Below are 64,887 nucleotides of genomic sequence, written 5' to 3' on the forward strand. Positions count from 1 at the left end.
TTAATTCTTGAAACTTATGAAAATTAAAAAAAAATAATTATTATAAATATAACAATTATTGCCCATATCGGTTTCGATTTCGGTTGTTTATAATTGAAATTATATCAATAATCTAATTAATTTATATTGCTTTTATTTTTCATTATTTCATTAATTATTATTTTTCATTTATTTCATTAATATACATATTTCAAAACATATTTCATTAATTATATATTAGATATGATTATTCAAATTTACATACTGGTAATATATATTGAAAATGTTAATATATTATTTATATAAAAATATAGAGATCTATATATTCATACATGTATATGTGATTAATTAACGAATTATAAACATTTTAATATTGCATTAGATAGAATAAATAGATAGAGCGAGAACATTCAGCAAGATACACAGCAATACCAGCTTATGTGGCAGAATTTCTTAACGAAAAAATGACAAACTTGTATACATTTAAATAAATAGTTAACTATTTTAAAATTTTTGCGAAATATATATATTATGTAACTCTTTATATTAACAAAAACTTATCTCGAATAAGTTTCCATAAATTTTAGGATATTGACAATATTATTTTAAATTCATAGATAAGTTGTTAAATAAACATTTTATTCAAATTTATAATAAATCGTTATAATAATAAAAAGTTCAACTTGTTTTGATAAAAGCTATATAGAAAAGCAAATCAAATTATATTTCTATAAGATATTGTTTATATTAAAAAAGTTGAGTATGTTTTTCGATATACAAATTTTCTTTTAATTATCTTTATATGTACGAAGAAATGATATCACTAATGATATTTGAATCAATTTGAATTTTACAAATCAATGTATTCGTCTTAAAAAATCTTCATTTGCATTTCATCATTTTTCGATATTTTTTTTGAATAAAATTAAATTAAAAATCCAAGCATATCTCAAAGAAAGTATTGAATATTATATTTATTTATTTATTAATTTCTGATATAATTAGATATAATTTTTTATCGATAAAAAAATATTCGTTATATTTAATTCAACATACACTTTGTTCGAGATATATTCTTTTTTTTTCTTAATAAATTCTTTTCGTAATGAACGACAATACGTCAACTTCTATATAGATCTTTAAATAATTTTTCGATTTCTGATCATTTTATAAGACGTGTAAATCTTACTATATTCATTAATTAAATTATTTTTCTTCATTGTAATTGTCATATCTTCAGATCATTTTAAATTTGTTCACAACATTCTTTTAATTCCAGTTTCTCTAACAACATATTATAGATTTTCATTGTGTAACTATTTCTAATATTTCAGAAATTTTTATTGTTCTAATATTTCGTTGTAATTTTAAAATTATGTATTCTTAGAAATAACATTAGAACTGTTATGACAAAATGATGAATTTCTTTAAAATTATTAACATTGTATTAATATAATTATAATAATTTAACTATTAATAAAATGAAATAATTGTTCTTTTATTTGTTTTTTTTAATTTTTTATTATTTGTATAAAGTATACTTAAATGTATCAAGACTCATCAAAATAATGATTTTATCAATCAAAATGAATTTTAAAATATAAATTTTAAAATAATAAAATAAAAATAATGAGTTTTAAAATATCTTTTCTTCATTTATACAAAAATTTAGCGTTATTTATTTCAAAAATTTTGATGTTTATTTATTTTGAAAAAATATATTCTTATTTTATTAGTATATTTGAAGCATATAAATATTTGAAGAGCAAAATTGAACCAATAATGGAAAATTTTATTTTTTATTATAAATAATAATTATGACAGAAAATAAACATCACAAATATAACATTTTACATAGTTTGAGCTAACATAAACAATTTTGTAGAATTCTTAATTTTTTTTAATAAAGAATATTTATTCACTTGGTTTTGCACATTATTATATGCATGAGATTTGTCGTGATATTTATTGTCAATATGAATACTTCTGAAATTGAAATTGCTATTTGTATTGAAATATTCATACTGGAATTTTATATGTCTTTACACCCAGTTTGTCTTTATTATTTAGATAGATAGAATATTGTTATAGAATATAAAATTCACTGAAATTTTATCTATAATTTTATTATTGAAGCAGTTACTATTCTATAGTTGATATCCATTTGTTTATCTTCGATACACGATCTTCAGTTGTTCTGAAAACCGACACGTACATTCACGTATAACCAAAATATATCCATTCAGCTAAATCCATATATTTTTTTATTTATTGTTCACCACTGCATAATCAACCAACAGTTTGTGGCCCCAGATTACGAAAGAAACAATAAATAATTAAGTAAAGTACAGTTGAATTGAAAAACCACGTGGATTAAATATCCAGCCGTGAGCAAATGTGAATCGTGATGGAGAACAAAGCTATTCGTATCAATAAGCTGAAAGGATTAGAAAATTGGTCTTCATAGAAATTTCAAGTGCGCGTTACTTTGAAATTCTGTGATACTTGGGAAATAGTTACAAGTGAATCAGTTCTTTCCGCACCAGGAGATGATACGGCGAATCGAGCACGTGCTGCTTGGACAAAACTCGATAGTATAACTCAATAATGTGGCATAATCGCCACATCAGTAGATGAAAAACCGCTCTTACAATTGTGAATCAGCTAGGGATATGTGGGAAAAATTGGAATCTGTTTATGAACAAAAGTCTAATACTAGTGTGCACATGCTGTTGCAACAATGGTACAGTTACCAGAAGGAACCAGGAGACGATATAGCTACTCACATCATAAAAGTCGAGAACCTTGCACATCGATTGCAAATTTTGGGTGAGAAAATTCCAAATCAAATGATTATCACTAAAATACTCATGACATTACCTCCGTCACTCAGACATTTCGTTAGCGCATGGGAATCGACTCACTTAATGAAAAAACTCTCACAAATCTTATTTTAAGGCTCACCATTGAGGAGATGAAGGCAGAAACCGAAGAAAGGACAGAGAACATCGCCTTTACTGCAAATAAGCATCAACATAAGAAAAATTTTAAGAAAGGTAATTCCAAACCGGGCGTATGTCATTATTGTCACAAACCAGGACATTGGATCAAGGAATGCCGAAACCGAAAAGCGGCAATATCAAACGAAAAATATACTGGAAGAAAAGGAGAGGCACTCATCGAAGCCATGTCTGTACAATATAATTTAGAAGCATTCAGTGATGCATGGCATTAGATTCGACTGAACATATGTCGAATCGTCGCGAATGATTTATATCATATAGAAAATTCGATACAGTAGAGAATATTAAGATAGGTGATGGAAAATATATTCAAGCAATTGGATTAGGAAATATTGATATTTTTGCTTTTAATGAAAAGAAATGGGTACGAAAATATCTCAGTAATGTTTTTCACGTACCAGAATTGAGCTTCAATTTTTTCTCGGCGAGTGCAGCTCTTGATAAGGGGTTACAACAATATTCTGATGAAAAAATATGTAAATTCATGAAGAATGGAAATATCATTGCAGTGGAAGAAAGAAAAGATAAATTGTTCATAATGAAATTTAAAGTCATTGCAGATGAGCATCAAACAAATACGGCAGTATGCAATTCTCTTTTCTTCTGGCACAAACAAATGACTCATCAGAATGTGGATCATGTGAAGAAAATTTTAAAATCTGAGAACATCATTTTCAAAGATCAGGAATTTTGCTATGAAAATTGCATTCTAGGAAAAATACATAGATTATCGTTCCCGAAAAGCAATACAAAATCTGAACGAAGAACTCATCCATGCAGATCTCTCAAATCTAATGCAAGAAAATTCACTTGGAGGTGATATTTCTTAATGATGAAAGATGATTACAGTCATTGGAGAAATTTATATTTCATCAAAAACAAATCAGAGACATCACGATGTCTAGAAGATTTCTTTAAGAAAACCGATAAACATTTAGAAAAGGGAATAAAAATTTTCAGGTCAGATAACGGTTTTGAATTTGCCAATAGGGAAATTGAAGAATTAATCGACATGGTATTACGCATCAGAAAACGGTACCATTTATACCAATAGAATAGAATGGTTCCGCCGAACGAGAAAACAGAACCGTAGTTGATCTGGCTAGAACGTCGTTGCACGCAGGAAAACTGTCAATTAAAATGTGGACCGAGACAGTTAATTATACTGTTTACACCTTAAATAGAACAGGAACTAGTGGGAAGAAAGGAGTAACACCTATTGAACTGTGGCTGAAGAACAGACCGAACATCTCAAATCTCAGAACATTCGAAGAAAAAGTATATTTCCCAAAAGAAAAGAGACAAAAGTGGGACATCAAAGCCGAAAAAGGCATCTTCGTTGGATATGATGAAAATACAAAAGGATTCCGAATTTGGCTTCCTGAAAGAGGACAAGTCAAAATACATAGAGATGTAAAATTTACAAATCAACACTACGAAATCAATTCAAATGAAGAATGGGAATTAGAATCGAATATCATAAGCTTTAAATATCAGAAAGACGACACAACAGAAATAGATGTTGAATCGAAAAATGTTACTCAATCAGAAAACAACGAGCAGATATATTCAGATGAAGAATCAGACGATTCAGGAAATAAAAATCAAAATCAGTACGAGCAAAATCGGCGTTTGAGAGACAGAATAAGATACGTCGACCAGACAGACTCACATATGGAAATATTGTAATCACAGAACAGCATGAACCGAAAGATTATAATGACGCAATCACAGGTAGAAATGCGATCAAATGGAAAGAAGTCATGGATGATGAAATCAATTCATTGAGAAAAACCCAAAAATCCGCCATCAGATCATCAAGTTACAGACAATAGATGGGCATACAAACTGAAAATGAATAATGATGGAAGCATACAACGATTCAAAGCAAAACTCGTAGCTCGAGGTTTCAAACTCGGAGTTGATTAGATTGAGTTTCAAATTGGAGTTGATTATCATGAAACGTTTAGTCCCGTAGCTAGATTTGATTCAATAAGAACTATTTTATCTATTACAACCTCGAACAATATATACAATAATTTGATGTCAAAACAGCTTTTCTTCACGGAGAACTCGACGAGGTTATCTATATACAACAACCAAAGAAATACGAGAATGGAACTAACCGTGTTTGCAAATTAAATCGTAGTTTGTCTGAAATAGGCATCAAGATGTTGGAATCATCATTTTACAGCAGTACTGAAAAAGCATGGTCTTAAGTCCACCAGCGCAGACCATTGTGTATTTACAAACGAAGACGGTCGAGATCGATTGATTCTAGCAATCCACGTCGATGATGGATTAATTAGCGCAACGAACCAGTCATCCATAAAAAAGTTATTAGCTGAACTCCATAAGGAATTTGAAGTAACATCCAATGAAATAAATATGTACCTAGGATTACAGATCGAGCGATTAGCAGACAGTTCCATATTTTTGCATCAAGAGATTTACACTAATAAAATTTTACAACGATTTCGGATGGAAAATGCTAACGCAGTAGCAATCCCAGTAGACCAACACCATCAACTGTGCATGGAGGATCATAAAAATGGGCATAAGAAGAAATCAGAGTTCTCATACCGACAAGCGGTAGGAAATTTAATGTATTTGTCAATAGGCACTAAATCAGACTTACATTTGCAGTGAACAAAGTCAGTCAATATTTGGAAAAAACCGAACAAAATTCACTGGAATGCGGTAAAAAGAATTTTCAAATATCTAAAGCGAACAACAAAATATGGAATTTACTTTTCAACCATACAAAATAATCACATTAAAGTATTCAGCGATGCAGACTATGCCGCAGACACTGAAATTAGGAAATCCATTACTGATTTTGTATTAAAATTAGGCGATTCTGCAATTGCTTGGAGGTTAACACGATAACGAATAACTTTGTTGACTAGCGAAGCTGAGCTACCGAAGTGTCAAGTCAAACCGTGAAAGAAATCATATGGATGAAAAGTTTGATCAATGATCTATCTATATTCAAAAACTTTACGTGGATAATTTGAGCACTATCAAGCTTATTAAAAATCCAGAATTTCAACAGAGAAGCAAGCACATTGATGTACACTATCATTTCATACGAGATAAATTCAAAGAGAAGGAATTTCTTCTGCAACATATAGCATCGGAGGAGCAGCAAGCAGAGCTGCTAACAAAACCTTTGAGAAGAACAGTATTTGAGATACAAAGAAATCGATTAAATGTCAAGAATATCGAAGATATGACAGGCATACAGAATTATGACACTCAAACATAATAAACGTACATACATTAAACAAATTTCAGTTCACTTTTAGTGGGAGTATTATAGAATATAAAGTTCACTGAAATTTTATCTATAATTTTATTATTGAACGTTGCTAACAGGTTACTATTCTGTAGTTGGTATCCTTTTATTTATCTTCGATACGCGATCTTCAGTTGTTGTTCTAAAAACCGACACGTGCACTCATGTATAACCAAAATATATCCCTTCAGCTAAATCCGTATATTTTTTATTTATTGTTCACCACTGCATAACCAGCCAACAAATATAAAAATGAAAATGAAACTAATTTTTTATAATAAGTAAGAAAAATCATTTTTGTCATAAATAAAAGATTATCGATGTGACAAATTGTTATGAAATGTTATGTTTCTTAATCTACTGTGCAATCTTAAACATTAGGCTTAACATTTTAGGTTAAATATTAGATTTACAAATATTATTTAGTCATATATCTTTACACGTTAATTTGATACATAAACGAAATCATATATTTTCTTTAAAAAACAACTTAGAAAACAATTTAATTATTATTAACACTATTAATTTATGAATAAAATCTATACTTATAATGAAACTCGAGATATATATTTTTATAAATTTATAATATTCAACATTATATTCTACATACTATAACATTACATTCATTCTACGCATTTTTTACATGTATACTCAATTTTATTTACATATTTTCATAAATAATTTTTTTATACTTTATACAGGTATTGCTTTCTTTTTTTTTTTTTTACAATATCCGACTTTTACATTCTCGTAAAAACTACGAATAATCAATGTTTGTTGATTTTTCTTTTCTTTGTCGGTAACTTCTTCGGCCAATTGAAAAAAAATCCTTTCTTTGATAACTTTGATTCAGTATATATTCTTTATATATGCATTATTTATATTTATTGCTGCTGAATCCGAAATATTGAAGAATACTTGGCCATCAAAATGCTGTTTTTATGGTATATTTCGGCGTCATTTGATTTATTTCAATTACATCTACTCAAAATTTAGTCTTATTGTAATATATGATTTATTTATGTGATGCATTTTTATTATCTTTTAATTTTATAGGCATATACTTAAGTAATAATATCATTACCTTTGACTTACTTTTACAGATATATTACAGGTAAATATGCAGTTTTCCGATTTATAACATTCTGAGGAATATAATTTTATTTCCTTGTCTTTCCTATTTTTTTAAAAATTCCCTTTCGATTTAGATGCTTCGATTAAATTGGTTTTTTTTACAATTAATTTTTTCGCAAGAGGAATAGTAAAATAAATTATTATATTCTTCTCTTGATATAAATATGATTTGCTTTTAAACTACAAATTTGCGCCCAAGAATGTTGAATGAATGTTCACAATGAATGTTTTTATCCGACAAGGGAAATCACTTATAACATATTTTAAATTTACGTTTATTGCTAATCAAAACTTTGTGCCAAATTTATATGATTTATTTGATATATTATATTACGTGAATCTGTATCGAGTTTTCATAGAGAAGAGTTACTTGTTTATTGAAATATTTTCGTGAGATTTATAACAGATTCTTGTTTTTAAATTTATTCCATATTTCAGATATCAATGCAAATTTGTTTATATAAATGTATAAATTATGTATATAAATCAATTTTTCCATTTATTGCAATAAAAGTAAAAAGCTTGATGATTCAAATTGTCCAATCACTTTTCAAAAAACCACATGTCTCTGCTTTGATACAGTATTTTATATATTCTAACATGTTTTTGCTGATTATCAAATAAAAGACACTGCTTGCTCTATCTGTCATCATATTTTTTTTTTTTTTTGTATAGCCAGCAATGTCTTTGAATATTGTATAGATGGTTTATCACTTTTCCAATTTCTTTCCAATTTCCTTCAAATTATTCCATCGATTACAATTTCTATATCAGATTTATTTAAATTTTGGGATAATCTGGGAATATTTTTGTTGTTCTCGGATATCAGAATTTGTCGGATGTCAGAATTGGATGATATATCCTTTTTCTACGAAAATTCAGACGAAAATTCCGGAAACTTTTCTCTTTAATCTGATGATTTCTTCGTCTAGTTTCATTTAATACGAGAATCTTAATTTCATTCTCATTTTGAGATAATTTCTTTTAATTCTCACTTGTTATTTTTTTTAATATGTCATCATTTCTTCTAAACATGAAGAAAAGAATATTTGTCAAAACTAAAACTTAAATTTCACAATATTACTGATATTCGAAATGCACTATTACTTTTTTCTTGAATGCACAGATTAATAATAATTTAAACTTTAGAAGAAACTTTAGAATAGTTTCAACTATTTCACGTTATGTTACAATTCATATATTGAGTTTCGTTTTTTAATGCTTATCTCTTTTTTAAGAAGACAAAATTTGCAACTATGACAGCAGAAATGTTGAAATTAGAAGAAGATATAATATAAATAAGTCTGTAAATGAAGAACATTAGAAAGAAATAATGTTTTAACTATCGAAAAGAAACATAATGCTATCGAAAAAAAATAGATGGAGATTCTAAAGATATCACTAAAAATATAAAAAATTGATTAACCCTTTCGTTACGGCAATTCGCTCCACAGGCACTGTGTCGAAAAGTGTACACATTGTATATCGATAGTCTTCAGTGTTTGCTCTCTTGTATGTATACTTTTTTAAGTGTTACAACAATTGTTTCGTTATATTATATGAGAAACATGTAAATAAATACATATTCACTTATTTGCATATTTACATATTTTGCAATTATTATAAATAAAAATACAAATAGGATAATTAATATATCAAATTATAATTCTTAATAATTTAATTGAGAATGATAAATTTTGTGCCGTAAAAATACTATCCACTATCAAATAAAAAAAACAGAAGAAACTTGTTTTGACGTCCAGAATATGTTACGTGCGTTCAAAATATATTTTTAATAGGATTAATCCAATACGAATCAATAGAATCAGAAGATACTCTACAGGTACAGTAGAATACTATTTTGCCGACTATAATCGGCGTTCGTATAGACAAATCATCGTATAGATGCCGACTATAGTCGTAACGAAAGGATTAAGTATAAAATAAAATTTTGGTTTTGAAAGAAGCACAACAAAATCTGGATTTCAATGAGAATCTATGCACATTTTACAGAATTCTTATGAATTCTTATCATCAATAAATTATAAAGAAGCATTATAAAGAAGAACAGTGAGATAATATCCTTGCAGGAAATTAAAGCCTTAAGTTATTTTGAAAAACTAGAGGAATTTGGACAAAATTAAAAATATTTTAAAATAAAAAAATTATTAAAAATACCATGCAAAACAGAATCAATGGATATTCTTTGTTAAAAATAAATAAATTAAAAAAAATTGAGAATTCCACAAAATTGTTTATATTAGTTTAAACTATAATATATGAAATATTGTGATGTTTATTTTTTCTAATAATTATTGTTTACGACAAAAAATAAAAATAAAAATAAAGATTTATACAAAATTTTTAATTATCGATAATATTTAGTTTTGTTTTTCATTATATATCAATCATTATATATTAATATATCACAGAAATATATATAAAACAAAAAGTTATAGAAAAAGAGACTTCTCTAATAACAATAGACTTTGGAATAAAATGTTTAATGAAAATGAAAAAGAAATAATAGTAAGATATTGTTGTTATTGTACCCACAACAATAATATTGTATTATTTGGTGCATATAAGCTGAATGCTTGTGAATGCCCTTCGACAAATGTCGTAACAAGTATTCTTAAGATTTTTCTTAGAGATGTATAAGTAATTACACGTGCGGAGCGCACGCTATTAGAGAACAGGATCTTTCACAAAGTCGCAGGTAATCATGTCCGTCAGAGCATGATGAGGTGTTGGAACACAACTAATGTAATTGTTGTATCTGGCGATCGAATTACGATGTACAATAAGGCTTTCTTAGCAAGTAATGATAATCATGTCCAACGATCAGAGAATGTGTTCATAACTATCTAATTGTCGTATCCGATGATTTGAGGCGCAGGAATATAATATTCTACGCAGCTTATAATAAAAAATTTATGCAAGTGACTAAAAAGATATGGAATACTTGAAAGAAACTTAATTTTTTTCATTTCTATTTGAATAAAATTTAATATAAAAGAAAGTAATTATTCTATTATCCGAAAATTCCACTATCCGAGGATCTTTACTGTATATGAAATTAATAATATTAAAGTATAGAAAATTGCTTGAGTAAGTATTGAAAATTATTGAAATTGATATAAGTTGGCTCTTTGCTGATGTTCAACTTTTAAAAAGATAAGAATATTGGAAATATTCCACGTAGAGATCGCGTAGAAATTAAGCCGAATCGATTGTAATATTATTACTTTTGACTTAGATTATTACAATCCATAGTTTAAGATTTAGAGCACAAATTTATACCAAAAAAATATCATAATAAAAATATTAAATAACCGCTATTATATTTAAAAAGATCATTTTAAAAATTGAAAAAAACAAGCACTTATTTACATGACATTTATACTTTTAAATTATTAAGAATAATTTATTTTAGAGAATCGAAAAATTATTTTAGTCATTATATATCACATAATATCATAATTGCAAATAAGAATTTTATGTACTAATTATTTTTCAATATAATAAACATTATTATGTTTTCTATATATATATATATATAAAGAGAGAGAGTTATATATATATATATATATATATATATAGAGAGAGAGAGAGAGAGAGAGAGAGAGAGAGAGAGAGAGAGAGTGAGAAAAATAATAATCAATCTGGATATCACTTATTAATAATATGAATCAATATTATGCATTAATATCATATAAAATATTCATAATATTCATAATTGTATATATATCGCAATTGTTTTTTTAATATATACTTGAATGAATATTACAATTTTTTTTTTATTTTTATTTCTAATATATGTTACATGAACATTACGAACGAACCGAATCCAGAACAAAGTAACACATCTTAAGGCAACGGAAATTTTTTTTAATAGTAATTATATAATACAAATATTGTATATTATATTAAATTAAATTTCAAAAGAATGATATATTTAATTAATGATATATTTAATAAAATATGAATTTGTTATCTTTTCGTTGAATAATTTCGTTATGCAAACTGCATTATGATATGGTACTACTAATAATCTCATTCTATAATTGCCTCACTTTATCCAACGTAAACTTAAAATGTCTAATTATTTATTAATTTAGCCTTATCGAACATATATTACTATTTTTATTCTGTACAAAATATAATTTAAATTTTGTAAAAAAAAGAGAAAAAAGAAAAATGATTAAAAATTATTTATAATCATTTCTTCGTTCGTAATTGTTATGTACAAAACTATCATAATACAATAAAATTTTTTTCTATATAAAAATTATCTTTTGTATATAAATAAATAATATAATTTCATAAAAATGTTCAATGAAAGAATCTTACTTGACAAGCTATTGGAAGTATTTATTAGAAAATATATGGAAAGAAATTATTACATAAATAAAATTGATCGAAAGACCATTACATTTAATGTAAACAATAATATATAATTATAGTATATACATCAATGAAATATATTTAATTTAAATAAGTAATTTTGATCATTTAATTAACAAATTTTGATAACAATGATATTTACAAATTTGCGATAATCTTCAAAGATAATTGCATAAAGTTTACAACAACAATGAATGCAATAATGCAATAATAATTTTTAAAAATTAAATTAGTTTTTAAATTAAACATTAAGTACCAAACACAATTTTAAAAATTTTATACTTTATTTTATATTTTATACTTTAATACATAAAATGTTTATGTCAAATGTAAATACTATGCATTAAATACTTTCTATTAGAATTTCTTAAAATAATAATTATTCGACAATTATCATTATATAATTAACGAATTATATTTCGAAACATAATATTCATCAATTATTTTATTATCCAATAATGTAAAACCAAATAAAAAATGCGATTATTATAAAATAAATGCAAATTTATGTTTCAAAACATGTTTTTAATGTTAAATATTCCATTACACTATTATATTCTTATTCGTTTTTTAATTTTAATTTAAAATTCCAATTGAAATTAATGCAAATAATACGAATTTTCAATAACGGTCTATAATCTAGAATCGAATAATATATATTATTTATCAGCTAGTATTTTATAAATCAATAAATTAGTTTCAGAAAAATTCAAAAAAATGATGATGATTGCGGAACGTAAAACAATCGAATTTTATATAATTTATTAACATTATAAATTTATTTGGCGAACTTCTCTTTTTTAGATTCAAAATAGCAAAAAATTCATTAGAAAGTTAAAAGTCATTAGAAAGTTAATTGACCACAATAATACATCCCAAATCAATAACAAAATTGGTATTCTTACACCAAAAAAAAAAATTATTCAATAAAAAATATCAACTGTAATATCAAGGTTCATCCTAGTAGTAAATTTCTTGGACAAACAAGCAAGATTTAGAAAATATTATTTTCTTCAACATTCATTTAGATTCAACAATTCAAGCTGTTAAATAACATTATAATATATTAGTAAATATGTTCATTCTTATATCATTTATTTATAAATATTATCATTATAAATATTATTTATAAACTAAATATTATTTCCTTTGAAAATTATATTTATGCAATTAAGAAAATAAAAAAAAAATTCGAATTCGCCATGTATATTCTAACAAACATATTTCTTCGGATAGATATTTCTCGCGAAATATTTCACGACATTGCTTGCAATATATATTGATTTCATCTTCTGATGAGAAGCATCAAACAGCTTCTGTTTTTGAATACGTCATGGAAAATAAAGATTTTCATTTACTTTATAAATATTCATTAGTCAACAGATTACAGACTTCTACAGAAATTTCCTGGTAGCTGCACATTTTCATTTGTTATGTTCTAAATCTCAATTATCAGTGATAACGGAGGTACTTTTATTGTTTTGTCATCAACTTTCCAACCAGAGAATATCAAGTTAACGATTTCGAATTTTTCTTGTTTCTTCGAATTGAAACAATGTAAATAAATTATAGAGAATAAATTGAAGTTTCTACTTGCAAATTTTTCAATAATTAAATAAATTTTCAATAATTAAATAAATGATGTTTGCATTTTTGAATATTCTAAAACAAAGTTGATTAACAAAGATTTTAATAAAGAAAAAATGATAATTGAAATATAAAATAACCATTTCTTTTATTAAAGTGATAAAATATGTTGCAAAAACTGTTCCACATAGAATTTCCTGGATTTATTTTCTTACTATCAATGGTTGCGAGAAGTGAAAAAATTCTTCATTTTATCATTATATGAAAAAAAATTTCTCATTTCTATGATGATGGCTTTTTATTTTTAGAAAGTTTTGAAAAAGCATGTTGAAAAATTCAACGTTAACACTAATACTATGTTTGATATATACCATGATATACAGAAAAATCACATGAAATGGAATAAAATGTTAAAAATTATTTTTTCTGATACTGGAAATATTCATATGCTTTTTTTTTTAATTGATGCAGCTGATAAGGATTAATAACATAATTTTTATTAATTTTTTTAAATGATTTAAGATAAAAAAATTTTTTTTAATTTTTTTTTAATAAAATTATTTATTAATTTTTTGTTATTTAAATTAAAATGAAATCTAACTATAATTATTTGAAACATTTTGTTCTATTCAGAAATAGATAATAAATTATAATATATGTATGTATAACATAATTCATTCATGTCATATATAGTCAACAATGTAAATTATAATACATAAATTTTTTTATTAAAATTATTATTCTGAATCAAAAAAATATATCACAACTAAAATATATAAATATTCAAAACTTTTTTATATAATTCACTTATTTTAAAAAATATATAAATAGTAAAAAAAATTATATATAATTTATACTAATAAAAAATAAATTAAATAAATAAAAAAATAATAAATAATAATAAATTTATTTTATTTGTTAATTATTGTTTTAAAATTAGATTTTAAAATAAATTTATTACTACTTGTTAAAAACAATATAAAATTTTATTATAATTTTTAAAATAAGTGATTTATATAAAAAAGTTTTGAATTAGTGAATTATATAAAAAAAATTATAAATATTTAAAATTTAAATATTAGTTAATTATTAATTTTATAACAATTAATAAAACCTAAATTCGAAAATTAAATTAAATAAAAATAAATCTAAATAAAAGTGATTAAACTTAATTTATAAATTAATTTATAATAAAATTCAATAAATTATAATATAAAAATATTTATTAATAATTAAATTTATTAATTTTGAAATTTTGAATTAATTTTAATAGTTATTAATCAATTTAATTAATTAATTAAATAGTTTAATTAAAAATTATTATTAGATGTCCTATTCTAGAAAAACTAAAAAATTTATTAAATTATTAAATTGTTAAATATAAATCATTAAAATTAAATAATATAGCTGCTTATTCGTAGAGAAATTTGTTTATTAATTTGATAATTCACGATAAAAAATACTTAAGTTATATTTATGTATTATTATTTATATTAATTTATATAAATTGTTTATATTATTTATATTAATTTTAATAATTTAAAGTTATTAATATTTGATTAAATATAAATGTCAAATCAAAATGTAGTATACTTAAGGTTAAAAAGAGTTCCAATGAATTAAATTTTTAAATAATTTAATTTTAATATAAATTTGAAAGAAGATTTATAAGTATTATATATTTATAAGATTTAAAAGTAAATTAAAATAATTTTTAAAAGTGTACAAACCATTTATCAATTTCATTTAAGTTGAAAAAAAATGGAACATTATAAAAATACTGGAAAGTGTTCTTGGATTTTATAAAATTATAATTCAATAAAAATATTTTCTTTACATCAAAAAATTAAATAATTAATTTAAAATTTTATTTATTTAAAAAATTAATAATAAATTAATAATAAATAAAGATTTATAATTAATTATTAAATTATTTTGAAATAATTAAATATTTCATGAAGTAAAGTAATAAGTAAATGAATAAATTTAATGAAATAAGTAAATGAATAAATTTAAAAAAGTAAAAGTTTAAATTTGTACTTCTTGTATCAAGATTAATTAAAATTATTTTAATAATAATTAATAATCTCAAAAGGAAATGAGATAAATTTATATCATTTTTTTTTGTTTAAATAAAATTATTAATATAAATTTAGAGATTAAATATTAAAATTTATTAATATCTAGTTTTTTAAAAAATAAATTTAATTATATAAAATTATTTAATAAAATTAATTTAAAATAATTTTATTAAATTTTATATTAAAAATTTATGGAATAAGCTATGAATTTAATAATAAAAATTTAATTTTTAAATTATATTTAAATATTATAGATATTTTTTTTAATTTAAAAAATTTAATAATTTAATTAATTTCTATTAATATATTTTATTAATATATAAAATTAATTATTTAAAATACAGTAATAATGATTTTAGTATATAAAAATATATATTTAACGTATTACTAAATTACATAATTTAATAATTCTAAAACTTCGTAAATATATTATTTACTTCTTCTCTCAATCAAAAACATGTCTTATGGAATGTAATTTTAAGTCAATTTGTTCCGTGAATTTAAATTTTAAATCTGGATTCTATAAAGATAATATAATAAATTCTCTTGAATTGAAGAATTGTATGAATGAATTAATGAAATAATTACAGAATCTAAATTAATATAAAGGAATTTAAATTTTTAGTTAAAATTTTAAAATTTAATTATGGGATAATAAGACTATTTAATATAATTAATAAGAATTTAATTTATTTAACTATTTAATTTATCAATTAATAAATAGGTAATTAAATTTAATTGGGAGAATTAATAAATTAAATGAAGTTTATTTTAATTTTAATTTTGATTTAAAGATAAATATTGATTTATAATTTATAAATGAGAGAATAAATTACCTTAAGGATAACAGCATAATATTTTTTGAAAGATCTTATTAATAAACATGACTATGACCTCAATATTGAATTAAGAAAAAAATTAAATACAGGAGTTTATTTTTTCTTTCTTACTTTTTCTTGTAAATTTTTATGCTATTAATTCTTAGATTCATTTTGTTTTTTTCTCCCAACTATAGAATTCTATTTATGATTTCTTTTATTCCCATTAATATTCAATATTAATATATACTTTTATATTTTCTCTTATATTTTTATATTTTTTTTCTTTCTTTTATATTTTTCAGTTCAAAATTCTTACTTATCTATAATTATTATTCTTATTTTTAGTTATTTCCACTTTTTCTTCTTTTTTTCTTCTATCTTTTTTTTTTTCTTTCCTAATTTTAATCTATTTTTTTAATTTTCTACATCCACTTTCTTTTTCAATATTTCTATATTTCTATATTTTTCCATTTTTCTTATTTCTTTTTTTTACCTTTTTTGAGATTGAATTTTATCTCTTTCTTTCTTTAATTTAACCTCTAATTCTTCCATTTTTTTCTTATCCATATCATAATTTTTTTCTTTTTTCTAATTTAGCTTCTTTTTTTTACATTTTTTTTATAAAATCACAACAATCTTAATCATTGTTTATTTTTATCTAATCTTCTTCTTAGTTTTTTTTATCTTTTTTCCTTTTATTCTCTTTTTTTCTTATCTTTCTCTCCTTTTTTTATATTCTGTCTTAATTTTATTTTCTGAATTTTATTTTATTCTTAAATAATTATGTGTTTACTTTTTTTCCTTATATTCCATACGCTCAAACTTTCACGTGTTCTTTCATTTTTTCTGTGATGATATAACTCTTTCGACCGACCACGAGGAAGCGCATTATTCGCCCAATAAAATAAAATTAAATTTCAAACTTCTATCTATATATAGGGAAAATTTAAAAAAAAAGAATTTAATCTATTAAACAGAATTTGAAAAATGAGCTTCGATTATATAAAAAAAGTTATTTTATAATTTTTTATTATTATTTATTTTAATAACAATAAAATATTTTTTTCTAAAAAAATAAAAAAATAATGTGAATTCCCTATACTTATATGAAGAATTTTATGGATCATATCACTATTTAATCGATTCCGACGAAAATCATTTATCGATTTTCAATGAATTGCTTTAATAATTATTTAATTATTATATTAGTTTTTGTTATACAAATTATATTATTAATATATTACTTTGTAATTGCAATTTGATTAACTATTATATTATTATTGCATAAATCTAATGTCAATATATTCATGTTCTATAGTCTCGATAAATTTAATGCGTAATTTCTAAATTAACTGTATTTGAAATCTATATTGTAAAACATTCGCTGCAAGTGCAGAGATAAAAAGTTAAAACTCAAGAAATTTTGTTAAAAAATTTCTAAAATGTCTGACATCAAGCCGAATCGAATTCCTAATCATATTCTTAAATAATAATATTGAGCTCTCGAAATATTCCATTTTATGTTTTTGTTCATGTTTAAAGGAAATTATTTCTTGAAAGATATTGTCTTTTGAGCATGTTTTTTTCTCGATTTTCATGATTCAATTTATGCATCGCGAAATTTTAAATGCAATGTGTAATAAATGTAAAGTTTTCCATCATCATTCGTTCGAGAGTGAATAGAGAATTCAACTTATCATTGAATTAAGATAATTTAGAATAGATCTGTTGAACTTTTTCCTCCCCAAAAGCCACATCATTTTATTTTTTTCTTTGAGAAACAAAAGAATCTCTTTTTCAATTCAATCAATTGTCTCATCTTGAACAAATTATTATATATATTAATTAATTAATGTATATAGCTAGTAAAACCACAAAATATTAGTAAACGGCGAAACTATTGAAGAAATGTTATATAATCTGCTGATGACGAGGTTCATATAATATTCAAAATTTAATAATACTTTTTTTATAGATATAAAGGGACATTTTCCTATGACTTTTTAAATAGGCAAAGAGAAATAAAAATCATAGTAGTCAGATTAACTCAGTTTGACTTAGAGTTTGTCTTAATATAAAGACAGTATCCAAAATGATAAATAAAAGAATAAAAGAATATAAGTTTTTTTCAAAAAAAAAAAAAAATATTAAGAAGCATAATATTCTTGAATTCAATAAATAGTACAATTAAATTAAATATTTCATCGAGTTGTTGCATGCAGTACTTTAGAATATAAAACCATTTCCCTTTTATTCCCTAAAATTATTAGAAGATTGCAACAATGTATTAACAAGAATTAAAATTAAATAAAGATATTAATTATATTTTTACATAAATATATCTATTTTTGAACATTTTTTGTGAGAATTAATTTCATATGATTATGATTGCATAGCTGAATAAGATCAATGCACATGCATAGTGATCAGATGGAAAGAAAAGATTATTCCGAAAAAAATAAGAAAAATATTGACCGCTTTTTTCGCTAAAAATTATATCATTATTAATTTTTTTTTACTAAAAATGCAATTTTTGGCAGAACGATTGAACGTATATAAAAATCGCTATATCACTATAATTCTTTACGTAAATGTATTTATAAAATTTGAGAAGTTATTCTTTTAGTAGAGGAGTTTCATTGAGTCTCTAAATAGTTGACATACGTAATAGATATTATTGTATATATCATTTTCGCTTTATAAACTTATATTGTGAATTCATTGTTAATATATTTTGTATCGCAACTTACAGTGCAGCTTGATTCGAATCAATTTTTATAACATAGTAAATAACTCAAAATAGCTATCATGGAAAAAATTGAAAAATTCATTTCTGGAAAATTTATGTTGCATATTAAACATAATACATGAATATTTTTCTAGATAGCAATTTATTTTTTTTTAATAATATGTTGTGGAATATTTAATAAAATAAAACATTTTATCAGAACTTTTTATAATTAAATATTGATATTTCTAAAGATCAACTTTAACCAATATTGAAAAAATTTTTTAATGATTTTTTTTATTATTTTTCTTTAAATAAGCAATATATATATATATATATATATATATATATATATATATGTGTTTTGACTTATATAAGTTTTGATTTAAGAAAATGATTTGATGAATGATTTCCTTAAATAATATTGAAGTATTTCTTTTTTTCAAATATTGGAACATTTAAACAACAAAAACTATTTCGTTCATATTTAATACTTTCAAGTTCTGCCATTTTTCTTCTGTTTTTAATTTTATTTGATTCATTAAATGATTTTCATGGTCGATCATAATTTTTGGTAATTCAAACATACTATTTATCTAATTATTATTTTTCTTATAATTAATTAGTTTTATTTTTAAGCTGAATTTCATTTAAATTTAGATTTCAAATATGAAAATGTGTGCTTAATATTGAATTTGAATTTATTCTTTTAAATCACTTGTAAGTTGTGATATATTTTCCATATAATTAAATGAAAATTTTTTTGAAATATTAAGTACTCATTCTTAACTATAAATAATAATTTCTACATTATATTATATGCCAAAAATAAAAAAAGAAAAATACGATAATTATTTAATATGATATTAAAAATAGCCTTTTTATCAATTTCAATAATTTTAAAAATATTATTAAGATTCGTTAAAATTATTATTCCAAATAATTTTTCCTTATACATACTTTCCTCCAACAAACAAGATTTTAATTGTTTGTTTTTTATTAAGAAGTTATTATCAAAAAGAAATTCTTTGGATCCGTGTAATAAGAAAATATAATAAAACATTTCTTGGATGAAATTATATATGCTTGATGTTATAATAATAAATACTAAGTAAACATAGAAGTAATACCATTGTTATCGTAATTTCAATTGTCTAAAGAATTTTATATTATATTATATTTATGTCCTTTGGATTTTTGGAATGTCAAAGCTCTCAAAGTTAGAAATAATTAACAAAGATAATTTTCGTATTAATAATACAATTGAATATGAATAATAACAATTGAGTATATGTTATTACATATCAAATATGAATGATAACAAAAATTAAAATAAAACTGTAAATTTAAAAATCTTATGAATATTTGTATTTAACATCTTATTATACATCTTATTAAATTATCTTATATCAATTTGTTAATTCTATATCAGTCAGTTAAATTATTTCAAGATATCCTAAATTTTCAATATATATTTATATACGGTTAATTTATTAATTTAACATACAATTTTGTGGAGCTTTTATGTGAAAGAAAAATCGTTCGTGATAAAATAATATATCTAATATGTCTAAAATAAGATGCCAAAATGAATTGATATTATTAATAGTTAATAGTTCTGAAAATCATTTGTTTTATCGCATAAAAATCTATATATTGAACAAAAATTTGTACAAAAATATAAATTGTAAAAGAAGCGAAGAAAAGTGATCATTATTGAAAAATGATACATTATTATTGTCTTTCATGAAACATGATTTGATAGAACTTATGTAAATACATAAAAATTTCTTATCTTACTGGTTATTTTTTATTACTATAATGAGATGTTTGATAAATGAATTGAAATTAAATGCTAGATATATAATTGATATAATTAAATTTCTGTTAAGAAATAAGCAATATATATAACTATCATATAATTATCATTTCATATTATTCATTTATATTTGCTTTTATTTTTTTTATTATACAATTATTTATTAAATTATTTTTATTTAGTTCAATAATAGATATTTTAGTTCAATAATAAATCAAAAGTCAATCAGTGAAAATATCATTGAAATAAATGATGCTAAAATAGATAAAAGATAAATAGATAATAGATAATAGATAAAATAGATAAAATAAATATAATAAAGAACACATAATACATAGTCAACAAATTTTCAAAGATATTGAGATATTGATAAAGAAAATCTTTATTTTATTTTATTCTATATTAAATCAAATATAAATATTAAAATAGTTTTAGTATTTATAATTATATTTTAGTATTTAATAATATTATTATTCATTATTGGTATGTATGTAATGCTCTATGTAACGAAAATTATGAATATTGAAAAATAAATCATTTCGACTAACTTGTAGATCCCGAGATTGATGTATACAGAAAGTTGATGTAAAACAGAAAGATTGTGGAAGAATATGAATATTTCTTGCTACTATCATAAATATCATTCCACAAATTATTTGGCAGAATTATGAGAATTTATGACTACATTGTGAGAATTTATGCATATTATGAATGCATAAATACTTTCTTTGAAATAATAACTTTACTATACGTTGTATCCATTAGATTATTCAAGTATTGATTAAAATCCTTATTTCGCATATACTCGTTGATAGTATATTTTTGATATCATAATCCTTTATCTATTATCGATTTACATACAACTTTTTTATTATAATCTTTTAATAAAAAAACGAGCGATGTAAACATGTTTTACACAAGACAATGTTTTTAATAATGTCAAAATCAAAATAATTGGAGCATACTCCCCTAAATATAAATAATTATCATAAAATATAATATTATTACATCCGTCTGAAATTTGTTCTTCCACAATTACACACTTGTATATTAATTATAATTTAATATTGATTAATTTCATGATAACATCATGAAAATTAGTCTATATAATAATACAACAGAAGAAAACAACGTGTTCACCCTATTCCGTGATTAACTTCATTTAAATCGATATTTTTAATTTCAATATTGTCATCTCCTATATCGCGATTCATATTAATCATGATACTCCATTGTAGTCGTCACGTTCGTAACAATATATAATTATAATTATTATAATATTATTGCGAAATTTTCCATTATATTTATTTATTTATAAATTTTTACATTTTAGCAATTTATTTATAATTATTTATTTCGTTATAAAACGAAATATTTATAATATTTTCTCAGGGAAAGAGCAGAAAGTAAGATATCTATTCTACTTCATATTCAGAAAATGATTTCATTCAATTTATTATTATTATATAATATTATCATTTCCTATGTCATGGTTTATATTGACTAAAATATTTTATAGTGTTAACACTGTGGTTATAAAGTTTAAATTCTATAACATTTATATTTTTTTAAATCATTTATGTTAATTATTAATTTTAATGTTTCGTACTTTATTTATGGATTTTTAATTTATTTAATTTTTATTGCATTTAATTTTTTAGCTTTAAGTGGATCTCGATGTGTAGTCACCTCCTTGTGATAAGATCTGGTAATTGGCATCATTTTCCAAAATTTTTCTTTCCAAAAAAGAAAAATATATGAAAAATAATTTATTAGTATGATTCAATAATTTTCATAATTTTTTTTTTTTTTTTGGAAAAGATATCAAGCTAAAAACTACGCTTTAATCCATTCCTCTACATTCTAGTTTTCCTTAACTTAATGAGCTTTCGTATCCTTCCTTTTTTGTATTACATTTATTTTTTACATATTTATTTAATTTTTATCTTAAATTATTTTATTGCGTTTTTAATTCTCTCAAATTCGATTAATTTTTATGCTTAATTTTTATTATATTTTTTCATAAACCGATATTTATAGGATTTCAATATACAGGAAACTAATATAATATAATAAAATAATAAAAAAATAATATAATAATTAATATTATATTATATAATGTTTCAATTTTCGTGCGGTTAAATAAATAAATTTGCACCGTTTCAACCAATCAAAATATTTTAAGTAAAAAAACATATATATATAGCGCATAACGTCATTTCTTTTTGTCGAAAATCATCGCAACAGGACAATTCATTGCCAATGCGAGTGATTTCTCAATTACGCGATAGCTACTTAATTCTATCTATTTTTTGTTAATTAACAATGGACTCTATTAAATATCGTGACAACAAAATTAATTAATCTTCCGAGTTTTTTTATGCTTTTTCCTTCGATCCACAATTTTATTGTTGAGGTTGTATTGGTATTACTTGTATTGCACATATTATGAACTTTTCAGTCAAGATTTCAATCGTTATTGTTTATTTTAATATAATTTTAATTTATAAAATAGTCCATAGCATATGAATAATCTGTGATAATTTTTCATATAAAATGGCATTTAAAATAATAATATATTAATATAATTAAAAAATTGAATAATTATAGTTGAATCGAAAATTAATATCACAGAAATGTGAATTTAATTTTTTAATTTGTAAAAATATTATCGTAATCAATTATTACGTTTACCATCATAATATATTATTAAAAGCGTGATAAAACAATAAAAATAGTAAAGATATGTCAATCTTTTATCATAATAAATTAATAATAAATATTAAAAATTGCTGAATTATTGGTCGTTGTTCTCGATAAATCAAATTTGGCGGAATCGGTAGAAAACGTACGTTTTCGTCCATCTTCGTGACAATGGCAGCGGTCTCGTATACATACGATGCGACACAACGGTCATTTCTCGAACGAACTCATGTGTTGAGAAGATAGGTAATATTTTAACTAAATTTTTATAATATCGAGAACATTTTTGAATCATTTATTGTGAATAAATAAAATTTATTTAACATTACTATATATTGTTTTATTTTTTAATTAATATTTACTTATCGCTTCTTTTATTTAATCATTTGCATATTTATTTATTTAAACATTTATTTTATAACGTATTTCTTAATTTATAATTTTTACTTATTTATTTATTCACTTATTCTTTTACCTATTTATTTCGACATTTATTTCTTTTTTTTTCTTTTTTAATTTACATTTCATTATTTTAATTTTAAATTTTGTTTATTTATTCATTTATTTTTTCATCTATTCATTTCTAAATTTATTTCTTGGTTTATTCTTTAATTTATAATAAGTTTTACTTATTTATTTATTTTTTTATCTACTCTACACTTATTTCTTGATTTATTTTTTTTAATTTACAGTTTAATGTGAATCTCGATACAGTTATCTTCTCGCTGATGAGATTTGGTAATTGGTATCATTTTCCAAAATTTTTCTTTCCAAAATTTTCTCTTAAAAAAAATATTAAATATTAATCTTAAATATACATGAAAAATAATTCATTAGAATGATTCAATAATTTTCATTAGTAATTTTTTCTTTTCTTTTTTTGGAAAAGATGTCAAGCTAAAAACTACGCTTTTAGTCCATTTTTCTACGTTCTAGTTTTCCTTAATTTAATGAGCTTTCGTATTTCTTTCCTTTTTTGTATTACATTTTTTTTAATTTATTTTTTACATATTTATTTAATTTTTATCTTATTTTATTGCGTTTTTAATTTTCTCTAATTTGATTAATTTTTATGCTTAATTCTTATCATATTTTTTCATAAACAGGTATTCTTAGGATTTCAATCTACAGAAAACTATAATTAATATTATATTAGATAATGTTTCGTGCGGTTAAGTAAATAAATTTGCATCGTTTCAACCAATCAGAAAATCTTAAGTAAGAAAACTTATAACGTATGACGATATTTTTTTTTTGTTGAAAATCATAGTGGTAGGATGTATTGCCAGTGCAAGTGATTTTTCATTTAGTAAATATTAGCAATATATACTTAATTTTATGTATTCTTACTTTATGCTGGAATTTATAGACTGTATTAAATAATGTGACAATAAAATTAATTAATTTTTCAGTCAAGATTTCAATCGTTGTTTATTTAAATGATTTTAATAATATATATTTATTTTTAGTTTTGATTTTTGTCTATACAGATTATTATTCAATTTTGTTGGAAATCGAAGACATAATTTATAGCATATGCTATATGATGATTTATACGTGATAATTTTCTTCTATATTAAGTAATTACTTTATTTCTTTCGTAAAGATAAATATATTTGGCATAGATTTCTTTTATTTATTTATTTTTTTTTTCATACTAAAATAAAGTAATTTCATATTATATAATTCATCATAATAAATTTTATTTTATCAAATTATTTCAGTAAAACATATTTAATTTTTATGTATCTAATTATATTGTTTATATATGTATTTTTTTCCTTTGTCAATATTATATTTAAAACTTTATACCATTAGTATACTTACTATACCATTCTTTTAAAAAATTAAGATTCGTTTGTCGTTTGCTATGCTCGACAATTTTGGATTTCTTGATAAACTATCGAACTCTTATATTTCGATAATCGAAATTGCGATACGAAATTTTATTGTTATATCAATAATTATGGTATTTACATGCGTCATATTTCTGCAAAAACAGAACTTCTTTGTGATTTATCTATTGTATAATATAGTACTTTTTCCATTGTTCTTTACTATCTAATTAATACGTGTTTCTTATTATAATTAGAAATTCTTTTAGTAATTAAATTATTCTTTTTTTTCTTTTTTCTATATTTTACCATTATAGATTATAATCACAGGTATTTTACATTTTGGCTTTTTAAAATGAAATTTGTTGATCATTGTTTTATTTTAATATATTATTTTATATATATATATATATATATATATATTTAATATTATTTTATTTGATTTCAAACTTTCTAAATAATGTTGTGAATGTTGAACCAGATACACTGGACATTAGATGTTTGTAGTATTTTGAAAAATAAAAATTATAAATCTTATAAATCTTAATTCCTGTCATAAATAATTAATTATTAATTAATAATTAATTCGAAAATGAAACAACATCGAATTATCCGTTCTTGACGTCTTTTACAAATATCTATTAACACATATATGCATATTGTAAAATATTTAATCGATTACCAATCACTTTTTCCTCTTCCTATTCAGTTTTAAAATATTGTTCTAAATGAAAAAATATTATTAGCTTTAAAATTTAATTTCTGCATTGATTCCTACTTGTATAAAAGATGAATTGATATTTATTGGCGATCAATTTTTCGATATTTCGACTATTTTCCATATTTCCACTATTTCATTATTCCATATTACTAATTTATTAATGTACTAATTTACTATTGGTCATTCAACATTTAATTATTGGAAAATCATTTAAAAAAAATTAAACAAAACCATCTTGAATTCGTGCGATATTCACATGCTTTGTAAATCATTGTATGTCCGCAATATAACGATTACGTTAACAATACGTTCCTGTTCGCCACATTCAAACAAAAAATATTTATATTTTCTTGATGATATACCGATTGCACAGCTAGCAATCAATTAACTTTATTTCATCCAGGAAAAACTAAACTATATGATTAAATCAAAACAAACTTGATTTCCTGAGAAACATTTACTTACTGAGCAAACATAAAGAAATTTTAATAAATGATTGATCTATATAAAGGAGAAATTTAATAATATAAAATATAGAATTGATTTACTCGTATAAAAAAAAACATTCAAACATTCTAATAGCTTTCCATTTTTATTTATTGAACATACAGATGTATATATATATATATATATATATATACATGAGTGTGTGTGATACAATTTATAATTCAATCATGGATTAAAATTACACAATTCTCTATAAAATTACTCAAGAGATCGATAATTGCGAATGAAAATACATTTATAATTTCTAGTTATATCAATAATAAATTATCACTTCAATATCGCTTCAGAATCACATTACGAAAATATGAATTCATTAATTAAAACTCCTCATGTATATAATATATATATAATTAATTTCATGAATTGTGAAACGGTTTGAATTGTAAATTTGTACGATTCAATTTGATATGTATACTCTATTTTAAAAATGAATTGATTACATCTGAAATGAAAATATTTTTCAAACGACACTAATAGATTTTAAATATATGATTGAATGGTAATAGATATTATTGACAATAAATCTTATCGATTCATACAATTCTTTCGATCCATATTTGTCTGATATTTTTAAAAATTGATTCGGATAATATTTCGAATAAAAATTCTTCCAAACATTATCATTTTTCATTAAATCGAATATCCGTGACATACGCATACTCAGCGAATAATATAACTATATATATATACATAAAGATCGTATCGTAAAGAAATAGGCTTAAAAATCATGTCTTAAATCGTCGTATCTGGCTAGATAATCATTTTCATATTCGATTCATTCTGTCTTTCTCCATGACGCTTAACTAATCTCCCTTTCTATCTATCTATCTATCTATACAACTTACTTTACTTTCCGTATTTCCAAAACTCTAAATCATTTATCCATGCTCAGCTGTACATGCTTAGCTCTCTCTATGCTATCTGGATTCTTGTACACCGATTCTTGGAGACACGAAGAAATGCAATAATTACGCTATACATTCATGCATGTTCCTTTTTCCCATGGAATATGATTTTGAAGAACGACCGTATAGAAAAGTTATTTAAAATTAACATTAAGCGTCATTAATTGGTGATCCTTTTGTTTCATCACGGATGATTATATTATCTATTGTTCTTCCTCTTAATTTCGTTCATAGATAATTTTCAAGCAAATAATCATTCACGATATTTATATATATATATATTCTCGCATCAAGTTTGCATAAAAATGATAAAAAATACAATCTTTAAGAATTTTCTCCAGCATAATAACACACTTTGTATAAGAATTGCACCAATCAATGCAAGAACGAGTCAAGTGGTACAAAATATACATTAAGAGATTAAATATTTTTTTATACATAGAATGTCTTTTTTTTTATATATAGAATTTATGTTTTAAAAGTGAAAAAAAAGGCAAAAACATTTATTTGTTAAAAAGTTCGGAAATGATTCGGAAATTATTCGTTCTTATTTAAACAAAAATGCATACAAAATTATCAAAAAATTCTCGATATTGTGAAAAAGTATTTTGAAATATTTCGTTACCAGCTTAAATTAAGAAAGCAGAAGAGAGAGAGAGACAGGCTGAAATAAAAGTTAATGTTACAGGAAAAAAATAAAAAGTACGCCGCAAATAAAAAGACAAAGAAAGAAAAAGATAAAGAGAAAAATGTTACCATCTGCAATATAGAAAAGAATCCTATTGTAACCTAAAAATCAGTATTTCGGAGATCTTTCTCAGCCGGCATCAAATCAAATTGTATTACGACCTCCTTTTGCACTTTGATTCACAAAACAGCTATTATGTTCCCTATTAATTACATTTTATCACCTCAATTTCGTATCAAAATCTGCAGACCCAGTTAGGCATACTACGACTGTGGATCGTGAGCTAGCTTCGTCATGATGTACAAAAGCGATTGTCAATCTAAGAAATTGGTTAATTCGTCATAACGATTTTTCCTCATTAATCGGTTTAATCATTCATTTATGTTTACTAGCTCTTGCAAAATAAGACAATAGTTTCTAAAGTTTCTTTTCTATTGCAATTTATCTAAAATATTTTTTTACAATTTAGTGAAATATTAAACTTCTCAATCAATCGTCACGATATGAATGAAATTTTCTATATCCACGGTAGAACAAGTTTACTAAGTAAAATTAGTCATAGAAATGCGTTAGCCTCTTTCATTCGATAACGATAACGAAAGCTTTTTTTATGAAAGAACGGTAGTACAGAAATGAACATTAGCATCCAGACCTTCATATTGATTCTCGCGTATTTATTCACCTCTCTAATTTATTCAATATTTACAATGCAATGCCGTCTCTATGCTGTAGTGAACGCAATTAGGATTTAATAGCACATATTTTATCAACAAATTAGTACTCGTGTACCATAATTACATCTTGCATCATTTATACTTTCAAGTTGTGATAAAAAAGCAGCAAGATAATAGTAATTTGAATGCTCTATTATCATGTTAATAATGATGAATTCGTGTGAAAATCTTTTGTCTATATATTAAAATTTTTCTGTTATATTTTCGATTTTACATTTTATAAAAATTTTTTGCTATTTGTTTTTTCCTCGAATTTCTATAATTTTCTTTGTACTTAAATTACATTTATATTTAAACTTCACTTCGATTTCAACTTCACAGAAATCGATAAATAAAATCAAAATAAAATTACCTGATTATTTCTAATATATTATTTTCATCAAATAAATAAATTTTTTCTTTTTAAATATCAATATATAAATCCAAGAAAATTCTATCTTATTTTCTTAAATTCTATTTTATTTTTTATGAATTTTTATTTAAATTTAATCAATTTTTTTTAATTTTTAAATTTTTAAAATAAAAAAAATTCTAGAATAAAAGAATTTATTTTTAAATTATAAAAATTTAAAGAAACATCGAGAGAATAACTAAATATTTTGAAATAATTGATTAATTATTAAAAATGATTTTCAAAGATATATTCTGCAGCAAAAAAAAAAAAAAAAAATACAGAAACGGTATTTAAAATACTTTTTTCAATTAAAACATTAATTTTCTTACAAATGCTTCAATGATGATTTTAAATTGATTTTAAAAATCATATATATTCGTATAATAATTCGTTATTAGCCAAGATTTTGTTTAATGTAGCGTTAGAATTCTTATTGTGTGCTAAAAATCTCTCAAATTCGATATTTATAAAAATAGAAATAATATATTCTGATAAAATATACTAGTATTCTGACAGTATATATTAGTATATATATGTATTGATTGTGAATATATAGTAATCTATTGCTATACATAATATCGTCTATATATTGTCTTATATATTTTTTTCTTTTGTATTCTTTTTTCTTATTTTTAATGTAGAATTAATTTATTGATTTTTAATCTATAAATTAGATTAATTTAAAATAATTAATCTATAAATTATTAATCTATAAAAAGAAAAATTAGGTTGAATTCATAGGAATATTAATTATGAAATTTGATTGGTAGATAAATTAGTTACATTTTTTTGACGACGAATCGTAATGTATTTTAATTATTTTTTTTATTAACATTACAAAATAAAATTCATCTAAAAATTTTATTTATAAAATATAATAATAATATATATAATATAATATAAATATAAATATAATAATAAATAAAATTAATTTAAGATTCTTCTTCGTCAATTTCTTCCATTTTTATAAATAATATTATTTATATTTATAAATAAATGCTATTAGTATTGCAATACGTGAAAATACGTATAAAAAATTTTTAATTTTGTGGACATTTGATTTCCAATTTGATTTTTCTGTCAACTTCGTTTTTTAAATAACAATAACAATTCTACGTAATGATCCAAGTTTCTGGTAGCATGAAAATAATAATCTTATAAGTATAATTGTAAATTAATTTCAATTTTGACAGAGATTTTTTTCATTTATATATACATTATAAAATATATTAATATATATATATTTTATAAAATATATATATATATATATATATTAATTTTTATTCTGTCAATAAAATTTCTCATTTTGTCTTTAAGTTATTAAAATTAAGATTTACTTATTTTTGTAATAATATTCATAATATAACAACATTCATAAAAACAATATATTTAATTGTATATTACTTATATCGCGCACATACGTGTATACATATATATTACTTCATATATATGTATAAATATATATATTATAACATTCATATATATTACATATACATAGTATAACATTCATATATATTATATATTAAATATATGTTTATACACAAAAAGTGGTGTAGTATATTTAAAGTTTCGTATATAATTATTTGTAAATTTATAATTTATTTAAATTATAGCTTTATTATTATTTATAGAAAATATTTTAAATAAAACTTACGCTTTTTTGAAAAAAGATATTTTACAATAATAGCAAATCATTTCTCTGCTTCTGAATTTTCAAGATGATCCTTGTTTTTTTATATAAAAATGTTTTTATTTAGATAGATCTATAATCTAAAACGAATTCATTCATCCGTAACATCTTAATCTTTCAGAATAATTTAAAAATTTAGAGTCATTAAAAGTCATTTAGAAATTATTTTTTAACTTCTATACTCGAAATTATGATTAATTTATTCAACTTTTAAATGAAATTCTATGTTTTTGAACGTTATGCTTAGACATCTCTAATTCTCTCTTTCATATTTTTTCCAAAAAACAGAATATTATAATAAACTATAAGATATATATAAGATTATTAAATCCGATAATCTTGGCTCAACCACTAAAAATTTATCAAAAATACGATAAATCCATGAAATCAAACAACGAATCGGCATAGACTAAACTTGAGGAACTACGCATTTGACGAATTAAATTTGCTGCTAATTATTTATATGATTACTAGTCTAAAATAAATTCTAATTTGCAATTGCTATCATTCATTACGTTTGTCAATATATTATCCATGAATTCTGCGATGCAAGCAAATAAATTTAAACAATGTATAGCCGAATAACATATCAAACGATTGAAAGATGATTTTAAGAAAATAAGAAAAAATATTGCTAGAATAAAATTTTATCGATAGTAATATTATCATTAATTAAAATAAGATAAACCAAAATAAAATAAACGAAACAAATCACAATTAATTATATATTTTTTTTACTTGTCGCGAAACGTCATTAAACAATAATAATAGCGGTTTAGAAAATTTACGATAATCTGTAATGAATTTTTAATAAAAAAGATCGAAATAAAGAATTCTGATTTTTATAATAATAACCTAAATTCTTTTTTAAAATAATAACATTAAGAAATTACTTATTTTATTTTTAATAATTTTATTAGAAATTTTATTATATTTATACGCTGATAATCATATAAATAAGAAGATAAAGATATATAATTTTAATTGAGTAAAAAAAGGAATTTGATTATATTTATCTTAAGAGAAAATGTATATTTGTAGTAATGTAAAAAATTACAGTTCCTACAAAATCTAATATAGATAGATTTCGATATTATTCATAAAAACTTTAATACAAATTTTTGAATAAATTTTATAATTATATAATTAGAAAGAACTTCTAGACCATTTTTAATAAATATTAAAATAAAAATAAAACAATAATAATAGTAAATATAATCCAATAGTAAAGATAATAACAGAGAAGAATCAAAATTATTATAACTGATATTAAAAAAGTTGATAGAAAAAAACTTAAACATAATATTTAAACATAATATTTTTTCTTTGCAATTAGATAAATCTATTGATATCGATATATCTAAGACAGAAATTACAAAACAGAAATTATCACATGATAAGTACATTTTTCAAATAACAAGTATTATAAATTTATTTAAAAAAAAATTGATACATTAGAAATCGTATTTTCTAAAAGATAATTTAGACAATTTTTCAAATTTAAAAAATATTGTTCATAAATTTCATTAATATTTTTATTGGTTAAGAAAAATTTAATGATTTTCAATTTCAAATTGAATTCAATTAATTTCAAATCATTGAAAAATGTGTATCTTTATATAGTTATAGTATAGACTATCATAGTTAGACTATTAAGATCTAAAATTTTTTGTGAAATAAATATTTCATAAAAAATTAATATGAATCTTTTTACTGTTGCTTACTATTTTATCTTGTTCATCATTATAATATTAATATTGTTAATGGTTTTGATATGCTTAAATCATTTTGATCTAAATTAATATAATAACTATATTCATCTGACAGTTTTATATCACTAACAAATATACAAATACAAGCATAAAAATGCAATATTTATTTTGAAAAAATAGTCTAGTTTATCTCCTATTGTTTTTCTTATATTTTAAATTAATTTTTGATAATGTTAATATTTCAATTTTTTTTAATTATAAATAAATTTTGTTTTTTTTTTGTTAATGCTTACTTTAAATGTAGAATAAGAACAAAAATAATGATGTTCGATTCTGTCTTTTAATTTTATAACAAAAAGAGAAAAATGAAGGTAAGGGATGTTTAGGTGAAGATTTGCATTTTATTGCCATTATATTTTTAAATACATATTGTACTAAAGGACCAGAAGTTATATTTTTAAATACATATTGTATTAAAGGACCAGAAGTTTCTGTAACTAATAACCAAATCTTGCTTCGTTTCATTATTTACATTTAAAAATGATAGAATAGAATTCCTTAAAGTCAAAAAGTTTTTTCATAATTTCAACAAAGCATAATGCAATGGATTATGAAATAAGTGTTGTCATTTCATTAGAAATTGTGGCATTTATTAATGATAATTGAACAAATTCATGATAATCAGGACTTTTATCTAGAACTTTTACAAAACTTTTACAGAAAATACTTGAGCAGTTCTGCCCATAATAAGTTTATATGCTTCAATTGACAATTTTTTTTTTTCATCAGATTTTTTAAATAGTATATAATAATACTGTAAAATAAATCACAGTATTTGTTTTTACAACACAAACCACAAGATCTTTTATAAGTTCCATATTTTGGACATTTATGAATTCCACATAATAACTTTACTTAAATTGAAAAATAGTTTCCTTAAATGTTTCTCATTAGACATAGATAAATAATATTATTCTAAATTAATAATATAGAAAATGAAATCTCATTATGGAACAATATATTTAAAATAGATTATTATTATGAATGTTTAGATATTTAATCATAAAAATTATTATGAATATATATAATTTTATATATTAATAAATATTTTTGTATTATTATAATTATTAATTATTGTGTAATTTTAAAAAGAATGTTCAAAAAAATAAAACTATAAAAATTATTTATAGATTGAAACTATGTGAGATTTATTTATATTTATTTTTGTTCTAAAACCATTATATAAACAATTATTAATTTTATAATATAAATTTATAAAAATATTGGAGAAAAATTAAATAACATTTACACTTTCAAATTAAAAAAATAATATATAAGAAAAAATTTTCACTAAACATTCAAATATTGTTTTACATGACATATTTCTCAAATTCTAATTTTTCCAATATATGAAGATTTTATCTGTTCTTATTTTTCAATACAGAATTAATAATTATAAAAAGAAGTAAAACTTATATGTTTTTCAGATAGTAGTTTATTTTAAATAGTAAATGAATAAATTAATTTTATCTCAAATTAATATAAAATTCTTAGTATTTGTGACAAAAGACATTTCTTTCTGCACATTAATTTGTTAACTTAAATTCACAAAATTAAATTGTTTAATTATTTTTAATTGATTATGAACATTATTGTAAAATAATGATTATAATCTTATAATTTTTTTATAATTCATTTCTTTTTTTATAATTCTTTAAAATAATTATAAAATGTTTATTTTCTTAATATTTAAAATTCTCACATAATTTATTTTTCATTATTTAATTAAATATAATTATATAATTATATATAAATAATTATTTAATTATATATTCAAACAAATAAAATAAAAATATTTTTTAAAAAATATATTATAAATTATATATATATGGAAAAACATTTTTATAATTACATATTCTATTAAAAATTTTTTAAATTTATTTTATTTTTTATTTTTTTAAATAAGACTAATTAACTGTCTAATATATTAATTAATGTAATTATTTATTGTCCTCAATTTTAATTATTTAATTAATATTTATTTATTATATAAGTTTAATGTAAAAAATAAAAGTCACTAAATATATTAAATATCGAAACTTCACTTATGTTTACAGTATCATCTATCGAATCAAGTCATATAGCTATGTTTAGCAAACTTTGATATTAAATGTAAAGTATCTTTAAGGATCGGATTAATAAGAAAATAAAATTAATAACGTATATTCTTTTATAAAGAGTGATGGCTAAAATAATTATCGAAAAATAATAAATATTAAGTAATTAATGATTGAACAGTGAAAAATAAATATACGATTCGTTTAACCTCTAAATATGAAATAACTTTCAACAACAACGAAATAATTTAACGAAATATTTTAGAAAAATAATTTATATATAATAATTGAATGGTATTTATTAAAATATTTATTTATTTTGAACAATCGATATTTTTTTTTTATTTTTAATGTCAAATTTAAATTTTCAACATTATAATCATTAAGGTTATGTATTATTTATTCATAATAATATTTTGAAATTGTGTATTAAATTTATTTATATTTTAATTATATTTCTAAATATATTATTAATATATTAATATGATTTACAAAAGGTAAATTCATAGAATCGTATTAGAAAATAAATAAATATGACGGCAGCGATTAAAACATTATGGAAACAAGCGTTAAATACATTTGAAGAACGAAGTAACGTAGGATTTAAACTTTGTCAAAAAAATTTTGACAAATTGCGGTATTTAATGAACAAAATTACGGCCGAAGATGTAAATCTAAATAAACAAATCCTTGATTTTATTCAAGTGCAACATGCACCGATGTGGGTTATTGATATATTTGAAAACAAAGACTTTGCTATTTCAATTTTTATATTAAAACACGGATTTACGATGCCAATTCATGATCATCCTGGAATGTATGGATTTTTAAAGGTTTGTAATATGGTATGATTTTTTAAAATATTTAATATAATATTAATGATATACATTATGTAATTTATATATATTGTAAGAAATTATAATACAAAAATTCGAAAATATTAAAAATATTAAGAATTTGATCAAAGGAACTCTTGAAAATTTTAAATTCTTATATCGAAATTTTCGAAAATTTCGAAAATCTGATTAATATTTTGAAATTTATATTAATGAATATTATTTATAATTTATTTATAATTTATTATTTATTATTTATAATTATAATTATATTTATAATTTATTATTTATAATTTATTACATCGTATTTTTATTCTATCTTTTAACTTTTATAATCTAATTTTTGAAAAATTGAAAATTTGAAATCATAATCGTACTTGTTTAAACGAGTCTCGAAATATACGTTATTTCGGAATTTTCAATTGCGAAAAAAATTTTTGAAAATTCTTGTACATCTGTAATAATTAATAATTTTATATCAAATTTTTATTATTGATTATTTTATTTTAAAATGCTATGTAAAATTAATGTTTTTTTATTTTATTTTAAAATATAGGTAATCAATGGTGTAGTTCAAGTAAATAATTATACTTTAAAAGCGAATGAAGATCATACGATTAGATTAAACAAAGAAATTATGGCATTTGGACATAAGCCGATATCTTTACATAGTAATTCACCTGCTTGTACTCTTACACCAAGAGAAAAAAATTTACATGAAATTACATGTATCGAAGGACCTGCTGCATTTTTGGATATACTTAGTCCACCGTATGATGTGGATGAATCTGGAAAAGGTCCAAGACCATGTACATTTTTCAAAACTGTTAGTAGTTCCAAATTATGTACAGATTCATCGGATATAGTTGAAGAAGTTAAATTGGTAGTGATTGAAGGTCCACCGGATTTCTATTCTGGAAGTCTTAAATATACGGGACCACCTTTAATGTGACCTGAAGTACCAAGAAATATTTTTTGTTCTATTTGTTAAAAAATTGCATTTTATTGTATTAATTTACGACTCCGATTTTAAATTATTATAAATTTTTAAGAATGTTCAATTCTAATTGAATATATACGATGTTTATTTCTTGTATCTTTTTGCGGATATAGAAGTACATATTATTTAAATGAATTTCATATAAATAGATATGAAAATTCTATATTTTATGATATTAGTTTATTGCTACCAATATAGTTTATTTTTATTTATTATTGACTTTAGATTGAAATTAAATATAATTTTTAAAGAAATTAATTTTTAGCATGATTTTGATTTTTATATACAAATTATCTGTACAAAATCACAAATGTGAGATACATTAATGCTTGCAAAAGCATCTGCTATCGACTATATCTACTGTCTAATTTTATAATACTATTATCGTTATGTTTGTGTTAAGTATCGATTCTTATTGTATTAAGTTTCTTACATTTTTTCCTATGTTCGAATTTTTGAAATATTTATTCACAATGATATCTTCTAAATAAGATTCTTTGCGGATGTTTCTGTGAGCATTATTGTAATTATATTACATTTACTACTTTGTCGATATATAAAGATATAAATGAAAAATGTATTATATTCTACTGCACTTTATACGTAATGGGTGATAAAAAAAATATATAATAGTTATAAATAAAAACGAAAATTTTATTTGTATAAAAAATGTGATACTTATTTACTTATATTGCGTATTTAAAAAATAAATTCATCATTTCTGTTATAAAAAAATATACATTACGTTTTGGTGTACATATGGTTAATAGTTGTTTAATTATCTATATCGTCCTTACGGATTAAAGAATTTCGATTTTCAAAAATTAACATTCCTGGAGTATTCCAGTTTCTTTGACGAAATCTCGCTGATATTTATGAGTAACGATAAAAAAGAAATATTACGTAAATATAGAAGTTTATAATTATAAATGCTTTATTTAAAAATTGTAATAAAAATATAAAATGACGATGAATTAATTTTTTGTTTCATATATAGGAATTGTCGATATCTATTATCTATAAAAGCTTATATAAATACTTTTTATATTTGTTGAAGTATATTTTTATATAAAAAAAAAATTAATTCATTATCGTTTCATATTTTTATTTTAATTTTTTAATTAAATATTTATGATAATTTTATATTATTTTTATTTATAATATTTATATATTGCATATTATATTTATATATTGCATATTCGCAAAGTTTTACTGAAAAAAATCTGGGACACTTCGTATATTACGTACTTAAGCGATATAATTTTTCTGTAAAAATATAATGAATATATTTCGTATAATTCTTTTTTAAACTATTTTCAGTTTTTATCTTATATATTTGTTATATATTTATTATATTTTATTAATATTAATAATTACTTTTTTAATTAAATCTAAATTTAAATATTAGTTATTTAATTATAACATTTAAAAAATTATAAGCGATGAATCAGTTGATATATTGATTTTAATATATAAGGTGTCCCAGAAATTAACTGATAAAATTTAATCGATGATTCTTGAAATGATTTTACGTAATTTTTTTCTTTAATTTTTGTTTCGGCTTTGTTATAATAAATTATATGAAAAACAATTGTCGATCGTAGAATTATGCTAGATGATAGCTTTAGCTGTATCCATCATCGGATTGAAACAAACGAGTCAAACTAATTAATTTATTCATTTTTTATTTTTGTTCAATGATTATTTGGCATTATTTTGTTTCGATTTTAAATTAAATATAATATACCCTAAATTATTAACATACTTTCTTATTTAGGTATAAAAAACAATTTAAATTGATATTTAAATATGGATATTGGAATTTCTTATATTTACAGCGAATAAAACATTTACATAAAATAAGGTTTTATTTCAAAACTTTTTTATTTGACATATATTAATATATAATTCGATATCCTAATTCAAAACTTATCTATAATAGAAATGAATTTCTTTTCTAAAGATTGTATTTTTTTTTACATTAATAGTAAAAATGTGAATAATTGCTAAAAACATATCTTGTCTATTTTTGTCAATGCACGGAAAACTTGTGCCATGTTCGGTTTGTAAAAAATACAATTTTTGCTATTAATGAACTATAAATTTAGCACAATGAATTTTTCTTCGTATACTTATTTCGAATAAAGAAAATTTGAATTGAATTAAGAATATCGACATATCTTAATTCTTATTTATTATACGAGAAAAGATAAATGGACGTTGTTATTATATTCTTTAAATAATTAAAGTTTTCTAATAATTAAATTTAAAAGATGAACGTTTCCTTATTTTTCGATCGAATGTTTCTTTTCGAACAAATAATAATTCGTTAATTATATTTATATAAATGATAATTTTCGATATTACGTATGTGTATGTATGCGCACACGCATCGAGAGATATAGATATATAAATTTATGTAGACCTGATTAAAGTACCCATAAACTTATATTGTTACATAAAAGTAATATACTGGACATCTGTTTTTATGATAAATACGCTATGATGTTTAGTTTTTCTAAACTGAAATATATTGTTTTATTATTAGGATATTCCTTAAGAATATTTTGAATGTTTTAATTTAACTTGTCTGATTGGTTTCAGAATTTTGTTGTCTTCTATATAATGCGACATTATTTTCTGTATAATCCATTATACGACGTTGACATTGTCTTACATATTGTTGCTGTTTATGATAAATCTTGAATGCACCTTTTATTACTATAAATGCTATACCTCCCTGTAAAAATGAATTAATTTTTTAATCTAAAATTTAAAATAATTATTTAAATGATAATAGATATATTTAGTACATACAAGTAATGTTCTCTGAAAGTTAGAATGTATACTTTCAAAAAATATTTTTCCACATATGCTAGCGATACTAGGTAATAGAAGTGCACCACAAAGAATACGAGTTGCTGATATTGGATCGCTCATAGGTGGTACATCTTCGGATTGTGCTCTATCATCGCTGGAATAACTAATAATAAAATAATATCGTTATATAAAACATATAATATATTTTAAATTTCCGTATAAATTTTTGTACATACCTACTGGGCAAGAAATGCCTCAAAATAGGAACCTTACATGCATGTCTTCTTAAGAGATTAAGTGCAAGATCTTCCCATCTTAGCATTTTTCCCAAAATTAATATTATTGGAATAGTTGGCAGACCAACTAGTAATACCAAAGGATCAGCTTGTTCCATCATAGCTAAACCATCTTTATGACCGACTACTTGCATTACAGTTACTGCACCATATGTTACAGCTGTCCAGTATATAGATGCTGCAAGTATACTAGCTGCGATAAATGGACAAATCCGGAAAATTACTCCATCAATAGTATCCAATACGACTACTAACGGCCCTGTAATAATATATATATATGAAATAAAAAAATTAAGTTATAAAAAAAATATTTTTACAGAAGATTAATAAAGAAATATATTATGATTTAAAGTTTTATTATAATTAAATGAAAGTCACATGATGATGATATATATTTTTAATTAAGCAATCAAAATAGTCGAAATAAATATACTTTCAAAAAATATTTTGATACAAAAACTATTTATATCAAAAAATCTAATTTAAGAAATATTTTAATTTGAATTTTATAATATATATATATGGATACATGAACAAGTAAATATTATTTTATGTTTTTTATATTCTATATAATAAATTTTATAAACTTCAAATTATTTCCTAAATTAATGATTTTTTGACAGTTTATATCTATAAATATCTTTATAGAAAATAATAAGCTGCAAAAAAACTATCATACAAATTTTTTTTAAAAAATCAAACAATATTTAAATATATATAAATAATTACTAACCCATATTTGGATATACAATAATATATTCGGTATTACACTGTGGACATGCTACATGTGCACCTGCTCGTCCTTTTTGTTTTTCATCGACCCATCTTTGAATACATCCTTGATGGACCCATTTTGTTGTACCACGACAATGACATGGTTTTACCCATGAAGCAGTTGCATCATCTTCATCCGTTGCAAAACATACCCAACAATATCTTTTACTATATATTAAAAAAATATTTTATTAAAAAATATATGTCAAAATATTATCTGTTATATAAAAATATAATTTATATTAATACATACTCATCTTCTGTATTTATTACTGATGCATTAACATCTTGATTTAGAGAAGATGCCCCATCAATCACATCATTTGGTTGTGCTTTGTTTATAGATTCTGATAATACGATAGGTAATGGTTCTTCATCCGATACAATTGCTGAAGGTTGAACATCAGATATGTCTTTAATCAAGAATGTTAATTAATAACTTTTAACAAATAATACTATTATATTGTTAATATAATATATATAATATATAGATAATTTTTTCTAAAACTATTATTATTTAATTATATACAAATTATAAATATTAACTTATCAGTTTTTATATATATTTATAAATACATATTGTTATATATATTTATAAATATACATTGTTATATATATTTTTATTTATATATATTGTAATATTTAAAAAAATATTTAAGGAAATTATATAAATTATATACATACATTTAATAAAAAAGCAATTATTATTATATATATAATTAATCAATTTCTTAATTTATTACCACCACTATTTGATTCATTAATTTGTCTTTCTGATCTTAAATTTGTGCTAAGTCTTCTCAATGTTTCTTCTATACTTGGAAGACGACCAATAGTAGGCCTTGTGATACTAGATTCTATGCGTACTATTCTACCAGGTGAATCAAGTCCATATGAAATATGTGGTAAATTGTTATCTGACATTTTGTCTTGATAAAATAAGATTTTCAATATTGCATCACTATGTTATACCTGAAAAAACAAATGTCATCATTTATAAAAAAATAATACATATCAATAACTACATATTCGATAACTTAAATATATATTAATATTGATAATATTTATAACATAAATGTACATATATATAAATTAATTATTAATAATTAATAATTACATCACTGGTACAACTTGCAATAAATTTTAAGGATATTGCATAATATCATATGTGCATGTGTGTGTGATGTGTATGTGCGCGTGTGTTCTGTGTGCGTGCGCGCATGTAGTATATATATGTAGTATATATATATATACACACACTATATTTTATCATAACATTAAAATTGTTTTTGATTTAATTACCTTTTCAGACATTTTTTTATATAATATATTATTCATTCCTATTTCTATAGTAAAATGATAATAATAAATTTCAAAAATGTATCGAAAAAGTATATCTAAATATTTTTTTTTACTATGTTGAATAACATTGATATTATCTGATTAAAATACAATGTTAACGTATTGCAAGACCATTTTGTTAACTAGTGACACATCGTAATGAAGTTGATCGTCCACTGGTTAATATACATCGCTTTAAACTAGAAAATATATCGTAACAAACTTTATCGAAGAAATGTTTTTAAATAAACACAGGTTGTACAAGTGGAAATTGACATATAAAATTGTATATATCATATGATAATAATATAAATATATTTGAAATCAAAAGTAATAATCTACCTGAAGCAACATTCATAAACAATTCAATGTTACATATTTACAACAAAGCGATAAGATTGTAAACATTTTCTCAAAGTACGATATAAAATACACATAGTGAAAGTAATTTAGTTACATAGCAATTTTTCTTAATATTTTGTAATTCTACTAAAAAAATGTATACTAGTCGAAATTCACTTTGCAAACGGTTTTATTTCGTTTTTCACTCTTATTGGCACTGAATAAAAGTTACATGAAATCGCTGCTTATAAAGACGATATATTAATGTGAAAATTCGCCAATAAAATAAGCCGTCAAACTTTGTATCGATATTAAATATTTTTTTATAATTTCCTAATTTATTTATTCACATTTTTATTAGCACAATAAAATAAATATTTCCAATTATTTTATATTTTAAATAAATATTTATTAATTTTATTTTTTTTAAATTTGTGATTTATATTACTTGATTTTTATTTCCAATTTTTCAGCGCCATCTTCAAATGTTTCGTTATAAATTTATTATATAATTTAAATATTCTATGACAAATTATTTATATTATAAAAATTGTTTTAATCGGTATTTATAAATCGGTATTTATTATAATATTTACATTATTTTTGTATGTAATATAATTATAATTATTTTTGTTAAAATTTAATTTTTAAAAATTAAGAATGAATAATAATTTTACAATTACGAATTAACTATTTAATCGCTATTTAAAAAATAAAATTAATTAAAATAATTTAAAATTCATTAATAAATTACATGAAGTGAATTGTACACTGATAGAAATTATTATGTATTTCTTGAGATCTTTTTGAGAAAAAATTTCGTTAAAAATTATAAATTATACATATTCAAAGATATATTCAAAAATTTAAATATTTTTATTTTATAAATAATAAATATTTAAATATACAGTAATAAAACAATGAAATATTTATTCTATTTAATTATATAAATTAAAAGTTATGTAAAATGAAGTTAGCTACTAAAAATTTGCGATTATATTGATGTATTATAGTGAATTATACATATTGTTAGCTCAATGTTGTATTTGTGATTGTTTATATCAAGTATTTAAGAAATAAAAATAATTTTTAAATTTTAAATTTGCGATTCGTAAAATTTATACAATATTATTGAAAGAATAATTAAAATTCTTTATATATTTTATTAAAGTTTTATGAAATAATAAATGAAAGTGATATATTTTAGTGAAATGTAAACAACCCATATTGAAATATTTATGAGGCAATTAATAATCAAAGATAGTCATTTTGGAATGTAAATGAACGGAATAAAAAATATGAAAGATTGCAGAGTAAAGTTTTGTTATCGATACTGAATATGTGGGTGTTTGATGAAGAAACATTAGATTTTTCATAATTATAATATATTTACCATTATTTTCGCTTTTTCATAATTTAAATATGTTTTCCATAATATCCAATTTCCGAAAAATTTTAGAAGATATTATAGGTAAATATATTTTATATTGATATAGTATAATTTTATTTATTTAAAAAGAAAATTGACGTTAATAAATGCAATGAAAAAATATATAATATTATAAATATGTTTAGATAATAGAATAATTTTTTTTTATTAATAATATGTAATAATGTTTTTTTATTTTAAAAATAATTTTATAAATTTTTTATAATTTTTATATTTATTATATTTAGTTTTTATTTTTTTTCTCTATTTTATGAAAATTATATAATATATAATATTAAATAATAATAATGATTATATTCTAAATAATTTATATATTTTTTTAGTTGAATATATTGACATTGATTTTACACTTTGGTTATCGTGGCTTTTAATGCCACTTTTAATAACATTTTTACTTCCTCTTGTGATTGTGGTATTATTATATTTAACTGCATTAATATTATATGTATATAAATTACATAGGTAAGTTATAATTATATGAGTATATATTAAAAAAATAAATAAATATTATAATATAATATTATAATTAATAGCTTTTTATTTTAATAGAGTTAGATTAAGAAATGCATATGAGACAGATTGGAGAAATGCAGCTCGTAATGTAGTAGCTGCAGTTTGGGATGCTCATGGTTGGATTTGGTATGGTATGTTGCATATTAAATTATTTAAGTATATATTCATTTTCATAAAATATAATTAATTTTAGCTTCTACATATTTGCACATATTTTGTAGGATATGAAGTAATTGGAATTGAAAATATACCACAAAATAAACCAGTACTTTTTGTTTATTATCATGGAGCTATTCCTATAGATATTTATTATTTTATATCTAAAATATTACTTTTAAATTCAAGATTAATTCATACAGTAGCGGATAGATTTCTTTTTAAATGTCCTGGATGGTCTATTATTTCTGATGTATTAAAAGTTATACCTGGTACAATTCAAACATGCTCTGCTATTTTAAAAGAAGGTAATATGCTTGCCATTTCACCTGGTGGTGTATATGAAGCACAATTTGGAGATTCTTATTACCAATTAATGTGGAAAAAACGAGTAGGTTTTGCAAAAGTTGCATTGGATGCTAAAGTGGTAAGTTATTTTATTATATATATATATATATATATATATATAAAATTAATATATTTATAAGAAGCTTTGAAAGATTGATTTTAGAAATCAAAAAGAAAAGTTGATATATCATTTGAAACTTATTTATTAAATTATAAACAATTTTGCATTAGATAAAATCAGATGGAAATGACAACAGCGTGAAATAACTTTATTGTATTTCCATTTTGTTTTGTCTAATGCAAATTTTAATTGTTTATAATTTAATAAATAAATAAGCGACTTTTTCTTGTGTTTATTTTGTCTTTTAAAATTAATTCTCCAAAAATATCTCATGAATTATATAAATGTATTAACATATTGATATATATGTATATGTGATATGTATGATATATTATATTATAATATAATATATATATATATATATTATTGTTATAAAATACTAATATTTTTGTATTAACAGTGCATAATACCTTTATTTACAAAAAATGTTAGAGAAGCATTTAGAACAATCAGTTGGGGTAGAAGAATGTGGTTAAGAATATATGCTGCTACTAGATTTCCTTTTGTACCTATCTATGGTGGTTTTCCTGTAAAATTGACCACATATGTTGGTAAACCAATTTCATATGATGAAAATCTTTCACCGGAAGAGTTACAAATAAAGGTAATAAACGCAACTACTAAAATTTACAATTTTATTCTAAAAAAATAAACGATAATAATATGTGGGACAAAATAAATATTATTTCTGTTTTAGGTTGCTGATGCACTTAATAATTTAATAAGTCAACATCAAAGAATACCTGGAAATATATCATTAGCTTTATTAGAAAGAATATATATTCCAAAGAAAAAAGAATCATAATGTTAGCATTTACTTGAGTATTATAATATTGTATCTTATACTCTGAAGTAGAAAAGTATTTAAAAAATACTAATTGAATTTCTTAGAATTTATATCTATAATTTTATAGTGCTTACTATTTAATATTAATTGATAGTTAAGATTTTATTAAATTTAAAATTTATATAAGATATATAAAAAGAGTTAATTTTGCGGCAACAAAACTGTACTTATTTTTCAAGCATATCAATTTATCTGTTTTTTAATTTTTATATAAATATCTAATATATTATTATATATAATATATATTTTATCTTAATTTATTTTTAAGAAAATATATAATGAACAAATTTATTTACATTTGGATATATATTTTTAATATATTGATATATATTGATTTTTTTAATATCTATATTTTATATATTATATATATTAATACATAATAAATATCTATATTAATATAGTTGATATCAAATTTGTAATTTTATATATATAATTGAAAGAATAATCTTTTATTTAAATATATTATAGATGTATTTTTATTATGATTAGAGTTCTTAATGTAAATGATTTGTAAATATATTTTTTTGTTATATAAATTTGTGATATAATTATCTGTCAATAATTTTATATGATAAATTAGATATTATTAGATTAAGATATTAATAAAATAGTAAAATAATAATAAGATATCTAAATCACTTATTAGTTTATAAATAATATATAAATAAAATAGAAACAAAGAATAGAATTAAGAACTTATGTTTTTTTTAATATTATTATTATTAATTATTAACACAGCGTTTGTAATATTTAATCGTGCTATTTTTTTAAATATTATATAATATATATTAAAAATGATTAACAAATAAATAACCATTATTTATTCAAATTTTATAAATGCATATTGGATTAAATGAATATGAATATTCATGTAATATGAAATAATATTTATTTTAAATTTAGCGGAATCGGAAATGTTCGCATCGATTATCGTATATTAACCGGAAGATCTAACGTACAGCGAACCTAACGACGGCTTTTATAGTTAAAATTTCTTTCCCGAGGGTATCTTCGGATATCTTGTTATATTCATCGAACGGCTTTGAACAGATATCATTTTTTACAGCTATAAGAATCATATTTATGCGAATTCTACTTAACAGTAAAAACTGATTAATTTTGTACAACAAAAATTACTTATTTCTTTATTAGGATTTCGATTTCTGTAACGTAAAATAAATAATCATGGGCGTGGATGTGGAAGTTCTTTCTCCTGGAGATGGTAATTATTCTGTTCACGATTATTCTGTGATTTTTCGTTTTTCTTTTTTAATTATTGTTTCTTTTCAAGTCATTTTCAAATCATATTTTGATAATTATTTTTCTGTTCAATTTCAAATGAATGTTGTTAATTGTATTGCTATTAAAATATGCCGGAAATTTTAGTCGGTGAGATTTATTTACAACCTGAAAATTTATTTGCATATCTAAAAGCATAAACTTTTCGAATTATTCCATTTCAAATAAAGTGATTTCGATTTTTATCTAATATGGTTAAAAAATATAAATCGTTTTAGTACTTTATACTTTTCATTTATAATGCAAATTTCTTATATTTTATTTATATAGGCCAGACATATCCGAAAACTGGACAGACTGTAGTTGTTCATTATACAGGTAAATATTTTTAAAATGTTTCGTATATACTATATATATTAAATTTTATATATATATATATATTGATAATAATTTTTAAAAACAATCAGATTTACATTGTTTTTTAAATGTAAAATATATTTACATTATAATATCCCTATTAAGTAAAATAGTTTTATTTGTTGACATAGATTATTTTAAATTTTAACTGAAATTTTAACTGTTAAATATTTGATAGGTACCCTTGACAATGGAAAAAAATTTGATTCAAGCAGGGACCGTGGGGTACCGTTTAAATTTAAAATAGGCAAAGGAGAAGTTATTAAAGGTTGGGACCAAGGAGTTGCTCAAATGTGTGTTGGAGAACGTGCTAGGTTAACTTGTTCGCCAGATTTTGCCTATGGTAGCCGAGGACATCCTGGAGTATATCCTTTAATACAATAAACATTTTAAATATTATTCTACTCATAATTTCAGAATTAAATATAGATAAATCATAATAAAATAAATTTCATACTTTGTGAAATGTATTAATTTCTTAAATTAACTATTATAATAATGCTTTTTATTACTACTATTATTACTCTTAAATGAATTTTTTAATAATATAATATTTAATTATATTATTAATTATATAAAAAAAATTTAGCTATTATAGTATTATCCTTGACATAGATACACTATTCCTCCAAATGCTGTTCTCATCTTTGATGTGGAATTATTAAAGGTGGAGCCTTGAAGTGTTTTTCAAGTATATCAAATTGGCCGTATACATCGGAATCACAGATTTTTAAATTAAATGCTTCGAATTATATTATGTTAAACAATCATTGCACGAGAATGCATGTCTCGCGTATTAATTTAATTGCTCATAAAAATAAAAGCAAAAAAAAAAAATTAAAATTTTAATTCTGCATTTCATTAATTATTCTGCATAGATATATATATTATAAATTAAAATTAAAAATCTCAGAAATCATCAATGACCAATTATATGATGTGAGATATTAAAATATTTTTTTCACACTCTTATGTTGTAATTAAATTAAAATTTATATTCATTTTGAAATTATTTGCATTTTTATATCATGAGTAATTGAATTAAAATAAATTTTGAAGCATTCAAATTATAATTCGAATAATCTGTGTTCATTCCAATTACTTAGTACTTGATAAACAATCACCTGGATATTTTGTACAAAATCTTTCAATGATGCAAAAAGAAATACTGTAATAATGGTAATGTAATAGTATGAACATTTACACAGAAATATTCAATAAAAAAAAAACTATCTTGTCTTCAAGTATATGAATATATTTATTAGCCCATAGTTACATTTATCTATTATTTAAATTTTTTTAATTTTTATATTTATATATACAATTTTGAATAAATTTGATGTTTTAAATAATTAATTTTGTTAAAGTTTTTTTAATTATATTATATTATATTAGTGATAGGCAAGTTATTAAAACAAATCTTATTAATAAAAATAACATTGAAAATATATCATATAATTTATAAATATAATATTAATGTATATCAATGATACTGATATACAAACATATCAAATTATATAATGAATTTTTAAAAAAGATTATTTTGTGAATTGCATATTACTAGTTTACATATTATAAATAATAAAATAATTTTGAATTGTTTTTTTAATATTTTTGATAATAAATTTATCAAAATTGAAATAATTATTTCAATTAGAAATAAATATTAATAATAAATATTTATAATTTATAAATATTTAAAAAAATACATATATACATATATTAATAATATAATAATAATTAATTTTAAGTATCATTGCACTTATCAAATAAATTATGTAAAAATATTATTTTTTAACATAAAAATATATTAATGTAAATGAATTAAATCGATTATAATTGACATAACAATTGTATAAAGTCCAACTTAATAAAAATATCATAATAAAGAAAAATTATTTTAATAAACAAACAACTCTGGGAAATGTATTTCATAAGCTGGAGCTTGATTTGGTTTCGTATCTGTTGGTGGTCCTGGTTGATTTGAATTTCGTGGATCAACAGATAATGTGTTAAATATTTCTGATAGTTTACTTTGTAAAACATCATGCTGTAAAATTATTTATTTTTATAATAAAGTAAAGTAATAAGATTATTATTATTATTATTATTATTATTATTATTATTATTATTATACCTTTGGTTGTGTTTTTGATACCAAATCTTGAAATGGTGCGTTTCTAAAAAAATGCGATAACTGTAATCGTTTTTCTTCTTCCATTACATGATTATTGTTATTTTCAGTTAGAATTCGTTTCATACTTTCAAAAGTTAACTCTTCTCCTGGCAATTTCTAAAAAAAAAAAAAAAAAACATTTTATAAAAAAATAAATCATTAGAAAAATACAAATAAATTAAAAATATATGCAAAGATGTACTTTTTGAACACCAGGAGATGAACCACCACTATCTAATTCCGCGGCACCAGAATTAATATCGCCTAATGAATTTCTTCCGCTATCGACCCATGAATGCCTAAAGAGAGAAAAATAAAATTTTGATAATTTTTTAACTAATAAAATAAGAAAATAAAAATTTAAATTGAAATAATTACCGATGTTGTAATGAAATACTATTATAACCAGATCCTTGTTGCAATTTTCCGCTGTCAAGACCAGCTCCTTTTAAACATTCACTTAAAACGGTTTGATCGACTAATAGAACGGGTGATAATCTAGAAGATAAGCCAATATCATACTGAGATTGTAAATCAGGTAAAAGATGAGATGCTTCCTTTCGCATTTCTATAATCTTAAAAATAAAAAAAAATAAAAATTTAAAAAACCAGAATTATTGCACATGTAGAATGAAATAAGTTGTAACTTACTTTATTTGCGTAATCCATAAGTGAAGTAATATTACAAACATAAGATATTAATACAAGCAAACTTATGACAATAGCGTGCAAATTAAATTTCAACGAAATACTGATTTGGCCACTTGTTAAAGATAAATCCTGAAGACTCAGTACTAATCTTAGTAATTCTAATACTGTTTCTTCTGAAGCCAATTCTACGGCAAGTAATGCCAATGTTGTATATATAGATTCCACGTTTTCAACTTTGTTACTTGCCAATTCTAATGATTCGTATAATGCTAAATAGATTTCAGGGCCATGTTTACGAATAAAGATCACGTCTGGCCTGGATGCTTTTTCAATGGTAAGATCAAGTTGTGCAACATTTACCCTATTAAATATAAAATTGTGTTTAAAATAATTCAATTTGTTTAATTACAATAATTTAAATTAAAAATATTCGTTATAACTTACGTAGGTTTTGCGAGTTTTGTAATATTTTGATGCCTATCGATTAAAGTATGAAAGATTTTTTGTACTAAAAGTCGCATTTCAGCATCTGCTGCCAATGACATTCTTAATAATGGCTCCAAAAAACTTGGTGGAAATGTTGTATTTAAATGTATAGTTTGATATTTTGTGCCAACCTAAAATATATTTATAAAAATGTAATGTATATATGTACATATATACACATACACACGTGCGCGCAGGCGCCTAATGTATTTTCTTGTGTTTTTATTGTGTTAATAAATAATTACTTTTAAAAGAGATTTTAGAAGAATACTTTGAAGTAATACATCTCCTTTACCAACTGAAACTATACGATCTGGTTGACTATATGGAACTTTACTCATTATAAACATCATAATTTCTATTTTCTGGTAATCTGGAAGATGATTTGCAAATTCTCCAAGGGCATTAATAAGTGCCTCTTGATATAATTGTTCATCATTACTTGAAGATTGATTTCTTGTTACACTAACTCTAAGATGAGATAGTAGAGAATTTATTATTTCCAAAACAGAAGGACCTTTAAAAAATATTATGTTTATTAATTTTATAATACAAATTTATTTTATTATTTTTTATTAAAACATACCAACACTTTCACCAGCTGCAATTGAAATAATTTTAGATAAAGTATCAGCTATACTTGTTCGAATTTTGGGAGACGATTTCGAATGATCATCAAGATGAGTCATCAATGCTTCCACAACTGTATAAGAATATTGTGACTAAAAATATATATAATTATATACTTTTCTTTTTCAAATACTTATTAATAAATAATAATATTTATAATAATAATATTTATTGATTGTTTACTAACCTGAATTGAAAACATAATAATTCTAAAAGTATGAATTGCAAAATAATTAGGAACCCATAATTGATGATTATCTAAGTGTCTGCAAATAATTTTTATATCATTATTTTTATTTTTAATAAATATTACTTGTAATTATTTTTGTTTTTAAGAAAAAATATACAAGATAGTCTTTTGTTCATTTTGAATATCTTCATTATTTTTAATAATATGAATAAATTTTATTTCGTTTTATGAAAAAGAAAAATAATTTGATTTTTGTATGAATAGATGTGTTGAAGACATTTCAAAATCATCTGTATTTTTTGATCAAGATATGATCAATATAAATTTATAAATTTTTTAATACATGATAATCGTTTTAACCAATTTAACGAGCTATTATCAAGGTCATTTATTTAATGTTATCTATTTATGAAATAGTTTTCTTTACTTTAGAAAAGATGTTCAAATTGTTGATTATTTGTGACAATGCAAAGTTGTAATCTTTGAATTATTGAATCATATACATATTTTATTCTTTGAGTTTATTTCAACACATGCTGCATTTTTAATTTATTAAATAATCATTAAATAATATGACTGCAACATAATGGATGCTCAGCGCATTACATTTGAAAAATAAGAAATATTTTAAATAAACTTTATCTAAATGGATGAAGATTGAACAGAGTCAGTTTTAAAACTGATCTTCTAATTAAACTTCTAATTAAACTTGGACTTTTTTTGGGAAGAAGTCTTAAAAACATTGTTTATCAAGAATAAATTATGTTAAAAAATAAAAAAAAACAAATAAAATGTACATGTTCAACAATAATTCAAAGCTTGTAACTTTGTAAATGATTAACATTTCATACATTTTCTCTAAAATAAAAATGATATTATATAAGCAGATTTGATTTTAAATGATTTTTTGAATTTTTTAATAGTTTCTTGAATTGGTCTTAAAGCGGTTATCATGTAGATATAAAAAAAAATTACAGCATTTTGGACAAAAAAATGCAAATAACCTTAAAATGTCTCAATGCGCTCATTCATACAAAAATACATTATATTATATTTTTCCTCATATCAAATAAAAACATCATATATAAAATTTTTTTATATTATTACAAATAACGAAAATATTCAAAATGGACAAAATGATTAGACTATTTTATACATGAAATAATTTATACTTTAAATGACAAATCTTAAATTCTAAACAATTAATTATTATTAATTAAAAACAAACCTTAGAACAGGTCTAATAACACATCTAATATGACCAAATGATGCTCGTCCAACTAATTCTCGCATACAAGTTTCTGCAAATTGTGGTGGATCAGATTGTTCTGTGGGATTATTTTGCATTGTATCTTCTTTACTAGAATATCTATAAAATAAAATTATTACATAAATAGTAATCAATTATATTACAGTAATGAATATAAGTATTCTAAATAAATATAAATATTCATTTTATATTACCTTGAATTCTGCATATTATATAATAATGATGGAACAATTTTATCCATATGTACAGGTTCCCAAATATTTTCTACCAGATCATCAGAAAGTGTTTTTCTTACGACACCCTGCATTAGTTTTAATTCATTAGTTTTAATGAAAACATATAATAATAAATTAATTATATTTTGATATTTAATTGTATATTAATTATGATATATTATATCTTCAAAATAAATATATATCTAATTTCGACTTTAATACATAAAATATAAAATATATTTATTGAATTATTAGTTATAGATATGTGAATATATAAAAATCATACTTGTAATCCCTGAATTCCAGCAAGTCTTATCTGTTTGCGAATTGCAGGGTCATTGTGGTTTGAGTGGCACATTGCAGAGTATTTTGATACAAAGAAATCGTAACGTGTGTGATAAGACGGCGTATCTTGCTCGATGTTGGCAAACCGGACAAACTAGAAGAAGCCAGCACTTTGTTCAACTGAATTAAAAGATGTTAAAAATGAAATTATTTTTAATAAATTAAATAAAATTCTCATATATATATATATACACACACATATAAATATAATATAATATTTTAAATTATTTAATGAAACTTACAGATTGTGTTGCTAATATTTGTAATTGTGGATCTGTAGATTCCAATAATTTCTGTATCATTTTTAAAAAACTTTCAACAAATAAATTTAAAGTTTGAGCATGACATGCTACTAAAAGCTGATCCATTGCTTCCATTGCAATGACCACAAATCCATTTCTTCTCCTATATTATAAATGTGTTTATTTTAAAATTTTTATATGAAGATGATTTAATACAAATGATAAATATGAAAATATTTAATATATTTAAATGAGATTTTTCAAAGTAATTGATTAATAATTATAATTATAACATATATAACATATAATTATTTATATGATATAATATATAAGAATATATAATATATAATATAAATAAATAAGAATTTATATAATCACATGAATATATACTTTTTATAGTTATTAAATTAATTATAAGCAATTTTTTATTATTTAAATTCTTTTTATCATACCTGTAAATATCTCTGGAAGCTCTTTGAAATAAATATTCTCCAATTCTGTCTAGTTTTTCTGGACTGCTTAATGAATAAAAGGTCAGTTTTTCCATGTTATTTTTTACTAAGCCATCCTAATTATAAAAATTAATTTATATTATCAAAAATATTAATATTTATTTATTTATATAGTAAGATTAATATTTAAAACTATTGAATTAAAAATTAGATTTTAATGGTGTATTAATAAATTTAAATTTGCTCAATACTTTTTTTTACTTATATAGATGAATTTTTTATAATGATATATTTTTATCTAAATGGGACATTTGTAAATTAGAATTATTAAATAAAAAATTCGATTAATTTAGAATAATATTATAAAATTTTGTATATAATATTTAATTTTGTATATATAAAATATACAAAATATAATCATATAAATTAATTATAATTTTAATAAATATTTTTATTTAATGAAAAAAATTATATTTATATATTTTTAAATAAATTATATTTAAATAATTATCTATATTTTGTATATAATATATATGAAAAATTACTAGAAAAGAAAGTATACAAAAATTATAAGCATTTTTTATTGATATTAAAAACTTACTTGAGGATTTACTGGAAAAATATTATCGACAAGTCTTTTATATCGTGGACGCAAAGCTGAACAACACCAACAACAACCTGATATAAATAAAAAAAAAATATTAAAAAACATATTTCCGTAAAGTGTATCAAATAAACGATAAAAACAATAAAATATAATAAAACAGAATAAATTTCACAAATAAATTACATATTTTAAAATAAATCATGATACTTACCAAACATTTCGTTACAATTGAACTGTACTCACGGACAGACTTCGATCGACTGATATAACCAATAGAATATGTACGTAATTTTTAAGCAATAAAAAACCCTATATGATCTCTTTGTACGTCATTTTTACTTTCTTGTAAAATATTGTGCAATATAATTCTTTATAATAATTAAAATATACATGACAATTATTTATAAATATATAATAAATATTTTATAGTATATTATATCTTTATATCACAGACGAATTATAATTGTTTTTAGAAACAAATGTTACACAAAAAAAAAATAATCGATAATATTTCTTTCGTTTTTATCGATCTAAAGAAATCGATATGATTAATATATAAGAAAAATCAAAAGATGGCAGCATTATATGTATTTTTTGATATGTAGATATCTATATGTACATGTAGATATCTATATTTACTAAAAAATTTATTATTTACTATAAAAGATTTCAAATTTTTATTAAATTGAATATGATATTAAAGATATAAATAAAAATATAATATAGTGAATTTATTGATTAGCTTTTTATTTTTAAAGAGTTTGAAGTATGTTGTAGAATATCATTTTTCTTTTATATACAGAGTTTCCCAAAAATATGGAAATATCCTTTAACTGAAGTAACAACATTGTTGTTTTTTTTTGTAAAAACTTTCATTATAATTTTATTAATAAGTTATTAATAAAAAAAACATTAGCTAATCACAGAGTGCATAACCCAATCAAACCGTGACAGTAGCATTGACTATTTGCAGGCGATCGAGCACGAACAATTAATATATGTTGAAAAAAGTATATTGAACATAACAAATATTTTTTTATCAATATAAAAAAATTATATCACGAATAATTAATAAACAATAATATTCAATATGTTTTCTTCCATATATGTTATTTGGATTTGTTCGTACTCAATTGATAGCACATAGCCAATGTAGCTCAATTATATGCTTCGAAATTGATCAACATTTTTTATTAATAACTTGTTAATAAAACTATAACGAAAACTTTTGCAAAGAAAAAACTCAATTTTCAGAAATCTTCAGTTAATGAATGTTCTCACATTTTTTAAACATTTTAAATTTGAAATGTGATCGTTATTAAAATTTTTTATAATTAGTTTTCAAATTATTTGTAAAAAATCATACTATATATTGAATTTTGTCTATATGTATATTTTGTTTATGTATTAATATGCAAGCGAGACTTATTTATAAAGAATTGTTAATTATTTATATTTAATGTCTATAAATAATTATTTATATATCTCTCTTTAATATTTTTTATTTTATTTATGAAATTATTTATAAAATTAATTTTTTTAGAATTAAAATTTTTATATCAATTTATTTATTATTATGATATTTAAATATAGAATTATTGAATTTAATTATTTATAAAATTATTATTATTATAATTATTTTTGATTTTTAATAAAAATTTTATAATACTATTACGTTTAATATAATTATATATTACATTCAATGTAATATTGTAAATAATTATTTTATTTACATAAAATATTGATATTAATTAATTATTCATATTTCATTCTATTTTATTCTATAATTATAGATATACATTTTATTCTTTTATTACTCATATTTTATTATAATAAACATATTAAAAAAAATAATAGCATTGAATCATTTGAAATCTGATCAATATTAAAATTTTTTAAACATAAATTATATTAAATATTTTTAATATAATTTTTTCTAATTTATTAAAATATAAATTAAATTATGTTATTGCATTTAATCGTATCAACGTTAATAAATTTAAAACAAAATTTATTTAATTATTCATCTTCTATAATTTTTTCTCAGTTTTATTTTTTTTACTAAACAATTATGAAATTTTTATAATTCAATCATTATTGTATTTTTTTTTTATATATTATAGATTAGATTTTTATATTTATCGAACGAAATACGAATTTTACAAATTAACAAAAAATTAAAATTTTTTATTGTATGTTGAATGCAAAAAATTTAAATGTTATTTCCTAAGTAAATCTTGCATACATAGTAAAAATGAATTGCATTTTTTTCATTTTTTTATTATAAGAAATGTAATTTATATACATATATATACATAGGGCATTTCAATTAATTTAATCATCTCGAATAATTATGAAACATATTGCAATAACTAATAAATTTTTTTCTATAAGTATACCAATAAGGCGATTTTTAATAATCATAAAGAATTAATTTAAAAAATACATATTATTGATCACAAAATAATGTTTGCATTAGACAAATTGATTATTAACATTTTTAATAAAATTAATAAAATGGAAATACAAAAATTTTTTTAAAGATATTACTATAAGATTTCGTTACAAAATATATATATTCATTTATGGATATCGATTATCGATGATTTTAGTATAATAGTTTCCTTATCAAAGATATAAAAGAATTACGATAGATGTTGTAGAGATAATTTTCCAATGAATGGATCAGTCGCGAAAATTGAATTGAAAATTTCTATAGCCATTAGATCTTATTAGATTTTCATTTTAGAAAACATTTAAAAAATAAAATATATTTTAATTCATTATCGACACAAAAAAATATCAAGCAAATATAGTACATTTTCATAAATAATTAAAAATACTATTTTTTTATTAAAATAGATTATATTAAAGTTGAAAGATATAAGTTTAAATACTTTATTTTAATTTTCAGATAATAAATATATATTAATGATTATTTTATTAATATATTGTTAATTTTAGAATATTGAATATTTAGAATATAAAATATATCGTTTATTTAGAATATATAAAAGTCAATATATTTTTATGTAAAATTTGATATATTACTGATTTACGATATAAAAAATAGGTTATTGCATTTAAAAAAATTAAGATGAAATTTTGAAATTTTTAAAAATTTTCAGTCATAAAAAAAATTCATACATTTATTTAAATTTTATGTCTTAATTTTTTATAAAAAAATTCCATGTTTCAATTTTCGTAAAATCATTTAATAATTATTCGAAATGATCGAATTAACTGAAACACTCTGTATGTTAATATGTGTCCGATAAAAAAAAACTATTTTAAGATAAACGCATGAGCGATTGATTGTCAGTCAAAGTGATTCACAATTTTCCGTTATAAGATGTTAATATAGTCTTCAAAAATCAATAATATACAATACTAGTCTATAAATGTACTATTGTACTATTGTAAATGTGCTATATGAAAATTATTTTCTATACATATATAGTATATTATATAAAATATTAATATATATTGATGGAAATCTATGGAGTTGAAAGATCGATTCTACAGTCAAAAATAAATATAAAAATTGATACATAAATATATAAAAATTGTCAATTGAGATTTATTTATTAATAATCATTTATTATAATTATAAGCAATTTAAGTTTGTATTAGAGGTAAGACGAAGTTAGAGAGATAGATGATGGAGATAAAATTGTTTACTTTATTATTTTATTGTTTCGTTTCGCAAATTTTTATTATTTATAATTTACTAAACAAGTCTTAATTAATATTTTTATATATCAATTTTTATTTTGATTTCTAGAATTGATCCATCCACATTGTGTCCACAATATGTATAAATATATATATATATATATAAATTTCCATATATTAATTTTGTATAAATAGTTTAAACAATTAAATATATTTAAAATGTAAACTTCCTTTATATGAATTATATGAACGAATATATATAACGAATATAAACGAAATTCTATATGAAAATGCTTGATTATCCAAACTATCGGCGAATATCACTCTATTTATATAAACATTTTTAAAGTATAATTTGAAATATACATTATATATATAATCTATAATATAGAATAGTAAAAAATTAATTCATTAAACATAACAGTTGCAAAAATTGTTTTTAAATTTGTAATATCATATATATATAATATATATGATGTATATATGATATATATATATATATATATATATATATATATATATATATATATCATTAATTATATCACATACAATATATATGATATATATTATGATATATTGTTATGTATTTTAGAAAAAATATTTTGTGAAATCCTTGAATATGAATTTCTAATTTTTAATTGGATGAAAAAGCCTAGCTGGCTATTATATAAACAGCTTAGTACTTGTCCTTTAATAAGTTCATATACATAAATGGAATTTTATTACAATATAATAATAATATAATAATATAATAATAAATTTATTAATTTTGTATAAATTATTAATAAATTTTTATTATTTTTTAATTTATTTTTAATATTTTTATTTTAATTTATTGTTAATTTATTAACATATTAATTACAATCGATAAAAATATTCAATAAAAATAAAATAGAAAACCTTTAAGCATTAAATAAAAATATAATTAATTGTCTTATAAATGTATCAAAAATATTTTATTACATTGATATTAAAAGATATCAAAAGTTTGTATTATATAATATTGTATTCTGTTAAATATTATAATCTATATAATTTAAAGATAATTAATTTATTTCATAAAATTTTTAATTATGATTAATATCAGGAGTAAAATCTATAGCAAATAAATGATAAAAATTTAATAGTTAATAGGCATGCGCTTTTGTTGATTATAATTCACAATGATTGTTAAATAAATTTAACGCATTTGCATTTATATTTATTTTTTCTTAGCATTATAATTATAAAAATTTTCCAAGAATAAAGTAATTGTTTTATAAATAATTTGATTACAGTAAAAAAAAATATATATATATATATATATGTTTATTCGATTTATTGATGGTTAATATAAGTAATATTCACTATTTTATATAAACTTCATATAGTATTTCATTTGAAATTATTATTTTCATTTTTGTTATTAATATTATTCGCTGCAAGAAATGTTTAAATGAAAGTTAGAGAGATGCATTTCGAAAGATGCATATTCTGATGTTATTGTTTTTTTAAATAGATACATAAAAGATATTAATTTTATTTTTTTAAATGGAATCATATGTTTTTTAATAAATTGTTTGAATTAATACGAAATTTTCTATAAAAAGAAATATTATATTTTATATATGTTTATAAATTCGAAATTTATAAAAGTTATTGTGTTTATGAGAAAAATTAGATAAAATGATATTTCCTAAACTAATTATTTTTAAATATATAAAATAAAAATCTTTTATTTAAGATTTCGTCTTCAACTAAATTAAATTTGGAAAAAAAAGTACTATTTTACTATTTTATCATAGTACAAACGGACTCAATCATAGTACTCACAGCCTGGGTCAGTGCACTTCCGTACGAGTGTTTCAAAAACGTCAGGTATTTCCGTTTCAAGACAGCATCGGATCATAGCCATCTCTTTTAATAACTCTGTATCCCATTCGTGATTTCATCGAAACATTTAATTCTTTTTTAAATTATTTTATCACGTTAACTTATCATTATTATCTTCTTAACTTCTTATATATATAAGTTTATTAAATGAAGACCAACCATGAGAGATTAAGCGATTAATACTGATAGTGATGCTCGGCGTCGCGACGCCTGTGCCCCACTAACCCGTATTTCACGCACGAGGCTACCCTTGGCAATACTTTCTCTGACTACGTCACACGCGCCTGTGCAGAGGGTTGTCGACGTGAAGCAGGGGTAAGGAAGAGGAATAACCCCGTGGCGTTCTGCTAACAAAGCTTATCCTCGTCAGGGTCGCGGCCTGCATAAATCAATGCTAAAAGAGGATAGAACAGCTATCACAGTAAGCCAAATATAGAGATTGAGGATGAATTTAATTCGTTGTTAAGTTTTTGTTCATTTTTAACATTTAATAATATTAAAAATTTAAAATTTTAATATTTTTAAAATTTAAATAAAATTAATAATAAATATTACTTGATAATATTAAATTTCTATATATAATTGAAGTATAATTGAAGATATTATAGTAAAACAGAGACAAATTCATTTCGATTTCTAAGTTATGTGCAATAGAAAAAATTCTATATTGTCTGTAAATTAAATGTAAATGTAAATAAATAAAAATAAAAAGTGATTTAAATTTAAAATTAAATTTCTTAAATTTTTTTTGTACAACAAGAATGCAGATCTGATTTTTGTATTTCTTTTGCATTTAATGAAACACTTTCTATAAATAATATAACAATTAATAAATTTCGTTTTTTTATTGTTAATTAATAAAAAATAAAAAATAACCATGTTTTTAATATGAGTTTAAAATTATATGAGTAATTTGATATTTGAAAAATTCACCAAAAATTCATATAAAAATTTACTTTAATAAATATTACTTCAATAATTATCGATTTAATTATTAATAATTATTAATTATGAAAATATATAATTATTTTTTTAATTATTTCTCTTTTTAAGTAAGTAAGGCTCTTTGTAAATCAGAATAAATATTTTATAAATTATTATAATTTAAATTAAGTTATTATTTAGATATTTAACTGTAATTAATTTATTATAAATAATAATATTATAAATAGATCTGTTCATTTTTTATTAAAAGGTTTTGAATTGTTTATAATTGCTATTCTATCTTAATTTATTATTATTTATTTTCGATGAAAAAGTTGAAAATTTTTGTAAAATAGGGAAGACCAGAATCGGAAAGAAAAATATTGTTATCAATTTAATAATTACTAATCACTTTGCAAAAATATATATTTCTTCAATTAATATATTTTTTTAATATTAAATTGAATCAATCAATTTTATAAGTAATTTTTTTAATTTTTCTAATGTTTGTATATGGATTTCTCTTTTTCTCATTACAACTTTTTCAACATTGTAATTGCTGAGAATAAAAATTATAATATATCATACCATGTATTTGCTTAAGAAAGTAATTAAATTTAAAAAAAATTAATGATTTTAAAACAAATGAATAGAATTGCAGAAATCATATCAAATTAATATTTTGGAAATTCATTTATAGAATTATAAAAAATGTAAATAATAATGTTTCTTTTTATACTTCAATAATTCAATAATTCCAAATTTTGTGTTATTTCACTTTTCTAATAAATAACAAATATCATTGTAATATAATTTCAGTGTAATTATTTTATTATCTATAATTTACAACATTAATAATATAAAACAAAAAGTTTATATATTTGTATGTTTATATGTATATTATATATATATATATATATATATATATATAACATATATATTATATATATATTGTCTAAAAATTTTTGAATAATAAACTTTAAAATCATATGTAAAAATGTATACATCTCAACGATTTATAAAAATTTATAGTGATGATGTAATAGCAATAAAATTAAAATATATACATCTATATATTTATTAATTATAATCCAAGTTATATATATATATATATTTGAATGTAAAAATAATATGAACATCGATATATAATAATCTACTTTTATACTTTAATTGCATTTCTCATTCTTTTTGATTTACAATTTATTTATAACTTTATTATATCAAAAATATAAATTTTAAATACTTGTTTGATTTTGATTTTATAATTTTACTACAATGCATCTAACGTTAAGTATATGATTAATTTTAATCTACATAACATATATTGATGTAAATTAATTCGCAGCATATATTTAATAAATAAGCAATCGCACAACATATATGAGAAATATATTAAAATTTTTTAAAAAAATATTAAAATATTTATTGTATCTTCTTTCTGATTTTATTGTATCAAAGTCCATATTTAATTTTATCTTAAATGTGATTGTTCATTATTACATATTTTTCAAAAGTGTATAGAACATATATTTAATGATATTATTAGATTTGTGATACTAAAAGAATGGATACTAAAAGAAGATAAAACCAAGAAATATTTAAAACACTATTTATTTAATATTTTAAATTCAATTTATCAAAATTTACATTTATATTAAGTGTTCTATTTCTAGAAGAATAACAGAATAATTCTGAAAGATTAAAAAAGTGAAGAAAATTGTTACATTCAAAATATATTTGGAACTATGCAAAAAAAGAAAAAATATTGCATTAATGTAAATTAATGAATTTAATATATTAAAAGCTAAAAATGCTAAAAAATTATCTGATATTGACAAACTTTTAAAAAAACATTATTATGATAATTGATAAAATAGTAGTGATTTAGTATAATATATAATATTATAAAAATATAAATTATATTATAAAATATTATAAATTATAAAAATATAATTGAACAGTTAAATTATAGATTTCATGATTTTGAAGATGAACAATATATACGGATAGAAACCGGACAAATATCAAACTTTCTAACTCTTCCAAATTTTTGTACAAATTAATATTTAGTGTTGAAAAAAATATATTTTTTTGAATTATTTATATTTTATTGATTTAAATTTTTTTATGTTTTAAATAAATTAATAAAAATAATTAATTCTTATTAATTATTATTATTAATTATTTTCAGAATTCATTTTGTAATAATAAAAGTAATTACATTCAGTTTATTATTAAAAACTGCTCATATCTGAAGGTCATTATCAAAAGTTATCATCTACAAAAATTATCATTAATATTTTCAAAAATAATAAAAATAATATTTTTCAAATTTAATATTTCTTAATATTGATTTCATTCGAATTTATTCGATCCAACACGATATTTGAAATTCGATTATTTTTATAATGATATCACGTATTACACATTACATTTTATGTTTTTCCTTATTTCTTCCAATTAAAAAAAATGAAATCAAATATAATCGTAATGATAGAAATTAGATAAAACTAGCCTTAATTCGCAGTAAATTATTATAAAATATAAATATATTATATGTTATAAAATAAATGATAGAAAATGTTATTAAACAATATTGTATAAGATAAACAAGAAAAAAAAGAATATAAACAAGATAAAAAAGAAAATAAATAAGAAAATTTTTAGATAAATACAATAATTATAATAATAAAACAGAAGCTTTCATATTGTATTAGAAGTGCGGTAATCTTGTAACATTCGACAATTGGTAATCACCGACTAGTTCATTATGTCTGATTATAAGAGAATAAAATCTCTGATATCTGAAATTATAGAAAAACATTGTTATTTGCATTCTATATTTAAAATTACAAAATTGAAAAATAATTAAATAATAAAAAATAATAATTAAATCTTTAAGAGTTCAAGTTTTTTATTTTTGATATTTTAAGGATTTTAAATGAATAAAAAAAAATTGTATATTATTTATCCTCAAAAAGTTGTAAATATTATTTATTTATTCTGCATATTTTCAAAGTTTCATAATCTTCTTTTGCGAATTGAGAAATTGTCAATCGCAATAAATTTTTAATTATTATTTACTATATTTTATTTATATTGTTATAATTAATAATTTTTGCAATAAATTATCTTTTATTAATGATTTGCTTATCCTTTTCATTTAACATTTACAATCATTAATGCATCAAAGTTTATCACGAAAATAATATGTATTTTGAATTGTTAAATTTTATAATAAAATTTTTATCAATTAAGAAATAATAATATAATATGTTTAATTTTTTTAAATTAATTTATGAAGAAAAAATTAATCAATAAATTTATATATTATTCATAAAAATGCAATATGGTTACATATCAATCGATATTATTACAATGGTATAGAATCAATGATATATAAAGTTGAAGTTCCATAATGAATCTTGCAAATGAGTGGGCTTTGGTTGACCCACGTCTTGCGATACCAAAGACGGCAAGGACAGTGGAACAGTGTTGATGATGTCATCTTTCACTGACAATACTAATTAATATTAAATTCAAAATGAAAATACACTTCCGGACAAAATAATAAATATATTCTATAATTTTCAATGTTTTTAATGCAATTTATCAAAATTTTATACTCAATTTATATTCATATAAAGTATTTTTTGTTTAATAATGCAGAAAAATTCAACTTTCAAATTTAATTGATTTATAAAATAAGTGTAACAAAATGATAGCATATATATGAAAAATAAATTAACAAAGTTTTTTGCTTAAAAAT

The 64,887-nt window shown here is 20.9% G+C and overlaps 5 protein-coding genes across 11 annotated transcripts; 3 read left to right on the top strand and 2 right to left on the bottom strand.

Annotated features, from left to right (window-relative positions):
• Positions 1-34,842: 34,842 nt before the first annotated feature.
• Positions 34,843-37,389, top strand: LOC100872038 (2-aminoethanethiol dioxygenase). Its single transcript, XM_031915096.2, has 3 exons — positions 34,843-35,177; positions 35,381-35,716; positions 36,276-37,389. Exons 2-3 carry the CDS (start codon positions 35,417-35,419, stop codon positions 36,669-36,671), a joined length of 696 nt encoding a protein of 231 aa, XP_031770956.1. The 5' UTR covers positions 34,843-35,177; positions 35,381-35,416; the 3' UTR covers positions 36,672-37,389.
• A 1,179-nt stretch (positions 37,390-38,568) lies between these two features.
• On the bottom strand, positions 38,569-42,605 carry LOC100872160 (E3 ubiquitin-protein ligase MARCHF5). Of its 6 annotated transcripts, none has more exons than XM_086915663.1 (8): positions 42,293-42,563; positions 41,912-42,150; positions 41,353-41,581; positions 40,863-40,998; positions 40,569-40,777; positions 39,776-40,094; positions 39,537-39,702; positions 38,569-39,459 (listed from the first exon to the last, which is right to left on the bottom strand). In XM_086915663.1, the coding sequence occupies exons 3-8, from the start codon at positions 41,531-41,533 to the stop codon at positions 39,301-39,303; spliced, it is 1,170 nt and encodes a 389-aa protein (XP_086771789.1). In that variant the 5' UTR covers positions 41,534-41,581; positions 41,912-42,150; positions 42,293-42,563; the 3' UTR covers positions 38,569-39,300. The 6 variants fall into 6 exon arrangements, with proteins under 6 accessions (XP_086771789.1, XP_086771763.1, XP_003689775.1 ...); XM_086915637.1 differs by having other exon boundaries at positions 40,863-41,022; positions 42,293-42,560; XM_003689727.4 differs by lacking the exon at positions 41,912-42,150 and having other exon boundaries at positions 40,863-41,022; positions 42,293-42,605.
• Positions 42,606-43,284: 679 nt separating this feature from the next.
• On the top strand, positions 43,285-46,556 carry LOC100872277 (DGAT1/2-independent enzyme synthesizing storage lipids). The gene is made up of 6 exons (XM_003689728.4): positions 43,285-43,763; positions 44,066-44,204; positions 44,292-44,386; positions 44,477-44,838; positions 45,281-45,484; positions 45,578-46,556. The coding sequence occupies exons 1-6, from the start codon at positions 43,715-43,717 to the stop codon at positions 45,683-45,685; spliced, it is 957 nt and encodes a 318-aa protein (XP_003689776.1). The 5' UTR covers positions 43,285-43,714; the 3' UTR covers positions 45,686-46,556.
• On the top strand, positions 46,459-48,627 carry Fkbp12 (peptidyl-prolyl cis-trans isomerase Fkbp12). Its single transcript, XM_003689731.4, has 4 exons — positions 46,459-46,949; positions 47,297-47,344; positions 47,562-47,748; positions 48,005-48,627. The coding sequence occupies exons 1-4, from the start codon at positions 46,913-46,915 to the stop codon at positions 48,060-48,062; spliced, it is 330 nt and encodes a 109-aa protein (XP_003689779.2). The 5' UTR covers positions 46,459-46,912; the 3' UTR covers positions 48,063-48,627.
• stmA (Protein EFR3 homolog stmA) lies at positions 48,618-60,337 on the bottom strand. 2 transcript variants are annotated; one of them, XM_086915686.1, is made up of 16 exons: positions 60,135-60,337; positions 54,642-54,718; positions 54,041-54,156; positions 53,589-53,751; positions 53,288-53,440; positions 52,981-53,087; positions 52,745-52,885; positions 51,514-51,592; positions 51,283-51,418; positions 50,942-51,213; positions 50,655-50,827; positions 50,211-50,571; positions 49,938-50,134; positions 49,762-49,858; positions 49,521-49,676; positions 48,618-49,433 (listed from the first exon to the last, which is right to left on the bottom strand). In XM_086915686.1, the coding sequence occupies exons 1-16, from the start codon at positions 60,214-60,216 to the stop codon at positions 49,284-49,286; spliced, it is 2,460 nt and encodes an 819-aa protein (XP_086771812.1). In that variant the 5' UTR covers positions 60,217-60,337; the 3' UTR covers positions 48,618-49,283. The 2 variants fall into 2 exon arrangements, with proteins under 2 accessions (XP_086771812.1, XP_003689777.1); XM_003689729.4 differs by lacking the exon at positions 60,135-60,337 and adding an exon at positions 54,859-54,984.
• Positions 60,338-64,887: the final 4,550 nt, after the last annotated feature.

The sequence above is a fragment of the Apis florea genome, unplaced genomic scaffold (genome assembly GCF_048593485.1).
Source record: "Apis florea isolate Af1SG1 unplaced genomic scaffold, ASM4859348v1 contig_2190_pilon, whole genome shotgun sequence".
NCBI lineage: Eukaryota > Metazoa > Arthropoda > Insecta > Hymenoptera > Apidae > Apis > Apis florea.

Bases quoted from the DNA above. Each gene is read 5' to 3' on its own strand.
- LOC100872038 (XM_031915096.2), top strand. From the start codon at position 35,417: ATGACGGCAGCGATTAAAACATTATGGAAACAAGCGTTAAATACATTT. The intron at 35,717-36,275 runs GTTTGTAATATG...TTTAAAATATAG, and splicing joins GAATGTATGGATTTTTAAAG to GTAATCAATGGTGTAGTTCA.
- LOC100872160 (XM_003689727.4), bottom strand. From the start codon at position 41,533: ATGTCAGATAACAATTTACCACATATTTCATATGGACTTGATTCACCT. The intron at 40,778-40,862 runs GTATGTATTAAT...TTTAATATATAG, and splicing joins GTAATAAATACAGAAGATGA to TAAAAGATATTGTTGGGTAT. The intron at 39,703-39,775 runs GTATGTACAAAA...TTTTATTATTAG, and splicing joins AGGCATTTCTTGCCCAGTAG to TTATTCCAGCGATGATAGAG.
- LOC100872277 (XM_003689728.4), top strand. From the start codon at position 43,715: ATGTTTTCCATAATATCCAATTTCCGAAAAATTTTAGAAGATATTATA. The intron at 43,764-44,065 runs GTAAATATATTT...ATATTTTTTTAG, and splicing joins AATTTTAGAAGATATTATAG to TTGAATATATTGACATTGAT. The intron at 44,387-44,476 runs GTATGTTGCATA...CATATTTTGTAG, and splicing joins TCATGGTTGGATTTGGTATG to GATATGAAGTAATTGGAATT.
- Fkbp12 (XM_003689731.4), top strand. From the start codon at position 46,913: ATGGGCGTGGATGTGGAAGTTCTTTCTCCTGGAGATG. The intron at 47,345-47,561 runs GTAAATATTTTT...AATATTTGATAG, and splicing joins TGTAGTTGTTCATTATACAG to GTACCCTTGACAATGGAAAA. The intron at 47,749-48,004 runs ATATCCTTTAAT...ACATAGATACAC, and splicing joins AGCCGAGGACATCCTGGAGT to TATTCCTCCAAATGCTGTTC.
- stmA (XM_086915686.1), bottom strand. From the start codon at position 60,216: ATGGCTATGATCCGATGCTGTCTTGAAACGGAAATACCTGACGTTTTT. The intron at 54,719-60,134 runs GTGAGTACTATG...TATTTATATCAG, and splicing joins GAAGTGCACTGACCCAGGCT to GTTGTTGTTGGTGTTGTTCA. The intron at 53,441-53,588 runs GTAAGTTTCATT...GGCTTCTTCTAG, and splicing joins AAATATTAGCAACACAATCT to TTTGTCCGGTTTGCCAACAT.